The sequence below is a fragment of the Alnus glutinosa genome, chromosome 4, assembly GCF_958979055.1.
Source record: "Alnus glutinosa chromosome 4, dhAlnGlut1.1, whole genome shotgun sequence".
NCBI lineage: Eukaryota > Viridiplantae > Streptophyta > Magnoliopsida > Fagales > Betulaceae > Alnus > Alnus glutinosa.
The window spans coordinates 3,941,064-4,012,311 of NC_084889.1; the positions used below are offsets into that span (position 1 = coordinate 3,941,064).

Here is a 71,248-nt window from a genome sequence, read left to right on the forward strand (position 1 = left end):
CGGAAGCAACAACTCTGGTGCCGGCAGAGGAGGATGACAGAACCCCAAATAACCCGATGATACCATACCCATACCCTCAGAAGATTCTTTAAAGGCTGGAGTCTGGCTTAAAATCACCATATGGACGTTGCTCGACTCACCCCTGGTGAAAGGCATAAACGACGTCGTCCCTGTAACTCTACCGATGACGAGGGCTCCGACCTAATGGAACCCCCAACAGAATCCGAGATCGCCGGACCCGCGCCCTCTGTGGCTACCGACGCAGCAACCTCCAAACCCCTAGGAGGAGGTCGAACCAGAATCAGCCCAGATGACACCTTCGACGTCATCTCCGGCAGCGAACTCAATGAACGGAAGACTTTAGCTTTCGGCATGAGACGACCCACGCGGAAGCCAGAAGATTTACGACTTAGCCCCGACCGGGCAAAACGGTCCAGAAGATTCCTTACGACCCGACCCAAAGCCAAAAAAACCCGAAACCCAACTTACGCCACGTCCGCAGCCTCGAACGTTCGATTTTCAAATTTGAACAAGAGGGATGCTTCTTACCCTGCGGACGAAGAGGACGGTCTTTGTCCAACAGGTTGAGCTGATGTGACTCCACCGAGAAGCAATCCACTGCTGTTCTCTGTACAGACTTTGCATGCCACACCGTCGGAAGAAGATCAAGCTCACAAGGCTTCGGCAACAAAGCCCTTGACCTGGAACGACCGCCACCCACGATGGACAACTCCTTCGCAGCAATGGCCGAAACTGACCTCAACACCTCCGCAAAAGAGGGTCCCGTCCACTTCGGAGCCAAACCCAAACTCGGCTGAACAGCCTTCACTTCAAGGAGAGGAACCACTCCCACTACCCACCGGGCTAGAGAGAAAATCAACAACCTTTCTCAGCTTATCAGAGAATTTGATCCAACCCCACCCTCCACGACCCTCGGGGATAACAATGAACCATTTCCGACCACCCAACCCAAATGAAGAAACCTCTAAAAAGCGCCCATCTTTATTCCCACCTCTTCAAGCAATCAGAAGTTTCGATCCCTCTCTGAACGACTTTACAATTTCTTGCTCTTCCGGTAAACCCAACAACACTTCCAACATCGACACAAGCCATTCGGAGCTCTAAGAATTCAAAATGACTACTCCCAAAAAAAATTTCCTCTTCTCCTCCACCCTCAGCGCCGACGCCCCAGCCAAAACAGAGAAAGCAAAAGACTTCGACTCCACTAAAAATTTCTTATCCATCTCACAACACCCCCGGAGCAAGGGCGACCAAGGCAAGCCAAAAATTACATCGCCGAAAAAAGAACCACCCAAACCAAAGAGCACGCTGACAGACTCCCCTGTGAGAATCACACCCCAATAGACCAGCAAAACGGAAACTCAAAAACCGGAGAACCAAACGAAGAGACTAAGAAAGATCCCATGAATTAGATTTATAAAACAAATATGTTGATTTCCAAAGAAGGAATGCTAGAGAAGATTTTATACAAATTAATCAACTAGAATCTTTATATGAAGATTCAAAGTTCTAAGCAGGAGAAAATAAAACTACAATAAACATCAATACTAGATCTATAATATCCACGGGACAACAAGTCCTCCCATAGAATTCTGAAAAGATCAATTCCCATTTCAAAGCAATGAGCTTTCAACAAAGATATTATTAAAACAGATGCGAGATTGCTAGCGCAGAAAACCATAACTCTCCCTTACAATGGCTCTACACTCCTAGATAGCACTTGCGTTTTACGTACACTAATGTTTTCATAAGAATAAATTAGCACTTGCATAATGAAAGTGTCACATGTATATTGTATACAACTAAGCACTCTCCACCCAACCCCTCGAAAAAAGACAGGTCATTTGAAAAAGGGAAAGTCATAATAACAAAATAAAACCAATATAATCATCAATGTCAACGTGCTGTTTTGGGGACAAAAGCAGAATTACCCAAAGAGCAAGTAAACAAAAATATGCTACACCACCATACTCTTGTGACGGAGATGCATCTCATTCGTGGGCGTCTTTGTGTGTGTGTGTGTGTGTGTGTGTGTGTGTGTGTGTGAGAGAGAGAGAGAGAGAGAGAGAGAGAGCAATCAAACATTTAAGTCAAACTCTACATTCTGATAAAGGAACTAAGAAAAGTACGGACAAAGCATAATATGGACAATTTCCTTAATCACAAAAAAGTAAACCCAAAATGCACTAACAGTAAGTAATGCATGAGTTTGAACGAACCCTCGACATCTGTAAGCAGTTTAACTTCTGATAACAGATCTGAACTAGCCCCAAATAAGTGCAAGAAGAACACAAAACACAACGAACAAAAGCAGCCTCTTCAGATGATTATCCTGTTGCCTTTGACCAGGATGATGGCGGTGAGGGTATCCACGCACATGGGCACCATGAAATGAATTAGAATACCCATAAGGGAAACCAGTCGAACCATAAATCGAAGCATCAGGGAACCCATGTAACTGAAGGTTAAATAGAGATGGGATGAGACCACCAAAAGCCGCAGAGAACGTGAAATTCCCAAACCTTGCACTTGCCATCGGTGCAAACCCTCCCAAACCACCCAACCCTCCCATGAAGCCGAACCCGTGATGTGGAAAATGATTTGGGTCTGGCGGAGGAGCTGTCTCTGGTCTCTGACCTGCCGGACGATTTGGAATATTAATGCCTGGAATAGACTTTGATCTTGGGTCAGTCGATGTCTTTCCCCTGCCATATAAGGGGACCAACTTCTCCTCCTCAACAAGGGCCTTGCAAACCGGGCATTCCCGGGACTGCGAGTGCATGTTCAGCCATTTGTAAAGGCAAGGCCAGCAGAAAAGATGGCCACATAAGGTCACAATAGGATCTTGAGCTAAGTCAAAGCAAATATTGCATTCGAAATTCCCAGCATCATTGTTATTAGTATTACCACTATTATTGCTTGAGAAAGAAGGGCTTTGGGCTGGCCTGCTTGTTGATTCCCCAAACCCACTAGCCATGTCTATCTCCAATATCTATATGAACCACATTATACCCTAAATTAAAACCACCATGATAATCTTTTACCATCACAATATTTGATTTCGGACCCATAATTAAATCTACAACAATAACACGGGAAAATAATAATTCAAAGTAATGAAAATCCAAATAAAAAACAAAAATAAAACAAGAAATATGGTTTGAAATTGTCAAAATTAAGGAATGTTTCTATAAGGGTTCCTGAAAAGTGACCAAAACCGAAACATCTCGATGCAGATGCTTAAAAATGTGGAAATCGTTTCATTTCTACAGCAGATTTAGCAAAAAATTTCGTGACCCAAATTCTCAAAACATTCAAATTCCAACGCGACACAGATCTGGTAATACCACAATCGAATATATCAAGAAACACGTCGTTCAACAATCAGTGAAATTGAACCATTACAGATAAAGAGGTCGAGAGATTACTTACCTTGAGATTATGAGACCGATCAACGACCCGATCGATCCCAAGTCAAAGGGGGGGCCGAGACGAGAGGGAGAGAGAGAGCCTCTGGAAATTGCTAGGAAATGCGTTTAAGCTCTGTTTGGACTTTGGATCGCATTTACGTGACGTGCGTTGTCCTATGTTTAGCGCGTACTCTTTGCTTTGGAATCTCCACGGTTGAGTCTCTGAAGTTTTTTATCATTGCTTAGCTGGCGATCGCTCAATGGTCAGACTGTGCCTCCGCGAATTAGTGGCTTGCATTTAGGTTGGAAAATGATAGAATTATTCACTGTACATAACAGGTACATCTATCAAGACACGATGAAATGAAATCCATTTAAAGTTTGATTTAACAGTTTCAAAAAGTACGGTAACTTAAATTTTAAAAATATAATCAAGTATTTAATAAATTTACGATTTAACCTTTAAAATTAAATATTTAATTTTTAAAATTGTGATTTTTTTTTTTTTAAAAAAAATAACTGTTTTCCTATGATTTAAAAAATATAAAATTTTTCATGTAATTTAACTATCATTTTTTTTATTGCACTATTGAATTGAATACTTTTTACAATTTTATTTAAAAATAAAGTTTTATCATACAAAATTTGCGCGGCTAAACGGAAACTTAAGAATCGTTAAACTATTGTCTTTAAGGAATAGCTCAATCTGTTATAGATCATGTCTTATGAATCGGATGTCACTAATTCGAATTTTCTCTTCTCTTTACGGGCATGTTTAAAAAAAAAAAAAAAAATTAATATGTTAAAACGATTAAAGGACTTTGAAACGGTGCTTGGAGGGACGATTGGGGTCCATGTTCTAGATTAACGGTGGTTGATAGTAGTGTTTGTTTTACAAGCGTCGGCCTGGCATTGACACACAAGATTTGACCTTTACCTAACTCCCACTCATTTTGAACATATCTGATATCACCGCGCGCGGTTTCCCACATGCCTACTTACTCACGCGCTGCACCGGCCCAAACTAACTAGATTTTATATCATGCTTAGGACAATATATCAGGTGATTCCAGAGAATTACATGTTTCTAAAGATTATTTGAGCTGAAACCGCCAACACTCATGATTAAAAAAATTAAAGAGGAATAGATCAAAAAATTAATAATGATTCATTCACCTCAAATTTAATCTTAATTTTAAAAGGCATGTTAAGTAGGGTAATATAAGACTGAAAATTTGTGTAACATTTCTACTTTGATGTCCAGCGGAGCGAAAGACAACAAGGCATCTGGCACCGGCCGGTGGAAGGAGAAATGAGACGCAGCTGGTGGCGTCGGGAAGCTAAGACACTGGTGATGACAGTGAAGTGGCGCATAGGAGACAGAAACCCTCGAAATAACGTAGATATAGCTTTGAAAAAACAAGATCTAAGAACTTGTAAAACGGCCACCGACGTTGGGGAGCAAACAACGAACGTTGAGGAGAGAGCTACCGGCTCATGGAGAAGCCAAGACACCAGAGTAGCGGATTCGGGTAGGATAAGTCATATATGAAGACGAAGAAAACTCCAAGTGAGGTGAAAAGGGCTAGAAAAACCTCTAGTCAAAATAGCTGCATAAGCAAAAATAAACATAAAGAAAAGAGAAGGAGAGGAGGGGACTCCCTTGAGCCGGCTGTAAAACGAGAGGAAAAAAATATGGCTTGGGATGACTGAACCCTCACCCCATGGTCGCCTCTATGGCTTGGGATGACTGAATCCCCCCGGGCCGCCTCTTATTAGTTCCCCCTTGATTACGGACGCTAGTCGTTGCCTTGCAAAATACGACAAAGAAGAAAAAACTCAATACCTCCCCTATTGGCTGTACCAAAGGAGACCACATCTGAGTTTCCTACAACAAACCATTCACGGTACTCATGGTTGCCAATGGGAACAACCTGCAAAGTGGAGGATCTTGTAAAGCAGTATACTCAAGAGTACTTTTTGGTTTTTCCTTTTGGGTGCCTGGTTGATGACCTTGGGCCTCCTTCTCCGAGACTTCTAATTGCTCACAATGAAATTTAAACAACTCCTTGGGATGACTCTATCAGATAATACCTTAGTGACGTACAGGAGAGAAGTTCCAAAAGTTAAATCACTCTTGAGCTAGCTTATTTTTTAAAAAATAAAAAATAAAATAAAATCAGAGGTTTCCTCGTAACCTAAGGACCTTTTTCCACCTAGTCGATCACATAGAAGCCATGATCACAGATCATTTTGAAAGAGGAGAACAAATCCATATCTTTTAGACCCTTTCATATCCTCAATTACTCTCAACAAGAAGAAATAGAGAAACTAGTAAATTAAAATGCTTCATACTGGGATCATAAGAGCCAACCAAATTATTTGCAAGGGGCTGATGTATTCTCTAAACTAGATCTGAGGGTTGGATACCACCAGATCAGGGTGCACCCGAGTGACATCCATAAGACAGCCTTAAGATATACCAAGGACAATATGAGTTCTTAAATATGCCATTTGGGCTCACAAATGTACCTTCTACCTTAATTTCGAGGGTGCATGAATGACATCTTTAAGCCATTTCTCAAGAGATTCATTTTGATTTTCTTTGATGACATCTTAATCTAGAGTGCTAGTAGAGATTGGATTGAACTTACTCATTTTAGTCATTAAAGGACTACATTGGAAACCCTAAGACAACACCAATTCTATGCCAAGGCTTCCTAGTGTAAATTTGGGTGCTATGAGATAGACTACTTGGGACATATCATTTCCAAGGAAAGGGTTAGTGCTAACTGTGCAAAGCTGGAGTACTCCATGACTAATTGGTCTACACGTGAGACTTTTAGATCCCTTAAGGGGTTCATTAGACTTAAGGCAGTATCAAGCCAAGTATTGAACGATAAAGTTTGACTTATTTAATTTTATTTTGAATATGAGTCGAATTCAAATTATCATCAAGCTAGATAATCTGTTCAAGCTTAGTTCATTTAATTTTCTTTTGAATATGAATCGAGTTCGAAATTATCATTAGCTTTTCAATTAACTTATTCATTTCTTATATAAAAGTAAATACCATGATTATTTATATTTTTGTAAATCCATATTCATCATTAATTAATTAATTATTGTTAAAATTTTATCATTTGACTTAATTAAATAAATTAACTTGAATCTTAAATAATTTAATCTCGAATTTATTTGTATGTATATAAATTTATTATGTATATACATAAACATGCGCGTGCACATACACAGATATCTATACATACTCACAAATACACTTATGTACACACAAATCTCTAAAACTAAACTCACAACAAGAATAATTCAAGTTATATCTATCATATGATGAAGTGAATTTCCTTTTACTTAAGATGTTTTTTTTTGTAAAACTAAAGTTATAACTACAAAAAAAAAAAAAAAAAAAAAAAAAAAAAAAACACAAATTAAACCGTCCAGAAATTGAAAAAAATCGTCTGGAAACAATTCCAGACGATTTATTATGGACGGTTTAAAACCATCCAGGATAAAAAGTCACGAAATAAATTTTTGGACAGTTTTGCCCAAACCGTCCAGATTCAATTCTGGACGGTTTGCCCCTTTTTTTTCTTTTTTTCGAGATGTATTTCTTTTCTTTTTTAATATATATTAATATCATTAATTATTATTATTATTTTTAATTATTTACCGAAAATGTTAATTAAGATAATAGGTCTTTCCCTGATCTGAGGCGTGAGCAAACCCCCCATACCCCCCATGCCGCTGTAGTTGCAACAGATCAGGCTTGGCCAGGTCGACGACTGAGAGGACGGTGTCGAGGCTTCGCTGCTCCGTTCTATAAGCTTCGGTCGATTTCAATGGCAACGAGTTCCAGAGGCTTCACGGCTCAGTCCGATTTCAAGCTCGGCAAAGGAGGATGACGACAGGGAGTCATCATTGGAGATATTTGTCCGGTAGCGCGCAGTCTCGAATTGGAGGTGTGGAAGCGGTGGTGGTAGTGGACACACTCATCTTTGTCTCTCTTGGCGGATTGGACCTCCTCATCTTTGTCTCCCTTGGTGGATCGTAACTCCTCATCTTCATCTCTCTTGGCCGGTGGTTGTAGTGGACACCACCAGAGAGCTCGAAGACTTCGTTGTTGGCGGCGGCATTGATGGGCGAGATTCGTCGATCTAGCTACGTACCTCCATAATGGATAGTTGTGATTTTGGCTGGGAAAAAAATCGGATGGATGTAGTGAAATTTGGAGGCATCACGCAGATTGATGACATGGCGTGAGAAAAAAATATTTCTAGACGGTTTTTTTTTTAAACCATCTAGAACTTAAATTTTATGGACGGTTTGGTAAAAACCGTCCATAAAATTCTTTGGGAATAACATTTACTGACGGTTTTTTTCAAAACCGTCTATAAATTTATAGACAGTTTTATAAAAATTAAAATTTCCAGACGGTTTAGTAAAAACCGTTCATAATAAATTTTTTACAGACGGTTTAAAAAAAAATTGTCCATAAATGAGTTTTTTTTTCTGTAGTGTATATGAGTTTATACAATCTTATTCAAGCCGAACCGAGTTTATACTAGTATGTTTTGTTTAATATTGGAACATGTTATTGTGTTCGTGAACGGCTCATTTATTATTTGAATCAAAATCAAATCAAGTTTAACCAATTCAAGCCGAGTCAAGTTCATGAGCGTCTAGCCTCAGCTCTTCTTATGCCCCCAATTAGACTCATAGGGTGTTAATTACCAAAAGATTATAAGGGGATATTAGCCCTCCCGAACTTCTCTAAGCAATTGATCACTAAGTGCGATGCCTCAAACTCTCAGAGGTTAGGGTAAGGACCAAGATCCTCTCTAGCCGGTCCCCTATGTTAAGGGACAGTTTTGTAATTTCACATGATATGAAATTACAAAACTACCCCTCAACATAAAGGACTGGCTCTTGATGCAGGGTAAGAATTGTGCTCAAGCACGAAGGAAGACCCATTACATTCGGCCTTGTTTGGTAAAGTAAAAAGAATTTGTATAAAAAAGTAAAATAAAAATTTTGTTTTATAATGAATTTTTTTATTTAAATAATAAAAAAAATTATTGATGTAATATAAAATTAAAATATTTTAAAATTGATTATTTTTTAGATAAGTGAAGAAGGAGAGAAATAATTTTATTGCCTTTACCAAACTAGCCCTTCATGATTTAAGCCTCAGAACGATAACTTTACGCCTATCTATGTACCTACGAGAAGGAGCTGATGTCTCTGGTGTTTAGCTGTCAAGAAGTGGATTAATTAATATGACTGATAATAATTTCAATACAAGCAACCAAAAAAATTAAACGATTTTCAAATATTTAATAAAAAGTGACAAATTAAAAACATTTTAAATTATCGTTTAATAAAAATATCAAAACAAACGTAACCTTATTTTTAGCACGGATATCTTTTGCTAAGCCATTTTCATTTTCTCTTCTTTTTTTTTTCTTTTTCTTTTTTTTTTAAAAACAAAATAACGTGCGCTATCATTAAGACTGCAAACAACTCATAGGCTTACAACTTGAAAGTAAGGGACATGACCTCCCAACTCTCTAAGCCAGAAGGATCTGACTTAATAAAACAGCTGCTAAGCAGAAATACAAACTTTACAAGAAGAATACTTAAGCCTCTCTGACAATAATGTTCATTCTCTAAAGAAAGATGACAGATCTAGCACTTTACCAACAAATAATCCCATAAAATTTGAACCAAAACCACAAGCAGGCTGAGACTGAAGAAACAAAAGAGAAACACCCAAAACACAGAGGCAAAAAACACTCAAAACAAACTACCGCCAATGGGGGAGGAGCCAACATGCCAGACGGCGGCGCGTGAAGGACAAAAGGGTTGGTAGTCACCTTGTCTTTTAATCATTTTCTCTTAACTCAATTGATCGATTATATGGTGTCCAAGCCCAAGAGGGTATGTAGTCGCTTGTCTTTTTACCTTAATTAACCGAATTGAATTTTTTCTATTTCAAGTAAAATGTAGAAGATTATTTTACGATTAAAAGTTTTGTTTGTAACTTTGGTTGTATTTAATAGTATTTATAATGTCACAGTATTTAAATTTTAAATGGTATAATATATTCACAATTAAATTTATAAATTTAATTTAAAACATGAAATAAATCCTTCAAGAAGAGAACGTGGTCCACCTCCGTTTCTAGAACCTCTCCGGCCATGCTATTTATTCCTTGCGTTGATCCACAAATCGTTTTCGAAGAATTGTTTTCCCTTTCATAACCCGCTGACTTCCAACGTGCCCTTCGTACAAGTCGAGCTCCCGGCTCTCATTTTCGTCGCCACCCCCACTCCCAGCCCCTCGTGACCTCCATTAATTCTAGACTCCATTCAACCTGTCAAAGCTTCCAATCTTTTTCTCCATTTATAAACCCCATTAATTCGTTTAAAATATCAGAGACGATCATATTTCTCGCCACCGAAAATGGGACAACGCGTGCTAAAGAGCCTGACATTCTGGCTATCAGAGCAACCAGCAATCGTGAACTTCCGCTGGAGCCCCACCCAGTCGTGGGGCTCCACGTGGTCCTTCCTCTTCACAGCCATCGCAGCCTACATCGCTGCCGCCACCGCGCTCCACCTCCTCCTGACGCTCTTCCGGCGCCGCCGTCCCGTCCCGCTCGGACCCATACCGGCCTTCCATAGCCTCTCCGTGGCGTTGATCTCCGCCGTAATATTCGTCGGCACCGTCCTCTCCGCCACCGCAGAGATCCGCGACACCCGCTGGCTCTGGGGCCGCACCAAGACCACCACGCCCCTCCAGTGGCTCCTCTGCTTCCCCCTCGGCACGCGCCCCTCCGGGCGAGTCTTCTTCTGGTCCTACGCCTTCTACCTCTCGCGATTCCTCCACCTTCCCCGGACGTTCTTCACAGTCCTCCGCCGCCGAAAGCTCACGATCTTCACGCTCTTCAACCAGTCCATTCTCATCTTCATGTCATTTCTCTGGCTCGAGTTCTCCCAGTCTTTCCAGGTCCTGGCAATACTTCTCACCACTCTGCTCTACTCCGTGGTTTACGGGTACCGTTTCTGGACGGAGATAGGGTTGCCCAGAGCGTGCTTTCCTTTGGTGGTGAACTGCCAGGTGGTGTTGCTTGTCTGCAACTTGGTTTGCCATTTTATGGTGCTTTTGTTGCACTTGTTCAAAGGTGGGTGCAACGGCATTGGGGCCTGGGGATTCAATTCCGTGCTCAATGGAGCGATTTTGTTCTTCTTCTTAAATTTCTACGTCAAGAAAATGCATTCGAGAAAGAGCAGGGCTGCTGACCATGACGAGGCTTCTTCCACGCATCCAGGATCTGTGAACAATAAAGTAAAGGACAGCTGAATGCTGAATGCTGAATGCTGATACGATTATTTTCTTGCTTGGTTTTATTGTTTTATTTTTTAACAATCCCCCCTCTTTTCAAATTTTTTTTAATTGTAAAGGATCATATATTATATTGATCGATGAGCGTATAATTTTGAAATGGTCAGTGCCCTATATATTTTCATGAAGCTTCCAATTGACAGGAAAAGTCCATCAATGGAATTCAATGACCCGCCCACAAAAATTATGATTGGGATCGTTAACCATAGCTAGTGCAATACTTTTTATTAGACCATTCATTTTAAATAGATAGTCCTAACAATGTAATACCAAAAAAAAAAAAAGTATTTTGAGTGGTTGTCGAGGGACAAACACTTCTCTAAATGGATCATTTAACTATTTCTAAATCAGTGATCGCACCGATTGGGGTGGCCGAACTATTATTTTTTATCACAAAAGTAATTAGTCACTCTCAAATCGAGCGGTGGTCGACGAATTAACATGATCAGCTTGATCGAGGGTGGTTCACTCACTTCTAAACCACCATTAGGTAGCTAGTAGCAAAACCACCCTAATAAATATCTTCTTTTTTCTTTTTTTCTTTTTTTCTTTTTTCCTATTTGTTATCGTGATTTGAAATCAAATTGACAGCTTCAATAAAAGTTATTGCACCCGGTGCACGCAACAACCGATCTGAATCCCAACTGTTTAATTGACTTTAATTAGTTTTTAGGGTCTCTTTTCTACGATGAAGCTTTTCAATTTATGCATGGGAACGGAGAACCTTCAAGGCCGGTAACAATATTGGACCGACACCCATTCGTCCATATGAATTACGGCGGCTGTGATTTTCAGCCCCATTACGTGTAGTGATTAACTCTCCCTCTGTTTCTTTTCATTTCTCCCATAAAATATTCTAATTTTTTTTACATTTTTTATCTTATATCAATTATTTTTTATCACTATTCAAATAAAAAAAACCCACTACAAAATAAATTTTTTTTACTTTTTTATAAAACATTTTTCAATTTTATATCACATCAATCATTTCTTGCTACACAACACACAAATATTTCACAACACAACTACTTACCAAACAATCCCATGTGGGCTTGTTTGACAAACCACTCACAATTCTCCCTCTTTTCCTTTTCACTTCTTTAAAAAAAAATCAAATAAAAAACATTCCAACTTTTTTACACTTTTTATATCACATCAATCATATTTTATTACTATTCAAAGAAAAAAAATTCACCACAAAATAAAACATTTTCACTTTTCTATAAAATATTCTCAAATATTTCACAACACAATTACCTACCAAACAGGTTAATTAAACAATTAATGTGGTTGTTCTAGAAGATCATAGGTTAATTAAATCTAGAATAGAGCAGCTTATGTTGAAGTGTCAAACTTTACGTACAGTCTCTATTTTCAAACAATTAAACGACGGATTAGTGGCCACCAAAGAGAAAATAGCAGGCTTAATTTAATATTTGGTCGTTATTATTATAATCCATATTATCTGCACTTACAAATATTGATCATGAAAAAAATTAGCACCCTATAAATCACATTTTTATTTTATAAATATTTCAAAATACTGATGTTACTGTCATGCCAACATTGTTAAATAAAAATATAATTTATAACATTTCTTGTTCATCGATCAAATGATGCCAAAGGAATTTGTTGGGTTTACTATTAGGTTTATCCAAGGATAACTGATCCTAAAAAAGTCGACCGAATTAAGAAAAAGAAAAGAATGATCTTATTACTGTGATGATAAAACTTTGCAAAATACTTGAACGGGGATAGCTAGTGAAATATGGAAGAATAATTTACAGTAATTAAGAGATGATTCTACAGCAATTAAGATTTAGAATGTTTTAAGAATGTTGTCATAATATTTTGTATATATATAAGTAATATGAAATTGATATTAAAGAGACATTAACAACAATATATTATAATAAGAGTAATGCTAAAAACCACATTTTTATCTCACAATTATTCAACAATATTAATGTGATAGTTCCAACCAGTATTATAGGATAAAAATGTGGTATATAACATTAGTCTTCTAATAATAGTTAGAAGAGTAATGCTTCTTCTTTTTTTTTAAATAAAAAATCTAAGTATTTCGTTGATCAAATATTACGAGTATAAAGCTTTTACATCACAAAGTATAAAGCTCTGCAAAATCATAGCCACATGCTATGAGGTTACAAAGTCATAGATACAAACAAAAATCTTACAATAAAGTACAATATATGACTTTCATCTTCCGCTAACCTATGTATAAAAATAGTTAAATTAAAGAGCAGATCTGCTCTGAGCAGACTAAATTTAAGACAAGGGTAGCCAAATATCTTAGGAAAATTTATTTAAACCGACAGTGAGAGATAACCCCTCACACCGAATTATCCAGACCGTGAGAGATAACCCCTTACACTGAACTATCATTCATCACACAGATCGTCCATGAGGGCAGATCTATAGAGAATAAAACTCTTATTCAAAATTCTTATATAAACTGCAAATAGTAGTAGCGGCCATGGAAGAGATGAACGGCACAACATAAAGGTAGATGGACAGATGTATAGTGGAGGACAAAATTGCTGATCTGGTCGGAAAACACTTGCAAAAAAAAAAAAAAAGGAGTGGGAGGGTAGGAGCGGGGAGTAGGAAAAAAAAAGTTTGATTTTCATTGCTATGTCATTCCAGTATATCAATCGTATAACAGTCTACTAAATAATATTACTTTAGTGATAAACCTAAAAGTAATGTTATACACCACACTTTTATCTCACTTTACTGATGTAACACTGCCAATAAGCTTTTATATATATATATATATATATATGAAATAAGGGCTTAATAGTTGATTGACACTACAAAAAAATTCTCATTTATTGACGGTTTTTAAAATCATTTAGAAAAAAAAAATTACTGACGTTTTTTTTAAAACCGTCCGTAAAATAATAAATTACGATGCTTTCAATTAAACTATTTGTAAATTTACAGACGGTTTTTTTAAACCATCTGAAATTTTTTTTCCTTGTTTTTTTTTTCCCAGACGGTTTAAGGGTAAACCGTCTGGAAATTTAATGAAATTGCTTAACCTCTTTTTCTTCCTTCATTTTTTTTCCCGTTTTCTTCTTTTTAACAGAAAGACTAGCGCCTGATACATAGACAAACTTAATACCTCTTTTTAACCCAATAATCTCCCTTAAAAAAAAATCTCTCTCTCGAGTCTCAACCTCATCTCTCCCTCTCCCTCTCATTCTTCTTCTTCTCTCTCCGGCCGGCGACTGAGACAGACGACGGGATTTGGACACAGAGTCGGTGATGTCGCTAAGGTCGGATCTCTGGCCGGATACAGAGACAGATACGGCCGGAATACGTGCATTTCTGGTCGTTTCTCTCTTCCTCTCTCTTTTTCTCCCCCCACCGGCCTCCTCGACACCACTCTCTTCCAAACAAACCACCAGACGGATCTTTGATCTTTTTTTTTGAGTAAGTGAAATTCTTAAGTTTGATTTACATTTTGTGTTTGTTTTGGGTTTGGATTATGATGATTATTGGGTTTGATTTGTGAAAATTATTAGCTTTGAAAGACAGGGTTTTGAAAATTATTGGGTTTGGTTTGTGAAGGTGTTATGCGCAGGATGCCTGAATGTCTAGAGAAATCAAAAGAGAGTCAACATAGTTTATCACTAGACACATGGGTGAAGCTGGAGTGAAGGGTTGGTGAAGTGTTAGACAGTTGGAGGCCACTTGCCACTTGTTATGTTTATGTTTTAGTGTTTTAATTATTGTAATTCTATTCCCTAAAAACAGCAACATCTAGGAACGTGTAATCCCCAATGTGCGTTAGTTCACAACATGTGTGAATGGATTAGCTGTGTGCAACAGTAGGCTTGTAGTGGGCTGGGTGGTTATGCACATCAACAGTTATCTAGGATAGTGGGGTGATTTCAATTATGTTTCAACCTGTATTTAAGCTAAGCCATTACCGTGAATAGAGTATCAGAAATTCCAAAAGAAAATAACAAGAGGCTTGACCTCTCGAAGTGTTAGTTTATTGTTTATTTTATCTAGTACGTTTTTTATACAAAGCAGACTCATAACAAGTGGTATCAGAGCCGCATTTCTGCGACCATGGCAGAAGGAACTTGATTTGCTCAACTTTCAAACGCAGTAGCAGTCAACAAAGATGAAACAACAGCTAACAAGACCACCCTTCAACAACACACAAAGATGCTGAAGATCTTGACGGACAAAGTAAGTTCCCTAGCTAGTCGTTTTGCTTCTCTTAGTCAAAACCAGAACCAGGCCAGCAAGGATTAAGGAGATCCTAGGGGGGAGAACAGTGGAGAGAAGAGTGGGGAGAATAGTAGGATGAATGGAGGTAAACCAGGTAGCTATACTGAAACAGAAGGAGGAATTCATACCCGACCTATTAAGCTAGATTTCCCTAGGTTTGATGGTTCTGAACCTATTAACTGGGTCCTTAAAGCCCAGCAGTTCCACTCCTACAACCAAATACCAGAAAAGCAGAAAGTATCCCTTGCAGCCTTCCACATGGAAATGCGAGCTCTCACTTGGTACCATTGGTTGATGGATTCAGGTTATATAGGAGGATGTGAGGATTTTGTAAGTGCCTTAAAAACTAGGTTTGCCCCCTCAGTTTTTGGTGATCCTGTAGGAGCTTTTACTAAGCTTAAACAGTCATCAGCAGTAGAGGTTATCAAACCCAATTTGAAATTCTTTCCAACAAAATTTCAAGTTTGACTTAAGGGTTTAAGGTCAGCACCTTTTTGAGTGGATTGAAGGAGGAGATAAGGATCACTGTCACTATGCTCAAACCCAAAGATTTAACCACTGCTTTTGGGTTAGCTAGGTTGCAGGAAGAGGAGGTTAGATTAAGGAGTAGAGGCCACAAATATCCAACTTGGGGAACTAGTTCACAGGGGTATACCAAGCTAGCATCAAACCATAACCCACCTCGAATTACAGTCACACCACAACCTGAAAACCGTAACACCAACCCTCCATATGTACCCAATTTCAACCGAAGGTCCAGCATCCCCATCAAGTGGTTGACCCCAGCCCAAATGCAGAAAAGGAGGGAGAAGGGCTTGAGTTATAACTGGGATGAGAAGTTTCAGCCGGGCCATAGATGCGACCGGCCAAAGCTTTTCTTGCTGGAAGGTGTAGAGCTGGAGGGACCCGAAGAAATAAGGGTAGAAGAAGTAGTGCAGAAGGAAGAAATCGAAGCTGAAAACCAAGAAGCCGAGCTGCTAAGCACTTAGATGCCTTGGCAGGAGCTGTAGCACCCAGAACCATGCTGGTTAGGGAGAAGATAGGAGAACAACAAATGGTGATCCTCATAGACACCGGCAACACCCATAGCTTTGTGGATCAGAATTTGGCCAAAAATATGAAGCTTCCAGCAAAGGAAAGGAACAAGCTGACAGTTATGGTGGCAAATGGGGAAACTATCCCATGTCCAGACTACTGTGTGGCAGTAGCATTCAACTTAAAGGGGTATGTCTTTCAAGCTAATTTACATCTCCTAACTTTAGGGGGCTGTGATATGGTGCTAGGGGTGGATTGGTTAAGTACATTAGGTCCTATCTTATGGGATTTCATCAAACTTACCATGAAGTTCACACACCAAACACAAGAGGTTATATTACAAGGGTTAATCCGAGTTGCAACTAGCTTGGAAGCTAAGGAGGAGTTTCCAAAGAAAATGGGGGCTAAGTACAAAGGAATCTGGCTACAACTCATAGGTACAGAAGCAACCGGACCATAGAGGCTGCAACATCCAGCCATAACCGAGTTGTTGGATGGATTTAATGTCATTTTTCAGGAACCTTCCGGGCTGCCAATCCCAATAAGCTTTGACCACAAGATCCCATTGACCGAAGGGGCGCAACCTACTTGTGTAAGGCCCTACCGATATCCATACTACCAAAAAGAAGAGATCGAGAAGTTGGTGAAAGACATGTTGCCCACAGGGATCATAACTCTAGTTTTGCTAGTGAGGAAGGCCGATTGTAATTGGAGGTTATGTGTAGATTACCGGGCTCTAAAAAAAAATACCATTAAAGATAACCTATCCCCAATATTGATGAACTTTTGGATGAGTTACACGGGTCAGTAATATTTTCCAAGCTAGACCTTAGGTCGGGCTATCATCAAATTAGGATGCATGCAGACGATGTCCCAAAAACCGCATTTAGGACTCGTGAAGGGCATTACAAATTCCTGGTAATGCCCTTTGGATTAACTAACGCCTGATCAACATTCCAAGGTCTCATGAATAACATGTTCAAGCCTTATTTGAGAAAGTGTGTCCTAGTATTTTTTGATGACATCCTGATTTATAGTAAGAACCTCCAAGATCATTTAAAACATTTAAAGGATGTCCTAAGTTTACTCCAACTAGGGGTGTGCAAAACCCGCAATCCCCGCCCCGCCCCGCAGCACCCGCCCCACCCCGCCCCGCAGAGGACCGGGTTTTCAAGTTTTTTTGCGGGTTAGGGTCTTAATTTGAGAAATTTATGCGGGGCGAGGCGGGTTGCGGGTTTAGCCTTTTAAAAAATGCGGGTCCCCGCCCCGCCCGGCACCGTACAAAGGAGAAAAAAATAATAATAAATAAATAAAAAATGGGTCCACTAGCTCATTTCATTGTATAAGAAATATAATTTTTATGGTTCAATTTCATGGGATGTTAAAGTGTACACATTTTTATTGAATTGTTATTTGAAATAATCTTTTCATTACTTCTGAAAAAGACAAGAAAATTGATTAAATGGAATAGTGAAATATTATAACTTTTTATTCTTTACATTTATTCAATTATGCTTTGTTGATGGGAGAAAATAGAAATCATGTTTCTTAGAATTTTATCTTATAATTAATAGGTCTTTTAGTTTAAAAGACTAATACCATGGAAAATGTTCTTGAATGGAAATATGAATTTAATTTTTTATTTACAAAACCAGTATTTTTTTGAATTTTTATTTTTTTACAAAATAAAATTAAAATTACGTAAATGCCACTCAAAATACCCGCCCCACCCCGCAATCCCCGCCCCGCAGTGATCCGCCCCACACGGTTAGTCTTTATCAAGTGCGGTTTGCGGGTTGTAAATTTCCAACCCGCAAAGGTGCGGGGCGGGGCCAAAAAAGGCGGAAACCCGCCCCACCCCGCCCCATGCACACCCCCTAACTCCAACAACACCAGCTGTATGCTAAGCCATCCAAATGCCACTTTGCATGTCAAGAAATAGAATACCTAGGCCATGTGATTTCAGAAGAAGGGGTGAAGGCTGATCCGACAAAAATTGAGGCTATGCTCAATTGATTGATTCCTCAAAACATAAAAGCCTTAAGGGGATTTCTAGGGCTAACAGGGTACTACAAAAAAATTGTTCAGGGTTATGGAGGCATAGCAGCATCGCTGACCAGCCTCTTAAGGAAAGACTCCTTCAAGTGGAATGATCGAGCAGAACAAGCCTTCACCTTACTCAAAGAGGCTATGGCAACTCCCCCAGTTTTAAGTTTACCTGACTTCTCCAAACCTTTTGTCATAGAATGCGATGCATCAAGGGAAGGGATTGGGGCAGTACTAATGCAAACAGGTCAACCATTGGCTTATCTCAACCAATGCTTAAAGGCTAAGAGTCTGAATCTATCCACCTACGAGAATGAATTATTGGCCCTAGTGATGGCTGTCAGAAAATGGAGGCACTCCTTGTTGGGCCACAATTTCAAGGTGTGGACTGATCAACAATCTCTCAAGTACTTGCTGGAGCAAAGGATCGACACCCCAGATCAGCAAAAGTGGGTTTCCAAGCTCCTGAGCTTTGATTTTACGGTGGAATACAAGAGGGGAAGGGAAAAAAGGGTTGCCGATGCACTGTCCAGAAGGGACTAGCCAGAAACTAATTCAAATGATTCTCAAACAGCAAGTACTAAACATGACTCAGCAGGCATGGAAGCAGATGAATCAACAAGCATGGAAGCAGATGAAATTAGCAATCAAGCCATCAGTACTCTACAACCTACCTGGACCCGAGAGCTTATCAACAGCTATGCCCAAGATCAGCAGCTCCAACAGCTGATCCAGCAGTTCCAGCAGGGGGGCCTTGATCCAGTGCAGTACTAGTTCCACAATGGACTTATCTTCTACAAGGGGAGACTTCACTTGGGCGAATTGAAGGAATTTCAACAACAGGTACTACAACAATTCCATAGTAGCCCATTAGCATGACATTTTGGGGCTCAGAAAACTTATTCAAGGCTCAAAAAATAGTTCTACTGGCCTGGAATGAGACAAGGGGTCCGGCGGTTCATCCGAGAATGCGAGGTTTGCCAAAGCAATAAAACCGAGAACACCCATCCTGCAAGGTTGCTACAGCCATTACCAATCCCAAAACAAAATTGGATAGAGGTTAGTATTGATTTCATTGAAGGCTTACCTATTTCACAGGGGAAGGATGTAGTCTTGGTAGTGGTTGACATGCTGAGCAAACATGCTCATTTCATACCCTTGAGCCACCCCTATACCGCCAGCTCTGTAGCCAAGCTCTTTGTTGATCATATCTTCAAATTACACAGGTTACCCAACTCCAAAGTCAGTGACCGCGATCCGGTGTTTACAAGCCACTTTTGGAAGGAGATATTCCGAGCCACCAGTACAGACTTGCTGATGAGTTCAGCATACCACCCCCAAACTAACGGCCAGACGGAAATCATGAACAAGGGGCTGGAAAGGAACTTAAGGAGCTTTTCAGGCGACATGCCCCGTGATTGGATGCTATGGATTTCCTTGGTTGAATGGGCATACAACACATCTGCGCACACGTCAACCAAATTTAGTCCATTCGAAGCAGTGTATGGCTACCCACCACCTCGTTTGATGCCATTTGAGCCCGGAACAACCAAGGTGCAGGTGGTGGAGAATGAATTGAAGAGCAAGGAGTTTATTTTGAAGCTTTTCCGAGAGAATCTCCAAGGTGCCCAGAGCCGAATGAAAACACTTTGCTGATCAAAAGAGAACCTTTTGAGAGTTTGCCGTAGGAGACTGGGTATTTCTCCGCTTGCGACCCTATCACCAGATGTCAGCCACCCTTTGCCGGAATCTCAAATTGTCGCCAAGGTACTACGTGCCTTTTCAAGTAATTCAGAAAATCGGGAGTGTTGCCTACAAGCTGGACCTGCCATCCAGTTCCCAAATCTATCTCGTTTTTCACGTGTCTCTCCTAAAGAAGAAGTTGGGCAATCGCCTCACACCGCTACCAGACCTCCCGATTCTCACGTCCGAAGGCACACTTGCTCCTGAGCTTGAAGTCATATTAGCTTGCCGATTGAAGGAAAAAGGGAATAGGGCTGGAGCTGAGGCTCTTGTTCAATTGAAGGGGACGATTGAGCAAGACGCTACATAGGAGGACTTGGAGGAGCTTCGCAGTTTTTTCCCTGACCTTGTGGGCAAGGTCTTCTAACAAATAAGCCGTGTTATGTGTAGGATGTCTGAATGTCTAGAGAATTTAGAAGGGAGTCAGCATAGTTTATCACTAGACACGTGGATGAAGCTGGAGTGATGGGTTGGTGAAGTGTTAGACAGTTGGAGGCCACTTGCCACCTGTTATGTTTATGTTTTAGTGTTTTAATTATTGTAATTCTATTCCCTAAAAACAACGTCTAGGAACGTGTAATCCCCGACGTAAGTTAGTTCACAACGTGTGTGAATGGATTAGTTGTTCGCAACAGTAGGCATGTAGTGGGATAGGTGGTTATGCACATCAGCAGTTATGTTTCAACCTGTATTTAAGCTTAGCCATTATCGTGAATAGAGTATCAAAAATTCCAAAAGAAAAGAATAGGAGGCTTGACCCTTTGAAGTGTCAGTTTATTGTTTATTTTATCTAGTACGTTTTTTATACAAAGCAGGCTCATAACAGAAGGATTTTTTGAATCTTGGTGACCGGATATACCGTTGATTTCCGGTGGAACCCAAAAGAGATCGGCAGTATAGATTGTCGATGGAATCTGTAGGAGACCGGCATGCGCAGTATGGATCGTTGCTAGACAATTCTAACCATTGGACAAAAAAAATAAGAATAATAATTATATTAAAAAAAAAATTCTGGACAATTTGGGCCAAACCGTCTGGAATTGTTGACGGTTTGACCCAAACAGTCCATAACTCGGATTAGCGACCCATTGTCCTGGACGGTTTCAGGAAAAACTGTCTGGACCGTTTTCTAGACCGTTTTTTTCCAATTTCTGGACGGTTTGAAACCGTCCAGAATTTTTGATTTTTTTGTAGTGTGACAATGTCACATCATCAAGTGAGATAAAAATGTGATATATAACATTTTTCTAAAGCCAAACAATAACCTAGTAATAGAAGAGAGAATATCACCCACACAATTTTTTTTTTTTTTTTGATGAATTAAAACTATCATTGAACAAACTCAACAAAGGTTCATCTCTTCAGTGAAAACTGGATACAACTTCCCTAAAAAGGGATACAAATCACTTCTGCACATCAAACTATAGCAGAACAAAACAAACATTACACCAAAGAAAACAAGTTTCACAACTGTACAAGTTTAGCACTAAGGGCAGACTTCTTAAATCCTCCTTTAGCCATAATTTTGGACCTAACTTCCCATTTGATTTGGTTCACCACAGCCTCTTCCGACTTAGGAGAATTACCATGACAGAGATCATTCATGAGCTTCCATAAATGATAGACTGAAGCTGCTAAACATAACCTACATAAGCTCACAAGCAAGCTTTTACTCATGAGTCATGATATGCTCCAACGAACCACTTCCTCCCACTTAATAATTGGATTGAAAATCAGACAATCAACCATTAAGGACCTCCATACTCTTCTGCTAAAACTACAATGGATAAACAAATGCTCAACATTTTCTTGCTTTCCATAACAGAAGCGGCGGAGAGTGTCACTACCATACCCCCAACCACACATCTTAAGTTTAGTAACAAGGGCATCTTTAAACACCAACCAAAGAATGAAAGAATGGCGATGAATCGCCATAGGAAACCATACTATTTTATACCAAGAAATAACTTCTTCTTCTTTTTTTTTCCCCTAAACAACTCCAATGTTTCAGCACATGAGTAAATCTCATTCTTAGAATTCCAAATAAATTGATCAGCTTCACTAATCTGGACCTCATGAAGCCTACTCTGAATCTCGACAATATTATCCGATCTAGCAGCCGGCCAAAACCAATCTCCATCTTGAATTATAGAAGATACACGAGCCTCCATATTCCTTCTTGTATCACACATTGCTTTGTACCCATATTTATCCACCCCCACAAATTTGAATATGGGAACCTATTTACTATGGAGCCATATGAGAATGGGAACAGACTTATCTCAATTTTGGATTAGGTCCATTTGGTTAGCTTTTGGGCCAATTAGAATACTCCCAATTGCTTATGTATTTTTCAGTCTAGAATAGCTAATCAAAATTCATTTTATTTAGTTTAGCTAATGAGTTTCAAAATACACTATGCATCCTATTATCTATTCTTAACTCTATATTATTTTTTATTATAATATTTTTTTCAACGTGGGTTCAGTTTGATAACTCCACTACTTTACACACTTTCCCTTAGATCTCCGCTATAAAGGAAGAAATAAAAAGGAGGAATGTGGAGTGGTGGAAGGAAAAAAGAAACAAACAAAGCGAAAAATGTGGATATAAAGAATAAAAAAAAAATAGATAAGGAATAATATAACTTTACACACTATTTATGGAATTAAGAAAAATTAAGTATAGAGTTGAAATACATAAGTTGATAGAGTCTTTTTAACACTTTTGTTATCTATTCTAACTTAAAGTTGCAAATAAATAATTTATCGATAGACTATAGTGCTATGGTTCATTGATGGGTTCTTTAGATAGAAGCATGGCTCTTCCTTTCACTTCCAGACACGGCAAAAAAAAAGTCTTGCTTCCGACAGACTCGAAAGGGCTTTGTCGTTTTTTTGACTTCACTTCACTTGATAAACATCCACTTTTTCTTCTAACGAGTTCCAAGCAAACCAAAGTAAAACCGAAAAGGTCGTTTTCAGTCTGACTTTGCTATCCGGTCTCAGCCAATCACGTCGCTCACCTCGGTGCGGGTGACCCTGTGCGACACCCACGTCCCCCAGAATCCTAATCTTAGGAGATTCGCATTTCCCTGTTCTATTGGCATATAGCCATCATATACATGGAAGTTTGGTGTTCTAGAAACCCAATCTAGAAGCAAAAGATAAAAGAAAGAAAGAAAAGCTCTCTCTGTGTCTCACTCGGATCAGAGTCCAGGTACGAGAGCTCAATTTGAAGTTATCAAAATCTTTTTGAAAACATGTATAAATATTCAGATCGTTTGTGAATGAAATTGTTCTATGACTTCCTATCATAACTGACTCTCCATCGGAGTTTCGTTTACGGTCGTTAATTTGGGAATTAGGGTTCATGTCGATTTTATGGTTTGGCATGATCTTTTAAGCTCTATTAGATTCCAATACCTTTTGTTTTTGTTTTTTTATTTTTTTTGTCTTATTTTGGGAAGTTTTCTGATGTTTGTGGGCTTGATATTGATAACGTTTGAACCATAGTCAATGAGGCTGTGAAAAAGTGTAGTATGAAGTGCTCAATGAACTGATGTTATCTTATGAACACTTTTGTGCTCAATTTTTCTTTTTTTTGACTTGCGAATTGGTAATATAAGTGAATTATAATGGATGAGCTGTGAGTAGAACACATTTTCTTTAGCTCGTCGGGGGGGTGTTGAGTTGTTGAAAAGACAGATATTGCAGCTTCTCAAGATGGGAATTCAAATTTTCTTTGTAATTTCCTCCCCACTTCTGGCTGTTGCCTTTTGTTGAACTTAAAAATTCGATATTGTCATGGCAACGATTGAAAATATCTGATATGGTTTTATTCAATTGAACAGATGGGTGCATTGCCCAGATTGTTAGGTTACCACATAATGGATCTGTTCGCTGCCAAGGGAACTGATACTTGTTGTCTGCATTTCTGTCAAAGCATTAACGTAAGAAGAGTAATTTTGTCTTTAAGCTTTGATAATTTAATTAGTATTTGACCGGATCTGCTTAGTTTAGTTGAGCATCTAGACCAGCTGAATATTGCTTTAGCAGTTGTAGCCTTACAGACACTTATTACGAACATCGAACTATCGCTCTATTCAAAGTTTAGTGGCCTGATGTTTCATAGGGATGAGCTACATGGTGGTTTCTTGTGAGGATTATCCCACCAGCTGGCCCGTAACAATAAGTTTGTTTATTAGTTCTGCTGATAACTTGAGATGTTCTCTCAGAATTGGTTTACACATTCATTTTTTTGCCATTTAGTCATGAATGCTATAACATGCTTTGTCCTCCCCACCCTTCCTTTTTCAAGCATGGATATGAACTGTTTTTGTTTTGAGATAGACATGTTTCTTCTTTTTATTTATTTCCCCTGATATGCTTTTTATTCCTCATATTTTAGGAGCATCTCAAGTAACCTTGGGGCCATTATTGCTGCTGTCTTTGGGAGGGAGGTTTTTGAACAGTTACTGATAATATGGAAGTTTTCAGGCCGCTAGGATCTCTTAAGAATAAATTAAAGCATCGCCCTTTGACTCCACTTAGGGTTTTAAGGGGTGTCATATGTCTAGTGGTGTTTCTTTCCACTGCCTTCATGTTTTTAGTGTATTTTGCACCCACGGCTGCTGGCATGTTACGGCTTGTCAACATACATTACAGTAGGAAAGTGTCATGCTTCCTCTTTGGCCTGTGGCTTGCTCTGTGGCCATTTCTATTTGAAAAAATAAACGGGACCAAAGTGGTTTTTGCTGGAGATATGGTTCCAGCAAAGGAGCGTGTTTTGCTTATTTCCAACCACAGAACTGAGGTTGACTGGATGTACTTGTGGAATCTTGCATTGCGGAAGGGTTGTCTGGGCTACATCAAATATATCCTTAAGAGCAGCTTGATGAAATTGCCTCTCTTAGGTTGGGGATTTCACATATTGGAGTTCATTGCCGTGGAAAGGAAGTGGGAAATTGATGAACCTATTTTGCACCATACGCTTTCAACATTTACGAACCGTCAGGATCCATTGTGGCTTGCTGTTTTTCCCGAAGGAACTGATTTTACGTACTACCTCTTTATCACCTTTTATATTCTATTAAATTCCATGTGCACGCATCTTCTCTTATAGAAAAAGAATGATATAATTTTGAGTTCAGTATGGATAATCTTAAGTTACCTTATCTTGGCTGGCAATTACAGATCTTAAATGTATGTTAAGCAATGCATGGGGTCCTTTTGTACGTCCTATCTGTCTTTCTTTAATTACTGTCTACATCTTGTTTTGTGAAATTATACTTGCAACACTTATGTTTGCTCCATTTAGACATTAACCTTTTGTTTGCTTTCTTATATAGTGAAGAGAAATGCAAGAAAAGTCAGAAATTTGCAGCTGAAGCTGGACTTCCTATTCTGGCTAATGTCCTACTCCCCAAAACTAAGGGCTTTTCTTTTTGCTTGGAAGCTCTACGGGAATCCTTGGATGCAGGTTCTTTCACAAAATTATACTCCTGTCTTCCATTCTGTGAAATTTCTCTGCTTTCAAGGCATTTGCATTGGCACTTTTTGTAGATTAATTGCATTTATCTGGTAGATATGAAAATTGTGTGTAGTTACACTGTAAGATGCACCTTTGGTGACGCCAACTCTCTGCCTAGTGGTGGTGCTATCCAGTCCTTGTCTGTTTTATGTAATAATTGTGGTTCCTGATTCCTTTCGCATTACCATTGGAAACAGTATTTTGTAACTCACAAAAGAATGACTCTGCTTGCAGTAGAATCTGTGGAAAACATCTTGATAATTGAAACTGGGGGTGGTTAACTCATTTGAAATGTTTTCCTGACTGGTCAAAACATGTCTTCCAATAGCTCTTTGTTTATGACATCATTGTCATGAATGGATCAGTTGTTTAGAATTGTCTTCTCATATACCGTTTTCGGAACTTAATAAACCTTCATATTCTTTATAAACTGCAGTTTATGATGTGAGCATCGCATACAAGCATCAATGCCCTTCCTTTATGGATAATGTGTTTGGTGTGGATCCTTCAGAAGTTCATATTCATGTTCGGCGTATCTCTGTTGATGAGATTCCAGCATCTGATAGTGAGGCTGCTGATTGGTTAATGAATGCCTTCCAGCTTAAGGACCAGTTGCTCTCATATTTTATGGCTCAGGGCCATTTCCCTAACCAAGGAACAGAAGAAGAACTTTCTACATTGAAATGCTCGGTAAATTTTATGGTTGTAATGTGTTTGACTGCCATATTTGCTTATCTTACCTTCTTTTCATCCATTTGGTTCAAAATATATGTAGGTTTAGCATGTGTATATCTTGCTTCCGCTACTTATTTCAAATTTCAACCGTGGCCAGTTTTAGGCTTTGTTAAAGCAATTTTTTATTGCAAGAGTCACAAAAGTGAATAGTACTTTCTGAATGATAAATCTAAAGCTTAAGCGCTTATTTGTACTGATTGCTGAGTGTTCAATATAAATTGTCCTGCTGACATTTGTTTTGGAATCTACATTGGTTTGGGTAAAAAGCACGCTGAAAGAAAGCATTTGCTGCCTGGACTTTTCGAAAATGCAATTTGCTACTAAAATTATTATTATTCAGTGTAAATGCCAATTCCTTTTATCAAGAATGCCATCATGTTATGCCAAGTAGCTGAGGCATGACACAGTGCTTAGGGCTTTATCTAGAAATTCAGGTAAATTTTCTGTTACTCTAGGGTTCTGCCCTGTATTTACTAGTACATATGGTCAAAGGTTGTGGCATAAATATATATATATATATTCAAGCAGTCACAGCTGCCTTTTGGATAGAGTTTAAACTTGGGTTCATTTATGCCAGACAACTTCAAAAAGAGTGCACTATGTCAACTAGTGTAGGCCTCAATCCCACCACCACATGTTGTTGAAGTCGTAAATGTTTTTTGAAATGATATACGGCCAACTAGAATTTGCATCATATGTCCTTCTAAAATTTGGCAAATTGTTGATGAACTTGCAACCTGGCAAGCAGGTGCTGAGTTAGAGTTGAAGAATGTGGATTCTAAGATTTGCCACCTGTAACACCCCCCTCTTCCCCTCAGCCAACCCCTTTCTCAATCAAGAAAAATGAAAAACAACCTCTAGAGAACTCTGATAAGGATGTTGTGTTAGTGAGCATGCACACATATTTGTTGAAATTCTCTCGATCTTCATGCCTCTGTCCCTATGACTGAATTACACTGGATATTTCTGTAAAACATCGTGCCTTACCTCCTTTTACTTCTGATGTCTCAAATCTCCTGTTAAAATCAAGGTTTTCAGTATATATATATATATATATATATATATATATATATATATATAAAGATCTCGTTACCTGGCCAATAAAGAAACTCTGTATACTGGGTAGAAGGGTATCTCGGATTCTCGGGACATAATTGTAAAAAGCTAAAAAGTATCTGAAGTTTATATTGCAGGAGGTTACAATGCAGTGAAAAAGATATGGCATAGTAGCAGGTATTAGAGAAAGCTGCAAAGTTGTGAAGAGATATGTTAGCAATTTGGGTTGCTTTCAGTATATATTTCAAAATTTATTAGGGCAAGTGGGTCTATATGGCTTCTTTCACAATGTGCGTGATTTGGACAGAAATTTACTGGAGATCTCATAGGCACCCACCTGGTATGCCATTTCTTAAATGCTTGACGACCATAATACGATGGCCGCGTCCCATCAAACGATGCTAGTGTGTTTGATCTTGACAGAAAGATGTGGACCTAACTGTCCATTTCTTTTTCCAATTAAGTAGTTAAGGCCCAATGTGGTGGGCCAAAACAAGTTGTTGGGGGAGGGGGGTGGTCGTAAGTGGCTCAAAATGAGCCACGTCATCCTAATGCATGAAGGAGAGGAGAAAAAAGCAGAAGTTAAGGCTTAAAGTACTTAAGGTGGCCGAACCTACGCAAAACAAGCATTTAGGGGTGAGGACAACCCTAACATATTTTGGTGGTGGTAACTTGCTAGGAACCTCAAAATAAGTTGAAGGTGATCGGACCACCCTTCACCTTGAGTAGGTGGTCAGTTACCTACAAGATAGCTCTCAGCTAAGATTGAGGGACACCTTTCGTTTTTCTTTCTTATGTGGCTGACGTGGTTGATTTCCGGTCATTCATTATAAATGAATGACTGAGATTGAGTGAATTGTAGGCTCGGCCCATACAATTCCTAAGAATTACATAGAATCTCAATTGCATCACTTTCATCCAGGGCTGAGCATGGGCCGGGGGGAGGAGGGGGGGCACGGGGATGCCCCTTTTTTGGCCCCGCACCCCGCTAAAATCCCCTTGCATCCGTGCGGGGCGGATGGGCACGGGGTGGGGATGCACGGGGCGAACACCTAAATAAAGAAAAAAATCTAAGAACCTATCTCCATAAACAAAGAAACACAATCAAACGTACAAAAGATAAACATACAAACTCATATACCAAAACAATTCTCAAAAACAAAATCCTAATAGCAAATGAATGAGGAAAAAAGAGGAAGAAGCAAACCGGGATATTGGCATCGAGTCCATCGACGAAGCAGGGTCTCCAAGAAAAAGAGGCAAGTGGGGTCATCGTCAACTATGATCACACGCATTCCAATGGGAAACTGATCTCTGGGTTAGTCCATTACAGGCTCAACGATCATTCTATGAAGATCGGCGCAAGGGGAGGGGTCGGTTGTGATTCTGTGAAGGAGGAAGAAGAGAAGAAGAAGAAGAATCTAGAAGAAAAATATATATATATATATATATATATATATATATATATATATATATATATGAGAGAGAGGGGGGGGGGGGGGGGGCTGTGATTTCGTGAATAAGAAGAATGGCTACAGTGCAGGAAGAAGAAGAATTTGGAAGAAAAAGAAAATATATGAGGGAAGGGGGGGGGGGGGGGGGGGGGCGGCGCTCTAACACTAAAAATTATGGTTTTTTTTTTTTTAATTTACACGGGGAGGGGCGGGGATCCGGGGAAAAAAAAAAAGATAAAACCCGCGCCCTGCCCTGTCTTGCACGAGTTGGTTAAAATCCAATCCGTAGTCCCGTACCCGTAAAAAATCGCTAAAAACTGCGTTTTTAGGGACCGAGGGGTGCGGGTTGGGGCGGATTCACGGGTTTTTGCTCACCCCTACTCTCATCAACATTTTTTATTTTTATTTTTGTTAAAAAAACCAAAAAGAAAAGGAAAGAGAAAGAGGATGTGGTTGGTTGTCATGAAAATGACGTGGGTCAATTAGTTTTGATGGGGCTAGCTTGGCCAAGTTTCTTTGCGTGTGTTAGCTACGTTTCTTTTTGTTATGACTTCATTATTGATTTTCAACTGGATAGGTAATAAGCTGCGATTTCATGACTGTTTTTAGTCTAATTTTTACTTTCATGACAATGAAACAAGATTTCTTTCTTTTCTCTAAAGGAACATCGATCAATCTGTGTCCATGCTTAATTACTTAATGTTGGGTTGGTTGCACAGAGCTTCAGCCTTCAGCCCATCCATCTTCTTCCGACTACCTCTCTACTGTCATATATATATATACAAATTTGATTGTTTCTCTTCATCCCTTCCCTTGAGCGTAAAATAAAAATAAAATAAAATAGTAAACTAAACTAGCATGCCCAAATTTTTAGAGAGTAGGGGGAAGCACGTGGGCTTTAACTGCCCGACTACGTGTGACTGTGAGTGGGAGGTTAAGCTGACGTTTGCCACGTTGGAGTTTTGAAGACTGGCTCCAAGTCCTCTTCTTCTGTTATCCATGGAAATAGCCATTGGTTTACAAGTACCTTTATATAAAAAATAAAAAAATTATGCTCACAAAAAGAAAAGGCTAACTTGGTAAAATGGAAGAAAATGCAAGGGTGAAGCAAGTCACTGAACTATAAATACGAAGCTCTTCCCATAATAACGTGCACGACCGCATTCTCAACTCCTTCTCTTCTTCCTCATAAACACCAATGGCGATAAGCCCGAAGCTTTTTCCCCTTCTTCTCCTGTTCTCATTAGGTAAAATCCCTTCCAATCTATGCAAAAGTTTTAACTTTTAGCTAATCACTTGGGTTTTTTGTTTCTTCGTTTTTATGTGAAAAAAAATTTACTTATATATAGTTCATATTGTAGGCTCTGTAGCTTCAGCAACTGTGTTTTCCATCAACAATCAATGCACCTACACAGTTTGGCCTGGTATTCTCTCCGGAAACGGGCCGACCCTCGGGGGTGGTGGGTTCTCCTTGAATTCGGGGCAATCGGTCAAGCTCACGGCCCAACCTGGATGGTCGGGGCGTTTATGGGCCAGAACCGGGTGCAACTTCGACCCATCAGGCTATGGCACGTGCGTTACTGGCGACTGTGGCGGCTCGCTCAACTGCACTCTCGGCGGCGCAATGCCAGCCACGCTAGCCGAGTTCACAATCGCCTCCGGTCCCACCAACATGGACTTCTATGATGTGAGCCTGGTGGACGGGTACAACGTCGGAATGGGCGTTAAGGCTACTAGCGGAACCGGTGACTGCCAATACGCGGGCTGCGTGGCGGACCTAAATCGTGACTGCCCGAAAGAGATGCAGGTCACAGACTCACGCTCGGTTGTCGCGTGCAAGAGTGCATGTGCGGCGTTCAACACAGACGAGTTTTGTTGCACCGGAGATCACTCGACACCGCAGACATGCTCCCCCACACAATACTCGGCGTTGTTCAAAAATGCGTGTCCGACCGCGTATAGTTATGCCTACGATGATGCTTCGAGCACATGTACTTGTTCCGGGTCGGACTACTTGATCACGTTTTGCCCGACGGGTCGTGATGATTAAAAAATATTAATTAGGGGGGATGACTTAATAAGTGTTTCTTCGTTTATGATTTTATGATGCACACAAGTATACGTGGGTTTGGGGTTATTATTGATTATGTAGTAATATAAGAAAAGCATGCTATTCTTTGCGTTAGTGTGGTTATTGCTTATGCTTTGATTGGTAGTTTTAGAATGCATTTTGGCGTGTGCTTTAACTTAATGTGGTGGTTGGGTTAAACCACATTTACTTAACAACAAAAAGGCTAAACAAAAGATTTGGATGGGTTGCATGTTCATTTTTGCCACTTACGTTGGGTTTCTAATTAGCTAACCCCAAATTTTGATGGCAATTGGTAGGTTAAGATATAAATTTTTTTAAAAAAAAATTAAAAATTAAAAATTTTAAAAAAATAGTGAAGATTTTTCTTTACTTTTCAAGGCCTCCTTCGGCCGAAGCTCTGTTCTTTCAACAAAGCCATCTTTTTCTTTTTGCAATTTTTTTCCCAATTTCTCTACAAGACTACAAGTGGCTTTCAGCTTCGAAAGCCCAAACTCAATAACCTACCCACCCAATTTTCTTAATATTTTTGGGTCATGCAGAAGGAAACAATAAACCCTATAAAATTACAAGCCCCTATTGGAAAAACATAAACAACGAAAAAAGATTAAGAGATAATGATATTTAGTAGACTGTTATATAACTTGATAATGTAGCAGTGAAAATAAGTTCTTAGAATATCACTTGTAATAAAAAATAAAATTTAAAGACTGATTTTCATTGTCACATAATCTTATGAGTTATGACAGGGTATGATCCGCATATTGTGGTTATCTCTTTTAGGTATCCGCATCCGCACAGTTATTGCGGTTATTAAATGCAGTTATTATCCATAATTTGCATATGAGGTAATGAACGTTTTGGATTACTATCTAAATTTATATGCAAGATTAAATAATGCAGTTATTACTATCAAGCTTCGATAAATTAATATTTTACTTGTTACACAATTCATGATTATCAACTATAGAGGGTCATTGTCCCATAGAGTAATCGAAATTTGGATTACTCAAAGAAAAAAAAAAGAAAAAAAAAAGTAGTGAGGTATAACTTTGAGATAATAGTAAAAAAAAACTTAAAAACATTACCTAAACGTCTTAAACTTAACTTCTCGCCACACTGCAAATAGCCTCCACAAGAAGCCGCTTGGATTTGTGACGCTGCACGAAGCTTGGCGGCTCATAGTGTAGGTTGTGCTTTTGTGCTGTGCTTCCACGGTATGGTGTGTGTGGTTCACAACACCGCCACACGGGGTTCGGCCGTCATTACGCTGCTGCACAGCACTATGACAGCATTGTTGTGCACCGCTGCAGTGCTACTACGTTTGCGGTGCAACGTTGTTTCTTATTCTTATAAAATAAAAAATTAAATTAAATTAAATTTATATTGATAGCGAAATTGATTCTTCCTGAATTCTTTTGTTTCCCACATTTGCGTATTAACGATGCTATAAGACTTAATTAATTTTTGAATAATCTTAAATCCAGCTTTTCCACCCCTTTTTCTGAGAAATCTATTCAGATTGAAGATTAAGACAAGTTGGTTAAGATCTTAAATGGGCCAGGATTTTGGTATATTACACGTTTTTAGTTATGCCAAAAAAATCCTTTCAAAATATGAACATTGATTTTATTTATTTATTTATTACATTTTTTTTTTCTTCTGGCTCCAGTTTCTGAGCCTTGGTTCTATTCCCATTTTCTGTTTACAAATGCGCACCATTCAATTGTTGTCAATGGAGAAATGCTGAAAAAGGTTGAGGTAAGAGCAAAGTATAAGAATCAGAAAAAAGATAAATGAAGCTTTTTCTTTACTTTCAAGGCCTTCGGCCAAAGCAATGTTCATTCAAAAAAGCCATCTTTTTCTTTTTTGCATTTTTTTTTTCTCCCAATTTCTCTACAAGTGGCTTTCAGCTTCGAAAGCCCAAACTCAGTAACCTACCCACCCAATTTTTCTTAATATTTTTGGGCCAAGCACAAGGAAACCCTACATCTAAGGCCAGCGCATTACATGCCATTTTTCCTACAATAAACCCTAGAAAATTACAAGCCCATATTGGAAAAACAAAAACAATGAAAAAAGATTGAACACCCCCCCACCTCGAAAAAAAAAAAATGATGAAAAAAACCTAAAGCTGCCTACTTTTTACAGAAATTCCTTTCCAGGAACTATTGCTTAAATAGAAAATACTCAGCATGCGATCAAGCAAAGACAGTTTCATTTCACCAGAGCCCGTACATGGCCCCTCACCTTCCTCCTCTCCACTGAAAAGGGTTTGATCTGAGCAGTCAAGTGAAGCTCCACATGCTAAATTATACGACTGACACGCTGAATGGCATACCCGAAGCCTGTTGTCACCGTCCTTATCGCACTTCTGGATCGAGATCTGGTTATTGGGCCAATACATTTTAGTCAAGCAGATGCAAAACTAATATATCAGAAACCATATCAAGTTTCAATAGCCAAGTAAACACCGTCATATGGGAAATAGAAATATGTCATACGAACCATCAAATCATTTTATCACAAGCTACAAACTAATGATATATCCAAAACAAGCCAATAGTTGTTCAAGGTGTAATTCTAAATATATGCTATGCATCGCACATTACAGTAGCATCTACAGAGCATATGGATTGTGATATCAGTGGTCTGAGGAAGCATACATAGGCAGGGCAGAACAATAATTTTAGGTGCGGGGGCAAAACTAAAAAGAACATTTTTTGGGTGTAAAAATTAATTTTAGTCTATTTCATAAAAATAAAATAAAAAATCATGTAATTTATGGGCTTTTTTAACAAAATTTATGTGGACCGCGTTGAAGCTTGGGGGGCTACGTGGTTCCGCCCCTGTACATAGGTGACAGGATCCTTTGTATTGAAATTTGCAATATTCAACCACTTTCTGTTTTATCAAGAAAAATACCGCCAATTATGTGAAGCTCAGGATCAAAGATGAGTGGAGGATCTGCAATACACAAACTAGAGAGGATCTTGAACCTACTCCTGACAACTACATTCATATGTAAGAAAGGATAGGCTCTTCTCTGGTTTATTTTATGGGTTGTTTTGTTGAGTGAAAGCTCTTGTTATATTGCTATAAAGATCTTCCATACCAAGCAAAACCTCCACTATAACAACAAAAATCCAATAATAAATAGTAAAGTTCTTGTTGAGAGGGGGAAATGGGAGAAGGCCACGATAGAACATGCTTCATGGAAACAATTGTATGAAGGGACAGGCAACTTACCCAGCATGCCAGGCGCTTAGCTGCTGCATCACAGTAGCTGCTGCCGAAGAAATTAAATAACTTCCTTGCACCACCTGGGAACAAACGGTGGTAGTTGGGCATGACAACTACTTCTTCTAGTTGCTGCAGTATGCTTGGTTCACTGGGTGCACAGTGTTGCCCAGATATATCACTTTCCAGCACATTTTTGCAAACTAAAAGACTAGAGGAGAGCATGGAGCTGTTCTGGCATGTGTAGCCTGCATAGTCTGAACAACGGAATTCACACACTCCATTATCACAGACCCCTCCATGAAGACTGCACTGTTCGTCGCAAATGGCTGCATATTATTCAAAAGAACAATTTTAACATATTACAAAATGATCTGCAATAAACTCATCACGTGCATGCAAGGATCAAACAAGGACTCCCCCGTGTATTGTGAAAAATGTTCCTAGAAGACTGATCTAAACCTCTTCACCTAGCATGTGTTTATCCAAATGAAAATTGCGCCAAATGCACTAGAGTTGACTATGCGTCTAAGCCTATACCTATATTATACCTATCAAGATAAAGTTTAGACACAAATCTACAAGCTTTAGATTAAAATGAACTTCGAGAAGGGACCAGTAATACCCCAGTCCCATATTGGGAATATGAAGAGCTGCCTACATAAAGTGGGTGGTTTATAGAAAGAAACTCATGGGTGTTAAGTATGACATTGTTTACTTACTAGGTGAAACTAGGTTTTATAAATGATTATAGGAAAGCTTCAAATTAACTAGTCTTTTTGGAGTGATAGTATATATTAAAATGAACTTCGAGAAGGGACCTATAATACTTCAGTCCCACATTGGGAAGATGAAAAGTTGCCTATATAGAGTGGATGGTTTATAGAAAGAATCCCATGGTTGTTAAGTATCACATTTGTTAGTTACTATGTGAAACTAAGCTTTATAAGCGAATCTAGAAAAGCTTCAAATTGACTAGTCATTTTGAAGTAATAGCGCAGATGTGGCTAGCGTTTTTTCCTGGGTCATTACAAAACCCATCACTAATATAAGCTAATCATTCTTTAAAAGGAAGCCATCCTCTCAAAAGATCTGTGCATTACTGGCTAATGTGGCAAGAGCAATTTCAAAATCAGTGCGATATATTGGATCTAATTTTTATCTGTAAAATTACCAAAATATGGATACAACTCTTTTTTCTAGACAAGTCCTTAATATGTACAGCATTGCCCTCTGTATTTCCTTTCCCCAATTAACGCAGAACAACTGTTTGAGAAAGGGTAACTTAAACATGAAGAACATGAAAGCCACCAAAAAGTAGGTAGTATGTAGTTTCACCATAATTAAACAAATAATCAGTCAACAAAACATATAACAAATGAAAAGATAAAGTAAATAAAGGATATTCCTTTACCAGTAGAACAGTCAACACCAGCGAACCCATTTTCACATTCACAAATGCCAATAGAGAGGCATGTTCCATGTCCATTGCAATTGGTGGGGCAGGAGCCTGGAAAAAATATTAATTTAGAACTGATGCCACATCAAAGATAAAAGTGTGAAATTTCAGAAGCAAACTTATATTCTGTACACTGACTACAAAGTAGGGAAAGAGGGGGAACAAAGCTCACGTTTACTACAGTCATGACCATGAAACCCTAGAAAGCAATTGCACCTTCCATCAACACAGTCTCCATTGAAATTACAAGAATTGGGACAGTGCCCAGATCCAAGTGGGCCTGTGCTACAGAGCTCATAGTATGCTGGGCACATCAATTCACCTACAGAAAAACATCATAATTTATTCAAAGGAAATGTGGAGAAAAAATAAATTTTATAACATTAACAATCAGTAGATAGAACAGCATAATTACCATTAAAACCAGGGAACTGAATTGGTCCACCACTTTCAGGACATGCTTTCCACATACCATCAATAGCAACCTGAAAAGCATATTAATAAGAGTTACTTTGGGACTAGTATCGCAGCAAAAGGAGGGGGTAAACTTTTTTTAAAAAAAAAAACTTCTAAGAAAAAGGATCCTTTGCCCTAGTTATTGTTGTAAATAACAAGCATAGTTGTGGGGAGGGGACACGTGCTCTCAAACCATAGGTAGGTGATTTGAGAGCAATCTGCCACCATTCAGCATATTGCTGCAAGTGGGAGAGTAGATCAAATAACAAATCCACCTGCTTAGACTTGGATACACACTGCACCAGCATGGACCTGATCAAGGTTACCTGGGTTGATAACTAGATGAAACATATTGTAGGAAAGGGCAACATGCACCAAACCTTTACATAAGGATGCTACACAACATGCAATCACCATCGAGCTTTTTTAGTAAGGCAACCACCATCAGGCTACCAGTTCTTGTTTGTTATTTTTTTAAAAAAAAAATTATGTTAAAACATTGTAAGATCTAGTTAGTGTCAAACGAAAGTTCTTTTTATATTTCATTTGACGTACAGAACGAACCATAGGTCTTACTGTTTCTTTCATAGTAAAACAAAACAGTGCATGATAGAAACTCTCTCTTAAGGTTTTGCAGAATTAGATGCTCTTTGTGCTCTTTCTCCAGCTCCACTTTCTAGTCATTTAGACCTAATCAACTAGAGCATTTCATGTGGAAATACAGATATTGAAGCTCCAAATCATACCTCTAGAGAGTTATTAATACACCTGTGCTGATAACAACCATTTCCCTGGGTCATAGAACCACGTACAAAACCTGTACGTACTAGTGATGAGGCCATACACCTACATTGAGGAAGGAGAAATGTCATGAGATATTGAAACTTAAGGCTTTTAACTACATCCTATAGTACATCAGGCATTCTATACAACTAGTTGAGAAAGTTCCAATCACAAATCTGACCTAGAGCTACTCCCCCGCACTTCACCCAACATTCTGTCTGGTGCCCGTGCACTGTTGGTGTCTGTACACGATCCATCAGAATAAGCTACAAAGTACGTACAATAATCAGCCAATGAGGACTGTCCACCTGCAATCAGTAAGAAAAATAAATTAATGGAACTTCATATGAACCAACCAAACAATTAGACAATCAACCCCAAACTCCATATAAAATGGTGACATCCTCATTAATCAGCACATATTTCCAAAAGAAATGCATGCATTTAATTTATTTGAGTACCGCATAAAAGATTGGGATACTATTTTCAATGATACCAACCAAAGGATTTCAATGCGAGCACAAGGCAATCAGAAATGATGTCCATCCAACCAAGTCAATATTTTGGTGGCTACTAGCCTGCTGCAACATTACTGGTTAGTACAGGGAAAGGGTAGATTGACATGGAACAAGTCAACAGAGAGTATTATAATGGTTTTATTTAGAAACAGCTTCCCCTAAAACAACTATACGTTTTGTTGCAAGTATACTAGGTTGAGAAGGATTTTTTTTCCACTTCCAGAGCTACCTTGTTACTTTTATTTGACATTCAATTTTAGTGCTTTAGTCATCTTCTTCAGTCTTCAAAGGTTATATCATCAAATTATCATGCAAAATGCCTTTTCCTTTCTCTTTTTCCCTCTCAGGCTGGTCTAGTTGCTTAGTGCATGTTTAAATCAAAGCCCAGTGAGTGGTTAATGAGCATCAACTATCATTAGAGATGAACATAAATGACAAATATGAACAAACCTTTGTTAGCCTGGGGAAAATAGCGAGCCCACAGAGGGAGGTCTCCACTATAGTTTACAATTGGGCAGTAACCCTCTGCTTCCCTGTTATACGTACAGCCTGACAACTGGGTTGTGTTGCAATGGTATGCCCCCTTCCAGAGATTGCAAGGGGAGGTCACAAATTCAGTTCCTTGGTTGCGACCCCAATCAAGACGGTCTGCCATACTATAATTAGCCTGGTACCATCCACTATCTTCTAGTAAAGCAAGTGTCATTTTTGAAACTACTGATCTTGTATCCACTGACCCCGTCATGATTTCATTCATCAGAAGCCTTTTTTCCCAATGCGATCCTGCAAGCAAGTTGTTAGATGTACATTGAGCATTTCTCTCGTGAATGCTAAAACAAATTTAACAGCATTGAATGCAATATGTCTCAGAAAGGAAGAGATGCTAGCATCCTAATTATTTCACTAAATTTTTATAGTTTCAAACATTAACCTTAAATCATCCGACGAAATGTAAGCCTCCATAAATATCATTATTTTTTATGGCATAGAGGCTTCAGAAAACTTCTATACCGACATGTAAAGAGAGATTTCACGTTTGCAAGATTCTAACACAAAACTCATAAGAAGAGAATTAAAACTAGAAACCTGATGTGCCACGTCCTCCTCCATCTTCTAGCTCTAATCCAGTAAAATTCTCAGAGAATGCCTGCCGGAGAAACATTTATAAATTATACAGATTTATAAGCAACAGATCAACTTATTCCATCAAGAAAAATATTGACAATCACCCCATAATGATATCGCGAGTGCATGATAACGCGTGGAAGCACCACCCGTGTCACTATCCGCCCAAGCTTATCATCCATAACTTGGTCCGTAACCTGTAAATAGAGATTACACGTAACCATAACCTTCCAAAAGGAGTGCCTATGAACCTCCCATACATATAGAGAAATAAAATATTAACTATTTCTCTTATATATTGAGAGCAAGAAGATATAAACAAGGAACATTTTATAAGCAAAAGGAAGTACAAACTAAAAGAGGTTTCATTGCACTCAATTTCAGGCAAGCATATAAGCAAAGCTTGAGGCTTTCAAATTCTAAGTACCTTATTGTTTCTAAATGTACATTTAGGTAGATTTAAAGAAACTTATATTTGATTAGAAAGCAGGCCACTAGCGTTTTCACCATCAACATAGTCTAACTTTTCTTGTGTAACCATTTATACAAGAAAAATGGAGAGAGTTTTTGAAGGATTGAGGGTTGTGATTTAGCACGCGCACAAAAAAGGTTTAGCTAAGGCATGGGATTTGGCCATTCTTGTCTTATAAAACGTATGAAACGTGGGCATTATTGTCTTTTAAAAGAAAGAAAACATTCCCAAGGTCAAGGGAATGTGGATTCCCACCTCTATAGAAGGGAATCCACATCCTCAGCAAAAGAGGGTTAAGAGATAATCCACATTCCCTTAGGAATATGGATTCCCTCCACAAGATAATCTTTTAAGATTTCCAGGAATCTTAGAAGATTACCCCAATCCAAACACTCCATAATATAGGTAGAATCTAGAAAACTATGGAGCACTGTTTACCTGACTACGCCGTCTTTTCCTCTCATCCCTAAAATGAGCAAAGGCATGGGGATCAAAACCGAGAACATGCATAACCTGGAAAAGATAAAAACTTGCTGATTAGAACAAAAAACTACTTCCAGCACTTCTCTGATTTCAACATATATATATAACAACCAACTGACCTCATGTATCAGAGTAGCTGAAAGTAAAGTCTCTGCTTCAGCTGTCAAATGGCGAGGAGCAACATTCACATGTCCTACGAAATAAAAGTACCATTCATTTTGATTTCAGATTTCTATCGCCTGAAAGGGTAAGATAATTCTAGATACCAAAAGATGCTCCATGAATAATTTACCAGCAATTGCACGGCCCCATTGATCACGTTCACATGCCACTGCCCATGCAAGAGTGTTGCCAGTGGTAGGTCTTGTTGTCACCAAAAGAACCAAGTCAGCATCAGCAACACCATCTGGGGGAAATAGTTGAATGGTCAGTGTTGATTATTTCCACCAAACAAGAGGTACCAAAAGAACCAGATTGCTATAAGCTCCAAAAAAAAAAAAGGCACTCAATTACAGTGAAGATACCTTCAACATATTCACGTGGAAGCTGTACCCCTCCATCTTGTCCACATGCAGAATATCCACTTAACCTCAAGTTCCCTTTCACAGGCTCAACAGACAGGGTTCTCCTGAACCAGTCTGCTGTCTGACCCAAAGCCTACATAAATTGGTTTCAAAGGATAAGTTTCCCGGCTTAATGAGAAAATTTCTAAAAGGGAAATGTAAATAACAATGCTCACAGTGATACAGTAGTAGATAAGGGACATGAAGCATTAAAAAAAAAGAAGCAAAACAGAAGAATGATCCAATCTTCATAAGAATTTATAAAATACAATATAAGATGAGAATATACAAAGAACAAACTCAACCTTGTGAAGGCGAGACCTCTTGTCCTCCCCGGAGATATCATCAACCGTGCAGTTGTACCAGCAGTCGCCCAAAATTGGAGGGTTGCCATGAGGATTGCAAGACAGAGAGCCAGGAAGAGAGTTCAAAGGAGGCTCGCCAAGCTGTTTAAAGACACAGATAATGAAGCATAAACAGAGAAAGGAAACCAACATAAGGTTTACCGGCATGAACCACGTATACAGCATACAAATCTAAGGTCAACACTCTCACCTTCACAATGTCTCCAACCCGTCGACAATCTCTGTCAGGCGAATGACCAACAGCATCATAATTTAGATATATCCTAATAGGTTGCTTCGCATCCTTTTGCAGCTCTGAGAAACTGGAAACACCAAGCAATGCCCTACCTTTTCGATGAAGGGGTTTAGAGATATCAGACTCCTTATAAAATTGTGGAGTAACAGAGTACACCTTGCGACCAGGTCGCCTCCTTTGTTCAATTATCTGGTCATGGATGCAAGAGTGGGAAACAATGTTGTTCTCATTATCCCGTTCCGCGCCTTGCCATTGCAGTTGATGCTCTAGGGATTTTCCACTAGTAGCTTCCAACCATACCAGTATCAATATAATCTGAAGCAGAAAGCAAGTAACCAAAGAAAATCATAAAATTGAGCAAAATTTTCATCTGGGTATCTGACACAATTCATACACATGAGCACAATCAAAAGACCCGAATTTGTAGATTATATATGAAGAATAAAAAAAAATTGCAAATACAAATTGACTTTCTTTTTAATAAGAAAGAGAAGCAGATCTAAGAAAACCAAACTCACAGTAGCAACTACGAAACAAGATGAAAGAAATTCCTGAACCCAATAAGCCAGTTTTTTCTTTTCTAGTGAGATAATACAGAAAAACACCTTCAACCCTCGCAAATCTGAGAACTACTATTGGCGAAGACAAACACTAAGTCAGCTAAATCTTCCAATATGAAGTTAAACTAAACCGCAAAAGAAGTCAAATAGAGCGAATTCTCTCACAAATTTGCCTCCTCAAGCACGAATCGAAGTTTCCATTCAAATAAAAAAAAAAAAAAAAAACAAATATATATATATCAAGAAAAGGAAAGTACTAAACCATCTAGACTTGAGAAGTAATTAAACTATAAAATTGCGAATACAGTTCCTTTCCAAAATAAAAGCACTTGCCTATAAACCCAAAGCCCCCGTTTGGTTCCCGAGACAACAAAAAACAAAGCTCAAACAACTCACAGCCGGCTGAAGGGAACAGTGTCACTTCGAAACCCCCAACTTTTTCTCCTCTTTTCCCATACTTTCTCAGCTACCAAACACATCCTAGAACAATTTGCCAAAAAAAAAACAATACCCTACATCCCCCATTCTCACGGCACTACTAAGTAGGGAAGAAAAAAGTTTTTTTTAGAAAAAAAAAATAGCAGAGCTTTACCTCGAACAAAACGACGGCGTGGCGAAGCTTACCACGAAATCTGAGCACTGTACATGGAGTACACCGAACGATTACCTCCATGAACTAACACCACCGAAAACTCCAACTCCAACAGTTCCGATTTTTCCATCAAATCGCCGGCGATTTTCCGATCGGCCTTAAAACCCCGAAAAATCGCTGGCGCGCCTGCATTTCAAATGCTCTTTACGAATAGACCAAACAAATACACCCAGATACCCCCCTTTGTGCTGTGTCTGTATCGGCGAGATACCGATTTGCAAGCACCGACCGAAATGACACCCACAGTAAGTGAGTAAGTGAGTTAGAGAGCGAGTCGTTAAGTGCCGATATCGGAGAAGTTGCTCCAAATCGGGAGCTCGCTGCGTCTCGGGGAGCAGTGACTCGTAAACACCTTCAAGTGAATTCTGAGAGAGGGAGTGTGAAGGAGACAAGCGCACAAGGAAAAGAGAGGAGGTGATAGAAAATCAACTAGATTGGGTGGGGGTGGGTAGCGACCGTGTTTTTTATTTTTTTTAATCTTTTATTGGGTTTTCAAATAAAATTCACCTAAAAAAGTATTGGTGAACATCAAATATCAGTCTGCCAGGACGCCATGTAAATGGCCTCCATGTTGCTTGGAATTACGGAAAAAAACCCCGAACGTTGTTTATTGATAATCTTGTCTCAATTTATTTGGTTTCTGCTTTTTTTTTTAGCGATTTCACGTGTTTTTTTTTAAAACAAAATAAATAAATGTAGTTAATAAAAATACAATTTTTAAAAACTCAATGTAAGTATTTGATAAATAAATATTATTTACTAGACTGCTATATAAATGTTATATGATTATAATAATGTGGCAGTAAAAAAATTACTAGTCCTTGCTAATTTAAATGATGTTTTTCACTGCTATATCATTTTATTTGTATAACAGTTTACTAAATAGCATTATTCAATAAAAAAAATTCAATGGCCGATGGACAGTGTCACATCAACAAAATAAAATAAAAGTGTGGCGTATATTATTACTCTTAAAACCGTGTATTTTAAAAGACACATCGTTCATAAACAAAGTTTTCTATAACTATTAAAATAGGTTTTCACCAATTAAATTTATTAAGTTTTATTTTGTGTTCAGAGCATGTGATTCACGTGCTTTATAAAAATACACGTAAAAATTATATGTTCTAATAATTAATTATCAATTTAATAAACTAAATTAGACAAAATTATCCCAATCACAATTTAAGGAAAACTTTTCCCACATTTAACTGAGACGGCACGCATTAATCATGATAACATAACAACAGTTAGATTCTGTGTATGCTTGTCTATCAATTCCAGATTTTCGAAATTATAGGTCTAAATATCAAGCTAAAGTGTATTTTATCAACATTTTATTATAAGTTCTTTATAAGCTTATATGATAATTTGCGTACCAATTTTACTATACTAATTGTTAAAATGTGAATTGTTATGTGATAGTGCACATGACATTTACCATGTTTATAAATTGGTATGCCAATTAACGTTACGTTTATCACGTCAACCACTAAAATATGAATTGTCATGCAACAGAATTATCACGTGACAATTCATGTGGCACTAGGGGTGGAACCATCCTTAGGCTTAGAGCCTGGGGATAGTAACCCCTCCAAAAAATTTAAAAACTTCTCTAAACTTCATTATTTTTTTATTTTTTTTGAGAGTAATATCATATTTAACCACTATGCTTTTATTTAATTTGAATTTAGTTATTAGATTTCTAATTTCAATAATATAATATTTAGGTTCTGCCAATATTTTAAATGGGCATCTCTATTACATTTTCATCAAAATGAATGATTTATTAATCGGGTATGTTTCAATTGACACGCTAGCGTTCATATCTACACCCAATATCAATGTCATATCATTAAGCACCAAATCATCCATAAAAACAAAATATCCCAACTCCAAACTCTTAAAACAACAACCACTTTCTTTGTCATCTTAATATTCTTGATTTGTAACGTTAGAGAAACAACCATTAACTTTGACATTGAGATAGGCATTGTCGTGTCAAATGAGACACATGTGACAAATATAAAATCGTTAACTTTGACCGTAAGTGATAAGGGGACCAATTTAAAACTTGAATAAAACTTAAACACCTTATTCTTAAAATTGAAAACCTAATGAATAAAGTTAAATTAAATGAAAACTTATGGATTAAATATGATTTCCTCCTTCCCCTTTTTGTAAAAAAGAGAAAGACCCTCCAAAATTATTATTTTTACCCTCTCAAGAAGTCTTTGTTTTTCTTTTCTTTTTTTGTTACAAAAAAATAATAATAATAATTTCCCCTTATTTAAAATTATAGTTCCGCACTCCATGTCATTTATTTCTATCAAATATGAACTATACTTTTGTTTCAAATTTATTTCACTGAATTGAAGTGACAGTATTTATCGATTTATAAAATAATAATAAATAAAATCACAAAAAACTTCGAGGGTTGATGGGGTAACGTTGGATAAACCCAACAAAATTATAACGAGATAAGAATATAGTATATCATTTATGTAAAGAAAAAAACAAATATAATTCTTTTTTCCTGGTCAAATTAGTACAGTTCTGCCATGTGTTCCACCTCATAATTGTACGAGTGCAGAAGGTTTATTGCAACATTTAAAGATGTGAGGCAAGTTTTAATTTTGGATGAAAAGTCAAGATTTGGAGTTTGTATATTTAATAGCACATAAGAAATTAATATTAGTAATTTAGTACGGCATTTCAAATTTAAAATAATATAAAATTATTCATATCATTAAATATATTAACTTTAAATCATAACCATAAATGAATAACATCTATTTCAAATTAAATGAAAATATCTTATTTTGTAATTAAAACCATTTGAGAATGTAACATTTCACTAGCCTCTCACATGTCACGTTGCGTTAATTAGTCAATATAAATTGAGACTTCTAACTGAAAATATTAAACATAATAAAACTTTTTTTGATTGAAAAATATTGATGGTACGATTGTTTTTGTTAGGGCTCCTTATAAATTAATGTGTTAGTATATGTGACATATCACATCATATACAACCAAATATAATTATTAACGACAAACGCGATAAATGTTACATGAACTATCACTTTAGTTTGTAAAAAACTTATAATGAAAATTACACCACCCTAACAACATTCTTAATAACTAATTAGATTGTTCTAACTTCCAAAATTATCCCTTGAAATTATTTTTGCTCGTATTGAAGTGAATGATCAATACAATAATTATCAATTAGAGCAATCGCATTCGGCTTAATAAATTTTATCTAAGTTTTGGTTAAAGAATCACCCCTTTTTTTTTTTTTTTTTTTTTTTTACTAAAAGATTAGTTTAAATAATTTTGTACTAGCCAAATGAAAATGTTGCCTTTGCTTCCATTGGCACTAACTCTTAAGGGTTCATTATTTTGGTTGTAAGTGGCCTTTGTTCATTAATGCCTGAAATTTGCAGAGATATTCGGTCTGGACAGTCTACAGAGATGAATTCCGACATTATCAACTTCGAAATTCTGAATTTCTGATCAACTCTTAAAGCTGCTGGCCCACCACCCTTCTGAACGGCGTTTGGTGTTCTTGAATCTCTGACATTATTGGTTCACTGAACTAAAATATTTTGACCCCAAAAAAATTACTATAAAATATCATTTTGTAATGTAATTAATAGTAAAGGAAAACCCAAGTTGATTCCTTATCCTCAAATTTTTTTTTTTAAAAAAAATTACCAAAATAAATAATTAAATCCCATTGCCCCATAATGTCCCGTACAATAAACTTTAAAAGTCGGATCAACTTGTAGCACACCCACGAGCTTTGTTATTAAATTGTCCAAAATTTACATAAAGTCAATGGGTTTAAAAAGAGCAACATACCTGTCACACTTATTTATTACATCTATTTATATCGGTTAATTTAACATATTTTAAGTGACTAACAACTTGTGACAGACAAAATTCTATTATTAAATCGTATGAATTTTACATAAAATCGAGTAGTCTAAAAATAGTAATTCTGCTAATCACACTTATTTTATATCAGTTAGCGTGGCATGTTTTAAATAATTTTTCATATCAGTCACTAAAATAAAACAAAATAAAAGTCACTTAAAATAAGTTACATCGGCCACTATAAAATGAATATAAATAATAGCATTTCATAGTAATGCTCATTTTTTAAACAACTCATTTTAAAAAACAACTCATTAAAAAATGAGTCGCATAATTCACTTGCTTTAGGCAAATTAGGACACGAGGTTCATCTGCCTGGAATAGGTGGGCTCTGCAACACAATTTCTTAGGCTACCAAAATTTTATAAAGTTTAAACAACCTAATAACAAAGAATCCAAATTTGCAACATATTAATTTAATTATTATTATTATTATTTTTTGTCGAAGTTTAATGTGAAATAGATGCTCATTTCTTCTTGACCTTTGTCTTTTGGGTTAGGGAATAGGTTTTTTTTTTTTTTTTTTTTTGGGGGGGGGGGGGGGGGGGTAATTAAGGCAAATACTCAAACTTGCAAAAAGAATGTTTATTTTTGATTGGTTTTTATTTTATTTTATAGTTTTTAATAGTAAAAAAATGAACTTGTTTTCAAAGAACTATTATTTATTATTTTCAAATAACATTATTTAAAAACAAAAAAAAAAAAACAAAAATCAGTGAAATATCTATTTTACAATTTTTATCCAAAGGCAGTCAGATGAGCCCAGGAACGCTAATCTGGCGTGACCTTTAAATTGAGATGGGTGGTTAGGTTGGGTATCCTACACTAACCTACATCCTAATATTCAATACATTCTTAATTGGTGCTTCGACTGTTCTTGACTTCTTTCCCATTTGTTTAGTTTGCTTACCGTCGTTACCGATCGATACCAATAAGAATACACCTCATCTACTTTATTAAATAAAAGCCTCCTGCATTATTTTATTGGATTTGGCAAAAAATAAAATTAAACATAAATTAACCATTGAAAAAAAAAACTAATTACATCTAACATAAAAGGAGGATTTAAGGGATCGAAATGAGAGCTCTACTCAATTACTCCCATTATGCAGTAGTTCTAATTAATAAGATCCAGCAGATCTTTAGAGGACCAGAAAAAACAAAAGATATCTATCACTTGATTGGATTTCATGTGAAGTCCGATGAGGAAAGAACATATATGGAGTTAATTTGAAGCAAATACATAGCTAGCAAATATTGCTAATTAAGGGTCACTGAATAATTAAGACATGTTAGTTAAGTAATCACGTACAGTGGGGTTAGCATATTATGAGGTAATATTTAAAATTACTATTCGATCATTCACACATTTAATTAGTAATTTTAAAAATTATCTCATTTTTTAATAGACGACTCGCCGTAGCTTAGCTTGGACAATTCAACGTACACATGCATCTTCTGCCACGGTGGCTCCACGTTGTTTATTGTGCAGTGGGAAAAGGTTTGGCCACGGAATCGAAAGTTCGGTAGTGTAATAAGATACTTCAATGCATTCTTTAATTGTAATTGAAAGGTGGTGGGGTGGGAGGGAAAGTTGCATGGCATGCGAAAAAAGTGTCAGAAGTTGGGCCCTTCAACACCATAATTACAACGTACTCATAGCAGATATTGCTTTCGATCTCACTTCTACTTCTGGTTGGAGCTACCATATGGAATACGATTCTCTCTTAGATTAGATGACCAAATTTTTATTTTTATTTCCTTAAAAAAGAAAAAAGAAAAAACCTAATCTTAGAGCAGCAAGACTAGTTCTCACCCTGGGTACGTACGTAAGTCAAGCAAACACGTGTACATAATTGATCGAGTACACGGCGTTTAACGACAACGAACAGGTATGGGGGACCACTGGACCACATGTCCCCATCGTGGTTTGTCCAATTCTTAATGTCGTATATTTTTTTTTTTAGTCGTTTGCGGTTTTAAATTGCCATCTAAAAGTAAAAGGATCGGAGTTGAATTAGAAATTGTTTTAATCAAAGATCGATGTTTGTTCAGATTGAATAAACAGACACAGCTCCTTGTAAACGTATAACAGGGATTTATTATTCTTTAATTTCCACTCTCTTCAAATAGGTTGTCTGACTTGTGTCCGATGGGATCAACATCCTTGCTGGAGAAATTAATCACCATTAATATATAGGGAGGGACCATCAATTAATTGTTTGTACCTCAAAACAATTAGATAATTAAATTTATTATTTTTTATCGATTTAAATTTTTAGAATACGATGACCGGGATCGAATGAATTGAAGGGGTTAATTCAAATGGGAATAATATATATGTTGACTGTTTTTGGTATGAATACATATATACGCATGCCGTGAAGTGATGAATTACATGCATGAAGATGAAGTCATGTGCGCGCTGCACCAGCACGCCAAGCTAATATATACTTGAAAGCAAAAGATATAGATATAATTGGACTGAAGTATATATTGGCTAGCTAGCTCTTGGTTTTGGCCTATTCAATGTATTCATTCATATATGGAGCTCATTTTGGTTGGTCATGTCTGGCCACATGAGAAAGGAATTAATGAACATTAATATGCTTTAGGGTCATTATCAAGAAGTTTCTTAGCACTTTGGTTTTGTTTTGTTATGCTTCATAACTTTGGAGAATATAAAGAACCAAATCAAGTTTGTTTTCAGCCTAATTTAATATGATAAAGCAATTAATCTTTTTTTTTTTTTTTTTTTTTTCATAAGTGAGATTGCATTAATAAAATAAAAAAGAAAGGGGTGATTGAGCTCGCACCCTTACAAAGACCTCCCTCAGTACAAATAAGTCAAACAAATAAGCCGATTCAATAGTTTCGTGGCACAAAATCAAAGAGAGAGGCCTCCAGAAACAACGGTTTTTGAGGTATATCGATTAATGGATGGATTGGTTGGGAAAATGTCTACTATGACAGCAAGAAAGAGAATTTTGTAGCAACAGTTAGGATGATGATGCTAATAAAGGTCAGACCAAAAATGTTGGAGAAAAGAGCATTAATTATTGCGACATCCCATAAAAATATCTGACCGTAGCCAAAATAGAAGAGAATTTAGGACATAAATTGGCGAGCTAAAATTAGAAGCTGAGAAGCACGCCATTTTTGTTACTTGCCAAAACTAGCCATAAGCCGATCGAGCTACAACAAAATCTTGATTTGGTCGGCGGCTGTGCATGGTAGTGGAACAAAGGGGATGCTCCATTTAGGTTATGTTTGGAAAGGAGGAATCGTGATTATCTAAGAATAGCAATAAGTATTACTAAGAATACAAAGAATACAAAGAAGATGAATTAAAATTAAAAAAAAAAAAAACACATTTTCTAGGCAAAAAAAAAAAACACCATTATTCATATTTGTTGTCTAACTCATGGGTTGCTCACCACCCCTTTGGGGTTGCCGGTAACAATGGAGGCCATAGAAGATAGTGGCCGACGGTGACTGATGATAACGGAGGACCTTCAAAGACAACAGTGGACAATGGCCGATTACGACGAACGGTCATCGAAGACAACATCAGACAATGGCTGAAAAAGGCTGAAGACTTCCAAAAACGACGGCATACAATGGTCAGGTGGTGATAATGAAGGGCTGCCAAAAACGACGATAGTGATAACGGTGGAGGATAGCCAATTATGATTACTGGCGGTAGGTTGGCCAGCAGTTGGTGATGTCGGGCGGTGGCCAACAATTTGGTTGGGCCAGTGGGAGAAGACTAATACAAATAGTTTTTTTTTTTTCTTTTTTTTTCTTTTTTAAAAAAAAAAAAAAGAATAGTATTTTGAAAATAAAATAGATCTATTCTATTATCGAATGAATAACTATTCATTACCCTTTAAAATGAATAACTATTTCTAATCTTAAGGAAATAGCTATTCCGACTAACAATGGCGCAACGAAACTATAAACTAGTTATTTCATTTTTAGGTCAATTTCTACGTACCAAACGTGATTTTAGTATAGAAGGTGGTTGCTCCCGTTCCCTCGAAGTTCCGGTTGCCGGTGGTGTTGATTCGGATCCCAATGAGTCAATCCTAGGTGAACAAGTGTGTGGTGATGATCATGCTACTCTGGTGGGTCTAAGGGCCATTGGGGGTGAGAGTACTTCGGGTAAAGGGGTGGTGCTCGAGGGGTCGACTGAAATGACAGATGCTGCTTTGACTATTCAACTAATTGAAGATGCTGGGGGTTTATTGGTGAAAAGGGACGCGTGTCCAAAGATGGTTAAAGGCATAGATGCTTCGGTGGATATGCGATCTGAAACACATGAAAAGGGGCGTCCGACTTCCAGCCGGCTTGACTGTGAAATGAACGTGATGCCAGTAAGGCTAGCCAGCTTTGGTAATAGCAGTGATGATTCCAAATTTGCCCCCAAAGATAATCCTAGGCAGGAGGAGAAAGTGGGGATTGCGCATTCTAAGTTCCTTGGGCAATGGAATTCAGAGAAGGGGTATATGGAATGGACGGAACTTGTTGATAATGTTAGTGGTTTATTGAGGGATTCCTGCTTTTCAAAAATATCCGGATCTACTGTGTTGAAAGATGGGGAGTCACAAAGGAGAGCTAGGGTTGATCAGGGTTCACACTCTACTGTTCAGCACGAGGAGGTTAACCGGGGTAAGTCTTCTTCTCAGAGAAAGGTTGAAAAGAAAAAGTGGAAGAAGAGAGCTAGAGATCAGCTGATTCTGGAGGATGAGCGTGAGCTTGATGATGGTGATCCTTTTTCTTCAAATTATCTTCTGGGGGAGTCTCAAAATGCAAGTCCTACTAAAAGGGCCAAACTGGATTCGGCGGTGGCTGCTGGGCAGCCCCGCCATTCACAATGATTGTATTATGTTGGAACTGCCGGGGGCTTGGGAACCCCCGGACAGTTCGGCATCTTCGCCGGATGGTGAAGCTTAAGAAACCCGTTATTGTCTTTTTGATGGAAACTTTGGTTGCTCAGAGAAAGGTTGATGTGTTGAGAGCTAAGCTTGGTTTTCAGAATGCATTTTGTGTTGACTGTGTGGGGCGCAGTGGTGGCCTTATTTTGTTTTGGAATTCTGATATCAATTTGGTAATTCAGAATTATAGTCAAAGGCATGTGAATGCAGTTATTCATGACTCGCATATGGGGTTTTCCTGGAAGTTTACTGGATTTTATGGGCATCCAGACCCTACGAAGAGACAGGAATCCTGGTCTCTCTTGAGATATTTGGCTGGTCTAACCCCGGCTCCATGGATGGTTTGTGGGGATTTTAATGAAATAATATCTTTGTCGGAGAAGTCTAGTGGTTCCAGGAGGTCTGCGTTGCAAATGTCTTCTTTCCAGTCTACTTTGAGGGACTGTAACTTGTGCGATCTAGGATCCAAAGGCCAGAAGTTTACTTGGTCTAATGGAAGGGAGGGTAGGGACCTTACTCTGGAACGTTTGGATAGAGTTGTTGCTAATGGGGAGTGGTGTAGGGTGTACAATGTAGTTGAAGTGGATGTCTTGCCTAGATTTTGTTCTGACCATAGCCCACTTATTATTTCTTTTGATCCTGCTGGTTATAAGCCATGGATGAAAAGTAAGAGATTCCATTTTGAAGCTGGTTGGTTGAAGCATGCTGAGCATAGAAATCTGGTAAGGACAGCGTGGAGGATTAAAAATTCTTCCTCTGATAAATGGCGAGTTCTCAAGGAGAAGTTGGATAGCTGCCGTAGTATGTTAAAATGCTGGGCCAGAAGTTCGGCAGAACATGAGATGAATAATGTTGCAAAGGTGGAGGAGGAGCTTCAAAATGTGCAGATGAAGGGGGATCCAAATGATGTTGCTAAAGAGAGGGTGTTGAAAACAAATCTTGACCATTTATTGGAGCTAGAAGACTTAAAATGGAGACAGAGGGCTAGAGAAAATTGGTTAAAGTTTGGTGATAGGAATACCAAGTTCTTCCATGCTTGTGCTTCTCAGAGGAAGAGCAGGAATTTCATTAATGACATTACTGATCTGGATGGGAATAGATGGGGTGATCAGAAGGGGGTTGAGAGTGCTTTTATTAGATTTTTTCAGTGGCTGTATAAGGCGGATGGTAATGTTGAGGTTGAGTCCTGTATTAAATATATTTATCCTAAAGTTACTGCGGAGATGAATCGTCATCTGGTGGCCCCTGTGTCTATGGAGGAAATTCACCTGGCTCTTAACCAAATGGATCCTCTCAAAGCCCCTGGTCCGGATGGCTTCCCTGCATGTTTTTTTCAACACAACTGGGAGAATTTGCATAAAGAGGTATGTGATGCTATTAAGTATTTTTTTGATACTTGTAGATTGGATGCTGCCATTAACACCACTATCATTGCTCTTGTTCCTAAAATTCAAAACCCTAAGTCAGTTGTTGATTTTAGGCCTATTAGTCTTTGCAATGTGGTGTACAAGATTCTGTCTAAAGTTCTTGCTAATAGGCTTAAGGTTGTTCTGCCCAGTATTATTTCAGAGTCTCAGAGTGCTTTTATTTCTAGAAGGCTTATAACTGATAATATTATTGCTGCTTTTGAAACTATGCATTCCATGCAAACTAGAATGTGGGGCAGAACTGGGTATATGGGCATTAAGCTTGATATGAGTAAAGCTTATGACAGGGTTGAGTGGCATTTTTTGGAGGCTGTTATGGCTAGGATGGGTTTTGACCCTTTGTGGATTAAAATGATTATGGTTTGTGTTTGTTCTGTGTCCTATTCGATAGCGGTTAATGGCAATGTGGTGGGTAAAATTTGCCCTTCAAGGGGTCTTAGACAGGGTGACCCCATCTCCCCCTATTTGTTTATTATTTGTGCTGAGGCTTTTAGCTCCCTGTTATCTAATGCTCAATTGAAAGGTTTAATTTCTGGTGTTCCTACCTCTAAGAAGGGTCCTTCTATCTCTCACTTATTTTTTGCGGATGATAGTGTTGTGTTTTGTAAGGCGAATAAGGTAGAGTGGAGAAGGATCATGAACATTATTGATATTTATGAGAGAGGGTCAGGGCAGAAAATCAATGTGAAGAAAACTGCTGTATTTTTCAGTCGTAACACCTGTGTTTATAGACGAAAGGAGATTATTGAGCTGTCGGGTCTTGTGGAAGCCAATAGATATGATACGTATTTAGGACTTCCAACCTTGGTGGGCAAAAATAGGAATGTTGCTTTTAATAATATTAAAGAGAAAGTTTTGAGGAAGTTGAATAATTGGAAGTCTAGGCTGTTATCCTTGGCTGGGAAAGAGATCCTTCTCAAAGCTGTGGTGCAAGCTATACCAACATATTCCATGAGTGTTTTTCTTCTTCCTGCCAGTCTATGCAGGGAGTTAAATCATTTAATGCAAGTTTTTTGGTGGGGTCATTTGTGTAAAGCTTCAAAAATTCACTGGATGAGCTGGTCCAGAATGGGTAGAGCTAAATCGGCTGGTGGGTTGGGATTTAGGGATCTTACTTTATTCAATAAAGCTCTTTTGGCGAAACAATGTTGGAGGTTGATTCAGTTCCCTAATTCCTTGAGTTCCAGGATCCTCAAGGCTAAATAGTTTCCTAATTCTCCTTTTTTGGAAGCTAAGTTGGGGAAAAGGCCTTCTTTCATGTGGCGTAGTTTTATGGCAGCTAAGGACCTTATATCCAGTGGTATTTTATGGAGAGTGGGTGATGGGAGGTCTATCAATATATGGGGGGAAAACTGGGTTCCTAGAATCGGTTCTCTGAATTTTCAGCCTGGGCTTAATTTGACAAAGGATGCTAAAGTGTCTGATCTCATTGATGCCTCTGTTAAGGGCTGGAACTTTGGTTTAATTGATGAATGTTTTCCTGCTTTTATTGCTAATGCTATTAAAAATATTCCTTTATGTCCTCTGTTTCCCCCGGATAAAATTATTTGGAATGGCACCTCAACCGGATCCTTTTCGGTTAAAAGTGCTTACCATTTGGCCTTTGAGTTGTTGAGACAAAAGTCTGGGGAGTGTTCTTCTTTATCTGACAATCATGCTTTTTGGAAGAAAATTTGGGCCATTAATGTTCCTAATGCTTCAAAATTTTTTCTGTGGAGAGCTTGTCAAAATATTTTACCCACTAAACAGAATTTATTAAAAAAAGGAGTGGGCAATGATGATTTATGCCCTTGTTGTATGGTAGAGGTGGAATCTGTGATTCATGTGTTGTGGTGTTGCCCGGGTGCCCAAGACGTGTGGGTTTGTGGACCTATTTTCTTTCAAAAATGTCCCTCTTTTTTTCCAGACTTAAAAGAGCTCATTTCTTATTTATTGTCTAAGTTAAATGATGATTTAATGTGCCTCTCTGTGCTTATTCTCCATAGAATCTGGCTGAGGAGAAACAAGTTGATTTTTGAAGGGATTTTTTCTCATCCTGTGAAGGTGTTTTCTGATGCCTCCAGCCACTTTGACGATTTTAAAAGGCATAATTCGAAGGAGCAGTTGGTGATGGCAGCCACTTCGGTTGGGTCAAATTGTAGTAAAATATGGAAGCCTCCAAATGCTACTTCTTTTAAAGTCAATTGGGATGCCTCATTAAATATAAATTCTGAGTTGGTTGGTATTGGTTGTGTGATCAGAGATAGGGATGGGGTTGTGATTGCTGCCAAATGCTGTGTTTGTAAGGCAGTGGTGGACCCAGTTTGTGCTGAAGCTATGGCTGCCTTGGTTGCTTTGGACTTTTGTAGCAATTTGGGTGTCAACTGTATTGAATGTGAAGGAGACTCTTTGCAGATCATCAAAGGAGTGTCTTCTACGGACTACTCTCTGGACAGAATTGGCCATTTTCTGGATGCTATAAAACAAAAGGCAGCTTCCTTCTTTGTTTGCAATTGGAGCCATTGTTTTAGGGAGGCTAATGAGGTGGCTCATATTCTTGCTAGAAGGGCTTCTTTTAGAAGTTGTTCAAATGTATGGGTTGAGGATATGCCTTTGTTTATCTCCTCTGCTTCTTTTAGAGACCAAATGGTCTCTAGACTGTAATGGTCGTTTTTTTAATGAGAAGATTTCCCCTGTTCAAAAAAAAAAAAAAAAAAGTATAGATGCCCCCAAAGACACATGATTTTAGTATAGATGTTTATAAGTTATAACTATTACATTGTATCCCTCTTATATTATAAAATATACTACAATTGTAAAACATGTGATGGTCCCAATGCATGATTATTAGACAAATGTTAATTATTTCGTTTTGGAAAAGAATATATCCCTCTTTTTCATGTGGATCCCATCACGTGAGAGAGAAGGGATATAGAAGCAACAATTTTGACTGTTGACATATAATTCAGTTGTTAATTATTGCTTCTGCATACAACTTTTCATATGAATCGACTCGATCACATGAGAGAAGGAACTCAATCATTTTGATAGCTGAAATAATGTTCATTACTTGCTTTTCTATCTCTTATTGCTTTGAGATGCAGGAGATATGTTTGTTAACGTATTTTGAGGGTTTGTTTGCTTTTCTTTTTTTCTTTTTTTTGGTTTAAAAAAGTGCTAGACATAAATGTAAAAATTATTTTAGCTTATTTTGTTAATGTGTTTTTCAAAGTATTTTTTATTTTTGATTTGAAAAAGTGTTAATTATATGACATAGAGGTGAAATTAATTTTAAGTGTTTTGTGATTTAAAGTGTTTGTTATTGTTTTTGTTATAGTTTTTAAAAAAAGCTTTGTTAATATTTTTGTTGCGAGTATTTTGTGATTTTAGTTATTTGTTAATATTTTTATCTTGAGAAAAAAGACAAAATTATAACATTAACAAACATTACGTTATTATATTTAAATTAAGTTAATTTCGAAAATAAAAAATAAAAAATTGATAGTGATTGAAATCCTAGCTTGTCCTGTTGGCGCCGAGTTAGGGAGATTCTCCAACTGATATGTTTAAAATATTAATTGCAGAAGTCAAGGATTAGGACTGTCATTAACTACTCATGATGGATCCCACCTAATAAAGCAATTTCAAAACTTTGACGTTTCATTTATTTATTTGGTGATCAAATTCACGAAGAAAAAGATAATCAAATGGTCGAACTCACACGTTGGAGAAGAAAATGATTTTGGATATGGATGCATGGAGCCCATTTAATCAACGTCCCACATAATGAAGCAGATACCAAATTATTTGGTGTTTAGTTTGATCAACTCCCACCAAAAGTTGCTAATAAATCACTACATTGTCTTAAACAAATGGCAAATATATAGTCAGACAACCTGTTTGAGTTTGACCATCTCTGTGTTCGTTGTTGAGAAGTGGTTGGTTCATGGGTGGCATCCATATTTTCAAAAAAAAATTATTGTATGGATCGTAGCAATTTGAGCAACAAATGTGAAAGAGTTTCTATAAAACTTATTGGTCCCAACAAATGGGCGGACTATCTTAAACGATCCGAAAATCAAATTTGGTAAAGATCTCTATCGGGTTGGGTGCCGAATCCAAGATTGTGATAAAAAAAGATGAAGAAGAATAGGGAGCCTTTAACGTACTATCCTCAAATTCGGTCTATAAAATTGTCATATATTTTTGAAATATGTGTGTTTTGTTTTAATAGCATTAATAAATTTGATAGATCGTATTGAGGAAAATTCATTCAGTCCAATTGGGAGAAAAAACTTTGTGATTCTTTTTGGACAAAGACTTGCATCTTTTTGAACAATTTTTTTTTTTTTTTCCAATCTATTAAATTAAAATTTGTTTTCGAAACATATGATTTTCACATCTATTAATCTTATTAAAAAGTATACGTAAAAATTACATATTTTTTTTAAAATAAATATAAACTTAATAGATTAAATTGAAATAATTTCAATTTTAGTCACTTGAAAGGAAACCTTATCCTGGAAGTATGCGAATGGGCCACTGTTGCTGCTTCTTTTTTGGAAAGAATATTATGAGCTCTGATGTTGCTCAACACTCAACAACAGCAACAAGCATCACAGTTGGGTGGGTCACAATTTGTTGCAGATATTCATATAAGGTGAAGTGGGTGCCAAACCTTAATGATTTTCTTTCACTCAATTGATATGGCCTACTATCAGAGAAAAATAATAAATAAATCATTTGGCCAGTCCCCAGTAGAGATGAAACATCTTTTTCTCTGGGGGAGAGAGAGAGAGAGAGTAGTATTATATTTTTCCTTCCAAAATAAGCAAAGTGGAAAAGTAATTAATTCAGAGCTGCACCATTTGTGCAAGTGAAAATTTTGATTTAGAAAAATTATTTCAATTCAAAATTCAAAACTTGAACCTTTATAATTTCAAATAGAATAAGCGGTAAAAAAAAAAAAATTACTATAACTTTGTAAGACTGTTGTTGTTGAGAAATTACCATTATGGAGAAATTACAAATAGATTTCCTACTTCAAGTTGAAGCAATTTATGCATATTTTGAAATTAAAAATGATATTTCTCCTCTTTTTGGGGATTAAAAGCGTTAGGAATAATCCAGCTCAGACCGGCCAATTCAAAAAGGTTATGAGTCTCCAGTCCAGCATAAGCCCATAGATGGAACTCTAATTAAATATTAGGTCAAGCCATCAAGTTGAGAGACAGAATCTTAATATAAGTTTGTCCCCACCTCTCAACTTATAAATAAGCACTTACATCAGGTATAAATTCAAGATTGATTTTCTTATGCTTAAATAGACTTTACACCAAATACTGACTTAGGCATCTGTGGGAGGAACACCAGTCGATCCTTGGCGTATTTTTTTAACCTTGTTTGTTTTGTAGCGATAATGGGATTTGAAGAACATCATAAAACGTGATATTCACAACATACCGAAAACTGTATTGACAAAAAATTTAGGATTCTGCTCATAATGGTATGGATTTATAATGTTAAATATTGTTTTTTTTTTTTTTTTTTGGTTTGGAAGTGGTTAAATATTGTTTATGGTGAATGAGACAAAACCAAAAAGAAATCACTCAAATCAAGCTCGGATTAGAGTCTTCAATTAGACTGTTGGTCTATTTAATTCTAGGCCCGTTAACAAAGAGGCATAAGCCATTGGGCTTTACTTCTGGACATGAAAAACTTGACTGGTGACATTCACTAAATTGAGTCGGACTAATTTTCTCTAATTTAGTCTACTAAAATGACATTTATTTTTAGGGCACACAATTTTCAAATGCTTCATAAATCGTACTAAAAATAAATGTGAGAATCATATATTATAAGAATATATGTTAGTTTAATAGATTTGATTGGAATAAACTTTGTCCTATCACTATTCCTCTTAGGTTAACCAATATCACAAGCTGTCACAGCCGGCTACTAGATCTTAAATTAGCCAGCTTTGGGCTTCAATTTGTTAACTCATCAGTTTGGATTTGAATAAGAACAAAGTTTTTCTTCAAATTAAATTGAAAAAAATTCATTCAATCTAGATGAAATGACCAATTGGTTGCTTACTTTGACCTAATTTACGATTGGCTTACCACTATGGGCCTATGGATTAGCAGGACAGGCCATGTAGATCAAATGACCCATTGGTTGCTTACTTGGACCTAATTTATGTCTAAAACATATTTGGACCAATCTATAGGCAACTGTTGTTGCCTGATTACCAACCGGTTCGATTGGCCTCCGGGCTCTAGGTTTAGTGGTCAAGGACCCGCTCCCAAGGCCCTAGACCAAATCTTCTCAATTTGGTTAGCACTCAAAATAGAGAGCCCCTTCTGTCCGGTCTTGGCAGAAAATATGGGTTTTTTGCCCACCAATAATCAGTCGACACGTCAGCTAAAAACAATAAAAACAAAAAAATTGAAATGTTGCTGATGTACTAAATAGTATTCCCATTTTTCCCTTCTCTTCGTTCTTTCTTCTTCTGTTCTTTTTCTTTCCTTTCACAGGGACATGGTGAGGCAGAGGGAGAGAGTGGGTTCGAGAGGGGGAGATCGGGAGAGTGAGATCGGGGAAGAGAGTGAAACAGAGAGAGAGATGTTGTCGAAGAGAGAAAGAGAGATGCCGAGAGAGAGAGAGAGAGAGAGAGAGAGAGAGAGAGACGAACATAGAGAGGATCCAATCAACGGTGGGCCAGCACCGGAGGAGCAGGAGGTGACGTTCTTTTCTGGGTCGTCAACCGGTGGCCGGAGGTGTGATTTTCGGTGGCCATAACCAACTTCTAGCGAGGCAGTGAAGGTCTGGCAGTTCCTGTGGAGCGGTGATCACATCTGGTCTGGTGATTTGGTGCTCTCGACATTCTGGTTCAACCGGAGATGGTGAATGGCAATGTGGTTGGGGTCGAACTCGAATCGGCCACGTGGTGGCACGACTTCCATGGGCTACGCCGGTTTGATTGTTCGGGTAGGGGGTCGGTGGTCGGGGTTAGGTTTCCAGCGTGACATGCCTATCTTTGTCCCTCGATCTCTTCATTTCACTGCAAAGATAGAAAAAAAAAAATTGGGTGTTTTGCTTGTATGTGATTTTCTTGCTTTAAGCTTACGTGTCAATTTCTCATTGGTGGGCAAACAAAGCCTACTTTCTGCCACAGCCGAATTGAAGTTATTCCCCTCAAAATAATGAGTTAGTTTGGGTTTAATTTCAGTCCGAATAAAACTTGTTAGAATTAGAACACGTGTCTTATAATAGGAAATAAAAGTTATAATCCCAATGACATATGTCTAAAATACATGTAATTTTTTTAATGAGAAATGCCAAAGCATCTTTTGATGTTTTCTTTATGTTTTTCTGAAATGGTATATATGCAATTTTTTTGATTAAAAAATTACATCTATATCATCTAAAAAGATATAGATGTAATTTTTTAATTACATCTATGTCATTTCAAGAGAACACGATGCTCTACCATTTTTCTTTTCTTAATAGAGCAATGTATTTAGAGTTTGGGGTTGGCCATTCTCGTAATTAACCAACTTGATGGGGGCATATAAATTCGAAATGGGCCAATTTATGGCCATCTTAATGAAAATAGCATGAAAAAACAATGGAAAATCATGGGTCATCTAACTTTCACATGGCCTCTGTGCACTTTGTGCCTTTCTCGGGTCTCACCAGCCAGCACGATGGCGGTGCCTGCAAAAGGGCCACAATTATTATTATTATTTTTTTAAAAAAAAAACTTAAATGTATGTGATGCACCAAAAAAGGAAAAAATAAAAATAAAAAAATGAAGCAAGTGAGCTTAAAATGAATTGTCTAAACTTTCACATCCAATGGTTAATTTGGTGCCCTGTCATGTGATTCAATTGTATTCATGGCCTAAGAAAACGACCACAATTAAGTTGACAAAAGCTTAAGCCAAAAATTGCTCATTTTGATATCTGTCCCAGGCTGTCGGCTGATCTATGATTCCATGACCATTTTGGTGTTTTTCTCCAACATGCAAATACAATTTACCCAAGATTCTCCTTTTTTAACCTTTTGATATCAAATTGATGCTATTTCCTGAGGATCGGGTCTTTTGTAATAAATTCGAACAAGTAATTAAGAGAGGGTCGTGAATTGTTTGAGCACTCTCTCGTGCGGGGATCTGACCAAATTGCAACAATTCCGATCCATTTCTTGGGGCCAAACACTTGTTGCTGGAAATTTTTGTGTTCCCAAGGCTGCCTTATAATTCGTTCTCCACATTTTGGATCTGTTTATGCCCAACATGCAATGCACTTTATCTAACACCAATGACATCGTTGCAATTTACCAGAAATTTAAATGCATCCAAGGCTGCTTTAACATTTTATTTTTTATTTTTTCTGTTCAAATAGTACAACGAAACAAAGACAACCAAAACAGGAAAAAGAAACAAATAAAAGGGGGGTAAAGAAATTAAAGCTAGTTATTAGGAGGGTTTAAATCACTAATAAACACTATAATAATGAGAGGCATGCAAAGAAATTTCCAAACAAGGATATGCTTTAGAAGGTGGCCGACTTCGAATATGAGCGGTTCTAATTGTCATTCGATTAGAAGATTCTGGTTAAGGAAGGCTGAGACCACGACAAGAGAATCACCCTCCACTATAATATTGTTGAGCCCTTCGACGGCTAGCGTATGATAGTGAGAAGCGCGGCCCTAACCTCACTCGTAGAGGGGTCACCATGTAGGGCAGTTTACCTAACATTATATTCATTGTTTTTATCTTTCTCCAATAAAATTGATGCTGTTCTTGAGGCCAGAGCCATTGACATTACTGGTAGAAGTTTTTATATATCATCGGAAAACCAGAATTTTCTAATATGTTTGAATTTGTTTTATTGTTTTTTTAGTGGTGATGTCTCTTTTTTCTTTTTATTATTTTGACTCTTTTCGATGCTATTAAGAGACATTTGCTCCCCTAAGAAAAAGTCTTATGCAAACGGCAATTTTGTGTTACTTTCCTCTTATGGTATATAATATGCTGAAGAGTGCACAAAGGAGATTGACGAATTTTGTGACACCCTAAAAAGTTTGTTTCACAATATTGATAAGATTAATTATTTACATTAAGTGGGTGCTGAATCTCCCATTAATTCCTTAAAATATGAGATTGGATTTTATAAATATTTTTTAGGGAGTTCTAATAGTAATTTGACTAATCATTTTAGAATAATAATCCAGATATAGCTATCACTTTCTTTTAAGTCGTTGCAAATTCAAATCACCTCTCACTCCCAAAGATACATGGCAGTTTAAAATCTCCTTTGCTTTGAGTCTTTCCTTTTATTTGGAAAACTTTACTTGCCTGTTGACATGGATTGCATGGAAGCCGGCCATAAGAGAATGCAAATGCAGGCCAAATCAAAGACTTGATTATGGATTGAGCTAATCCATTTGTGTAATGAGAAGCTTTGCCCTTTTCTTTTTCATTTTTCTTTTTCAAACAAATGAATCTCTTTGTTGAATTGTGAGTGAGTTTTACTGTACGGAGATTTTTTGTAATTTTGCTTTCTGGATTGCTAGCGATTCGGACAATAAATGTGAAGAGTCATTATAGGGCCCACTTACTCCAACTAGTTTCGGACAGCCTACCCACTTGTTGGGGCAGGTGAACCTCATAGGGGCTCTCTCACATAGAGATCCCCATCATTTTTGCTACCTAGATTGCTAACAATTCAGGTATAAAATTGTTGGAGATTTAGATCCGTGTTCCTTTTAAAAAAACTCTACCGATTATATTAAATCTATATAGCACAAATGTGTCCCTTGCCCATGGGAGTTTGAGTTATGTTTGTTAACAACTTTAATCATAGCCACATGCTATGAGGTTACATAGTCATAGATACAAACAAAATTCTTACAATAAAGTGTTATCTATGACTTTCATCTTCCGCTAACCCATATACAAAAATAGTTAAAGAGCAGGTTTACTCCGAGTAAACTAGATTTAAGATAAGGGTACGGAGATTTTTTGTAATTTTGCTTTCTGGATTGCTAGCGATTCGGACAATAAATGTGAAGAGTCATTATAGGGCCCACTTACTCCAACTAGTTTCGGACAGCCTACCCACTTGTTGGGGCAGGTGAACCTCATAGGGGCTCTCTCACATAGAGATCCCCATCATTTTTGCTACCTGGATTGCTAACAATTCAGGTATAAAATTGTTGGAGATTCAGATCCGTGTTCCTTTTAAAAAAACTCTACCGATTATATTAAATCTATATAGCACAAATGTGTCCCTTGCCCATGGGAGTTTGAGTTATGTTTGTTAACAACTTTAATCATAGCCACATACTATGAGGTTACATAGTCATAGATACAAACAAAATTCTTACAATAAAGTGTTATCTATGACTTTCATCTTCCGCTAACCCATATACAAAAATAGTTAAAGAGCAGGTTTACTCCGAGTAAACTAGATTTAAGATAAGGGTAGCAAAATATCCTAAAAATTTATTTAAAACGGCTGTGAAAGATAAACCCTCACATCGAACTATTCAGGCCGTGAGAAATAACCTTTCACGTACACCTGACTAACCTTCATCTCATAGATCGTATATGATGGTAGAATCTAAAGAGAAGAAAACTCTTATTCAAAGCAAAAACACAACCAGCAAATAGTAGCAACGGCCAAGGAGGAGATGAACGGCACACCACATAGGTAGATGGACGGATGCATAGCAAAGAGGCCAAAATTGTTGATATAGTCGTAAAATACCTACAAACAAAATAAAAAAACCAAAATGAAAAAGGGATGATAGAAGTGGAGAGTAAAAAGGTAAAATGAGAGGCTTCCTCATCCTCTCAGATCTGTTTTCTGAGGGGTTGACAGTGAATTTGAAACTTTATTATATAAAGATGTGGAGAAAATGTGTAAAAAATGTATGTGTAACGTATATATCAACCTTTTTTAGGATTAAATCTTAGGAAAAAGTTGCCTTTTCTCCTGCTTTTGAGGAATATATTTTCAAGATGTTAAAAACTTTCTTTAAAACAAGCGGACAAATTTGTAATAAAAGCTATATAATACCCTCACTCAATCCTAGTAGAGGATGTGCATTTAAAATGTCGTAGTTGCAAAAAGAACAAGACAAAGAAAAGAAAGAAAGAAATGGTAAATAGTTGGATGAAATTTCTGAGGGATACATTGCTATTACAGTCAAAAGTCCAGCTATAATGTGTCTGCCACAATCTTTTCTCCCATAAATTATCTTCATTTTGTTTAATGACCATTCACCACATTATCACCCTTTTCACCTCAATTTCGTCTCATTTACAATAATAAGGCTTTTGAGCCCAACAAGTTATTCCTTTTGGGTGGAAACTAGAAGCTGAATAAAGAAAGAGCATAAAATTGACGAGTGTAATGCAATAAGAGAATACCTCTTATGAGAATGGGTTGTAAATTCTTCATTTTACAACAACCAATTATAAGCGTACAAGTCATAAAAACTAAAAAAATAAAATAAACATCAAAACATCTAACCTTCAAAACAAATTAAACACCTCAATTCCGCTTCTAGCTCCGCTCCCCTTCAATCATCTTCTGGTAATAAGCATAGGTGTTATCACTCCCAAGATTATTACCTTCAAAAGACCCAGACCCACCATTATTACCTCCATCTCCACCATCTGATCCTCTGCCACTGCAACCGCCACCAATACTCCCAGTTCCACCACCCACCACCAGAATCTGCAACACAGAATCATTCTTCCCCACAGCATATCCTTCGTCATCCAACCTAGAGCTTGAAAAAAGCTTCCGAAATGAAGATGATGATCATAACGCCGAATTGGGTTTTAGCTCTTCTTCTTCTTCTTCGATCGTGATTTTTGGTTTTTTTTTTTTTATGAAGAGCGAGATATGGGGTTCCTTTTTTTGGGCTTTGGTGGGGTTTGAAAGTCTGCTTCTGGCAAGGCTTCGGTTGCCTTCTTGGTTGATTCATCAAGAGGATGAGGATGAAAAGATGTCTTCAAAGAAACTGATATGGTTCTTTGAAGCTGGAGAACTGGTTCAGCCTCTGGGGACGAATCCTTGCAATACTGGGGTAGCCATGAGTTCAAGATTGGTACCACTTCGTCCTAGAAAGTACCTTTTTTTTTTTTTTTTTTTTTTTTTTTTTTTTTAAAGTTTCGGTGCTTTCATCTCTCTTGTATTTAGTCTTTTTTTTTTAAATGATGTGTCAACTCTTTGTTAAAAGCAGTAAATCACCATTTTTATGATCTATCTTTAAAGAAGGGGTTTTCTGCTATAAATTATATTTTTATTTTACTTTGTTAATGTAACAACGAGATAAAATTATAATTTTTAACACTACTCAAAATTGATATATAAAGCATAATCAATAGGCAATGAGTTTGAACGCTAAATCTAGGGATCGAGGATTGTTGCAATTCGGATAGTTACTTATAAGAAAGAGTTATGGTGGGATCCACGTGCCGGAACGAATAAGCCATGCACTTCAAGCTGCCTGAAACACCTGTTCATACAAGTAAACTTAATTCATTGAAGCCCCCTCTTAATACCTGCCCAAATTTGTTGCAATTCCGTGCTCAAATTGCAACCAATCCCCGTCCCTAAATCTATAGCAGCAACTTGACATCTTTGCCTGACAGACTGACGTCGGATGTCGAGAACTGAAGCCATGAGAGCCAAACCTTTAATTAAAAATGAAAGATGCAGAGAACCAGATAGTTTTATTCAGTGAAAATAACATAAGCTCAGAAAAAAAAAAAAAAAAAAAAAAAACAAAAAAAAACAAAGAAAGAAAGAGATGGTGAAAATAACAAAATAAAGGCTGTTGTACGTTTTCCTTGACGTTGTATATTTCTTTACAAAGACAGAGAAGGGGCAGACCACTTTACAAGATCCTGCAGGCCGAAAAGCCTAATTCGAGGACAAGTTTTTGGGTCTGAGGCCACCACACGGCACAAGATTGACAAGAAACTTCCCGGCCACTCGTGAAGCCTATATATAAGTCCTAATATTTACATATAACATGTTGCTCATTTGCTCAAAAACCTTAACTCAGGCAAACTCTAATACTACTTAATTAAACCGACCCTTGAAGGAAAATCTATTCCTATTTGGGTATTTTTATTTTCTCTTGAAAATGTCCTGGTTTGTTTTCAACGATACACGGCTCCAACAAACGCCCCTGCTTCGTGATTGAAGGACGAGAAATGCTGTGGGTTTGGAGAGGGAGAGCAGCTTGGATAACAGGCTTTGCGGAGCTCATTGTACTTCTCGATGTCGAAGCTGTGGATTTTCATGAGCTTTTTTTGTTTGGATTTGAATCGGCGCTGGAAGTAGCCTTCAAAAGAGGGCTCCGTGGAGGTCCTGAGGAAGAAGCCGTAGCCGAGAGCGAAGTGGAGCGAGGTGACGAAGAAGCAAATGGGCTCCATCACGTCCCAGCTCAGCTCCCAGAAGGTGAGCCTCATGAAGCCCAGTGTTTGGACCATCATAAATCCCAGTCCACAGTACAGCTCGCCGCGGACCAAGGCCTGGGCTTTTTGGTCGATTAGGGCCTTTTGGATCTCCATTTGCTCCAGCTCTTTTATTCTCGGGTCGTTCGGATTGGCTATTGATTGACAAATTAGTTTCTCCATTGACTTCGCCACCTGTAATCATCAAACAATATTTCCCAAATCAGTCCCCAATTGCTTAATGGGCTTAATCAGATGTCACTAACAATGGATAACGCATATAGCCACAACCATTCTTTCAATTCAATCTTATAAATTAATAGACCAAATTAAAAATTAAAAAAAATAAAAAATAAAAATTGTTCCAACCCAATTTATTGAAATACTTTGTCCAAATCAAGCGGACCTGGGTATTGAATAGGCCCTAATCAAAATCCTCGTGGACAAATCAAATGGTGAGTATGAAAAGGCTCATCTTTTAGAGAGACAGAAAATAATCAAACGCAGCTTTGGACTAATTCTGAAATTTCGGAGTATTATACAAAACAAATACAAGTGACCTTTATACGTTGCATGCACGCGTGTTAGGCCTCCAAACGGTGGGTTGGACCGCAGGACTGACCCTCACGCGCCCTGTGGTGCGTGGAAGTGGAACACCGCTCGCATGCAAGAATGAAGGTGGCCCCCTCAAGCGAGTCAAGCCGTTCAACCACGTCCAAGCATGGAGCGCGTATTACAACAGACTCAGAAGGCGCGTGACGTAATCATTCTCGTACCGTAATACAGAACGGAGGAATAGAGAGATACTGGAATTGAATTCGAGGGATACGCATCTCTCCACTATTCCATGTTTTTCCCAAAAAAAATATTGTCATTTCAGGAAAAGCTCAAGGGTAGTTTAGACCTTTAAAATATAATATATTAATAAACTTTGGACCGCAATGGCCGGAAAACGGGAAGAGTTCTGTACCTGCTCAGGCCGAAGAAACACTACGTTCCCCAAAACGATGACGTTTCCAGACTCGTCTAACATTTTGGCGAACTCAACACCCTGATCCTCATTTTCAAAACCCTCGGCACAGATCCGTACGAAGTCGGAGTACGAAATCGAGCTCTTCGGGATCTCCCTCAGCTTCGCTCTCAGCCTCTCCATCTGAGCGAGCCTCAGGATCTTCCTCGCGTCGTTGACCGTCACACCGTACATCGAATCGGCGGAGAGGTCCTGTTCTTTCTTCGGAGGGCTCAGCCCGTCGAGCCTGAGATGATCGCCTGTAATGTTGATGGCCCTGAGCCTCTCCCGAAGCTTGTCCCCTACAGGCAGGGACAGGAACTCCGGGAGCCTCGTAGCCGACTGGTTCAGGTCCCTCCGATGAAGGAACCGCCGGAAAAATCCCTTCTTGGCCGAGTCCGGCGACGTGATGTACTCGCGGTGGAAGTTCGTTTTTGAAGCGTTTGGAGGGACCAGGGATTGGAGCGAAGGGGAGGAGATCGGCCAGTGCTCCAGAGCCACCGACGGTGAACTAACTCTGCAACCGTCAAATAGACGCTTCGCAAGCGTTTTCCGAAGCGCCATTGAAGGAAGAGAGTTTCCTGGAGAGAGAAAGAGAATGGGGTTTCCAATATTTGAGGGCTTTCAAAGTTGGTATGAGTGCGCTTTGGGGGTTGCGTAATTGGTATATATAGGCGTCCAACGGAAGAGGAAGACAGAGAAGAATCTCTTTTCTTATTATTAATTTTTTTTTAAAAGCAAAATAAACGGCCAGTAGGAATCTAAGGGTGAGAGACTTTTGAAACGGAGAGAGTGAACATTATTTTTGAGGAGTGAAATGGTAATTTGAACGGTTATGATATGCGTGATCGGGTGATAGTTGTCACACGCAGGTAATTTTAAGAAATGGTGACGCCGTTAAAGTATCAAAGGAGATCCTCTTAGGACAACAGGGTGGAAGGTGGAAGTAAATAATGGTTTTACCGTTTTTGGGTAATTCTAAAATTACAACAAGTGCATAATTTTAAGGTACATCGGATGAAACTCACGTATATAAATCTCTTCAATGTGCTTTCAAATTATAACCTTACCGTTTTACCGTTGTTGGACTTACGACACTACGAGAGATTCTCTTACGGAAAAGGAAATTTCAGAGGAGATTCTCTTACCAAAAGTAAAAGAATCCAAAGTGAAAAAAATAAAAAACACGAAAATTCAAGCAGATTCTTGGAACCATACAAAACTTTATTAATCATAGAATAATGCTAATATGACATTATTAATTTACTATTAGATTTTTGATTTTTTTTTTTCTAACAATGATGGTAAATTGACAATAATGTTATGTTAGCGTAATTATATGCAGTACTCTTAATTATTTTTTGGTATCTCAAATTTGATTACTTATGTCCTTTTTGACATCATTTTTTTTTTTTTGAATTCGCAATTTTTCTTTTTTACAAATTAATGTGACATATATAATATAATTGATTAAATAATTAAACAAAATTTTTGACTCGTCAATTTAATTAATTAATGTTTGGCTTGTTAACTATACACTCTTAATTATTTTATCGACTATGAATTGTCTCATCAATTTGTATAAAAATTATAATAAAAATTGTACTCCTCCAAATATATATCTTTTGTTTATAGTTGGTTAATAATAAGATAATAGAGAGAATAAGTACAAGAAATCGTATAAACTTAAGTAGGAGACCAGATAGTTTTGACATTATAGGGATCAAAGTATAGGTTGCACTAACCTCATGGAGGTGTTTGTAATTTTTTATTTTTTATTTAAAAAAAAAAAATTCTTTATAAATATGGTTAACTAGCTATGTAATTGGTACTCTGGTGTGATCATTAAGGTGCCCAAAAATCTTCAAGTACTTACGTATGAGCATGGTACCATCAAATCACACAGAGCCTTAAAATCCTTTTTGAAAATCTCTAACTTTTTTTATACGGGGAAACAATTAAACAATCACTCAAAATTGATTTTTTTCTATATGATATTTTCAAACTGTTTTTTATTTGATATTTTATTATAATAATTTTCAAAATTATTTTTCTGTTTTCAAAAAATAAAATTCACTTTTCTCAAAATATTCAACAAATTAACTATTCATTTTCCCAAAAACACAAATCACAAGATACTTTTCAAAAAATAGAATACAACACTTTTAAGAGAACTTCCATCACCTCTTTATAAGAATATTTTGAGAAAACATCTACTTATAATTTTTTTTTTCCTAGATGTAGAGGCTAATTTAGCACTTCAAAATAAAATTAAAAAAAAAATAGAGAAAGGTGGCTGTGTGGCCACTTCCAACAAAGGAGGGGGTGGCACGACCACTCTCACTTTTATTGGTTTTTATTTTTATCGGTAAAAAAGTCGGCTTCCATGCCTAAAAAAATAAATTGGTGTTGCATGTTTTATATTTGTTTCTTTGAAAATACAAAATTTGCCTAGCCGAGTGTGAAACATTGTTAGGATTTTGTGAAGGGAATTGTTAATTAATGATTAAGTATTTTTTTTTAAAAAAAAAAGAGAGCTAGGGAAAGCTTAAAAGTAACTTAGAGAAAAGTATAGTATGCTGTCCAATATTTCATGTTCTGAAAAATATTAATAATTTATACTATTTTATAATCTTTTTTGGATCCAGTATCATCCTATTATTTATAATGCATACTAGCTACTACCAGTTACTTCATAAATTTTTGAAAAAAAATTGTAATATATATATATCGAAAGAAGAATGCTTCATATATCGACAAAATATAAACACACACGTACGTGTGTCCAGCCCAACTAGCAAAAAGTTATAAATTCTACAATCTCCTTTTAAATTATTATCTAATTAATAATGTCAGTCTAAATTTTCAATTATTATTATTTTTTTTTTAAGTTCCAAATTTTCAATTAGAAGAATGGTCAGCCCAACTACCAAAAAATTATAAATTCCCTATGTTAACAAAAAAACAAAAATGACCATAAATTTTTTTTAATAGGACAAAAATACCCTTATACATTCGAAAAAAAAGAAGAAAAACTAAAAATCAAAATATAAATAAAAACAAAAACGCAAAATCAAAGCTACCCCCAAATGGCCAGGCGTGGTTGGTCACCCCCACAATTTGTTTTTTGTTTTTTTTTTTTTTTGCCCATTTGGGTTGGGGTGGCTAACCACACCATGGTTTTTGCGTTTTTATTTTTTAAAATTTGTAGTTTTAGTTTCTTTTAGAATTTGTATTTTTATTTTATTAAGGTTATTATCGTCACCGAAAGGCCATTGACAATTTTTTGGTAGTTTGAAAGACATTGTCTTAATTGAAAGTTTGGGAGAAGACATTATCAATTGTGTGGGTAGTTTGAGTGATGTATATGGATTTTTTTCCTATAGATATTCATATATTATGATATTATCACTTTTGTGGATAATATACTGTAAAAATTAATAAGGATAATACTAACCTCAATTTAGTAAACATATTTGAATATGGTAATATATATGAGGAAAGAGACAACAAAAACAATCAAACTTTTGTTTTCAAGTATTTCATTGCAATAGAACAACAGATGATCCAAGGAAGTTATCAACAAAATTGTCAAGTTTATTATAAAATAAAAAATAAAAAAAAATTATTGTCTGTTTTTTTAAGCCTAAATTAATCTAACATCTAAAGCTATTTAGATTTTTTTTGTTTTTTATTGGCTTATTTTTGTTTTCAGAAGGGACAAACTTAATAGGTACTAAGTTACTAGCTAGCTAACACATAGCTAGACTACAATAATATAAAATTTATTTTAGATATTAAGTTGGTATCTAATGCAATAACTTTGATATATGTGTAAAAAAAAAATAAAAAATTATAGCGGTGTGCCTAGGAAAATGAAATCCACCGTCAGATGTGAATGACATGGAGGATCGACTGTATTAGTTGGGTGTGGTTGATGATGATTTTGAAGTTTTTTATTTTTTTATTTTTTAGTTTAAAAATATGTTTTGATGTGATAGAGAAGTGAAAAATATTTTTTTAATAGAATTTATATAAATTATATCTGAAAAGTAATTTGAGTTTTCTTGAGAAAAAAAAGGACTTATTTTATTTTATTTTTGGTTTATTTTTGGTTTATTTTTTTTAAAAAAAAAAAAACCTTTTTTGTGTTTGATATTTTGAGTTTATTAATATTTTTATTTGAATAAAATAAAATAAAGATTTTAACAAACACTGTGTCTCTCTCGTGCAATATTTAATAAGGACGATATTGTGCCGTATGCAATATTTAATAACGCAGTAATTTTTGGGGGGCTAAGAACGCAGTAATTACGAAATGTTAGAATTGACAATATATATATATATATATATAACATTTTTAATGGTCACCGCTAATAACGTTATTAGGCCAAAGTCTTTGCCAATTAGTCAATTTACTGTAGTTAGAAAAAAATAAAAAATAAAAAAAGTCAATTTTTTCTGGTGTAACAGTTGATCAACTTAGGTTCTATTTGTTTGGACGGAATTATTATTATTATTATTTTCTTTTTGACATTTGGTACGATTGAAAGTATTTTCTGTTTACCAGAAAAATTTCTTTTAAGTCTTATAAAATAGTTTTTCCTTTTTATTTTTGTAAATTATTATTATTATTATTATTTTTCGGGTTTGAGTTTTTCTTTCTTGATGCATAGCACTCGACTTCCTTCTCGCACGCACTCTTCGTTGCAGTTTATTCTTTGCCAGTCGCAATTGTTATTGTT

At 37.3% G+C, this 71,248-nt stretch overlaps 6 protein-coding genes across 11 annotated transcripts; 3 read left to right on the plus strand and 3 right to left on the minus strand.

Annotated features, from left to right (window-relative positions):
• Positions 1-2,105: 2,105 nt before the first annotated feature.
• On the minus strand, positions 2,106-3,613 carry LOC133867154 (uncharacterized). Of its 2 annotated transcripts, none has more exons than XM_062303850.1 (2): positions 3,454-3,613; positions 2,106-3,013 (listed from the first exon to the last, which is right to left on the minus strand). In XM_062303850.1, the coding sequence occupies exon 2, from the start codon at positions 2,996-2,998 to the stop codon at positions 2,285-2,287; it is 714 nt and encodes a 237-aa protein (XP_062159834.1). In that variant the 5' UTR covers positions 2,999-3,013; positions 3,454-3,613; the 3' UTR covers positions 2,106-2,284. The 2 variants fall into 2 exon arrangements, with proteins under 2 accessions (XP_062159834.1, XP_062159835.1); XM_062303851.1 differs by having other exon boundaries at positions 2,106-3,034; positions 3,454-3,603.
• A 6,099-nt stretch (positions 3,614-9,712) lies between these two features.
• LOC133867412 (elongation of fatty acids protein 3-like) lies at positions 9,713-10,953 on the plus strand. The gene has a single exon (XM_062304169.1). The coding sequence runs from the start codon at positions 9,912-9,914 to the stop codon at positions 10,809-10,811; it is 900 nt and encodes a 299-aa protein (XP_062160153.1). The 5' UTR covers positions 9,713-9,911; the 3' UTR covers positions 10,812-10,953.
• Positions 10,954-22,903: 11,950 nt separating this feature from the next.
• LOC133867468 (probable 1-acyl-sn-glycerol-3-phosphate acyltransferase 4) lies at positions 22,904-26,443 on the plus strand. Of its 3 annotated transcripts, none has more exons than XM_062304242.1 (5): positions 22,904-23,165; positions 23,800-23,898; positions 24,357-25,006; positions 25,297-25,427; positions 25,915-26,443. In XM_062304242.1, exons 3-5 carry the CDS (start codon positions 24,432-24,434, stop codon positions 26,361-26,363), a joined length of 1,155 nt encoding a protein of 384 aa, XP_062160226.1. In that variant the 5' UTR covers positions 22,904-23,165; positions 23,800-23,898; positions 24,357-24,431; the 3' UTR covers positions 26,364-26,443. The 3 variants fall into 3 exon arrangements, with proteins under 3 accessions (XP_062160226.1, XP_062160228.1, XP_062160227.1); XM_062304243.1 differs by lacking the exon at positions 22,904-23,165 and adding an exon at positions 23,393-23,692; XM_062304244.1 differs by lacking the exon at positions 23,800-23,898.
• Positions 26,038-30,852, plus strand: LOC133867470 (pathogenesis-related thaumatin-like protein 3.5). 3 transcript variants are annotated; one of them, XM_062304246.1, is made up of 2 exons: positions 26,038-26,168; positions 30,073-30,852. In XM_062304246.1, the coding sequence occupies exons 1-2, from the start codon at positions 26,162-26,164 to the stop codon at positions 30,771-30,773; spliced, it is 708 nt and encodes a 235-aa protein (XP_062160230.1). In that variant the 5' UTR covers positions 26,038-26,161; the 3' UTR covers positions 30,774-30,852. The 3 variants fall into 3 exon arrangements, with proteins under 3 accessions (XP_062160230.1, XP_062160232.1, XP_062160229.1); XM_062304248.1 differs by having other exon boundaries at positions 26,050-26,168; positions 30,085-30,852; XM_062304245.1 differs by lacking the exon at positions 26,038-26,168 and adding an exon at positions 29,889-29,970 and having other exon boundaries at positions 30,085-30,852.
• A 1,753-nt stretch (positions 30,853-32,605) lies between these two features.
• Positions 32,606-42,165, minus strand: LOC133867467 (uncharacterized). Its single transcript, XM_062304241.1, has 17 exons — positions 41,664-42,165; positions 40,467-40,826; positions 40,217-40,357; positions 39,873-40,005; positions 39,641-39,754; positions 39,468-39,541; positions 39,304-39,378; positions 38,498-38,590; positions 38,355-38,415; positions 37,719-38,051; positions 36,932-37,058; positions 36,714-36,813; positions 35,927-35,996; positions 35,684-35,833; positions 35,467-35,562; positions 34,062-34,381; positions 32,606-33,198 (listed from the first exon to the last, which is right to left on the minus strand). Exons 1-17 carry the CDS (start codon positions 41,742-41,744, stop codon positions 32,941-32,943), a joined length of 2,586 nt encoding a protein of 861 aa, XP_062160225.1. The 5' UTR covers positions 41,745-42,165; the 3' UTR covers positions 32,606-32,940.
• Positions 42,166-64,852: 22,687 nt separating this feature from the next.
• Positions 64,853-67,143, minus strand: LOC133867436 (calcium uniporter protein 4, mitochondrial). The gene is made up of 2 exons (XM_062304200.1): positions 66,465-67,143; positions 64,853-65,689 (listed from the first exon to the last, which is right to left on the minus strand). Exons 1-2 carry the CDS (start codon positions 67,065-67,067, stop codon positions 65,198-65,200), a joined length of 1,095 nt encoding a protein of 364 aa, XP_062160184.1. The 5' UTR covers positions 67,068-67,143; the 3' UTR covers positions 64,853-65,197.
• Positions 67,144-71,248: the final 4,105 nt, after the last annotated feature.

Bases quoted from the DNA above. Each gene is read 5' to 3' on its own strand.
- LOC133867154 (XM_062303850.1), bottom strand. From the start codon at position 2,998: ATGGCTAGTGGGTTTGGGGAATCAACAAGCAGGCCAGCCCAAAGCCCT.
- LOC133867412 (XM_062304169.1), top strand. From the start codon at position 9,912: ATGGGACAACGCGTGCTAAAGAGCCTGACATTCTGGCTATCAGAGCAA.
- LOC133867468 (XM_062304242.1), top strand. From the start codon at position 24,432: ATGGAAGTTTTCAGGCCGCTAGGATCTCTTAAGAATAAATTAAAGCAT. The intron at 25,007-25,296 runs GTACTACCTCTT...TTTCTTATATAG, and splicing joins CCCGAAGGAACTGATTTTAC to TGAAGAGAAATGCAAGAAAA. The intron at 25,428-25,914 runs GTTCTTTCACAA...TATAAACTGCAG, and splicing joins ACGGGAATCCTTGGATGCAG to TTTATGATGTGAGCATCGCA.
- LOC133867470 (XM_062304245.1), top strand. From the start codon at position 29,922: ATGGCGATAAGCCCGAAGCTTTTTCCCCTTCTTCTCCTGTTCTCATTA. The intron at 29,971-30,084 runs GTAAAATCCCTT...TTCATATTGTAG, and splicing joins TCTTCTCCTGTTCTCATTAG to GCTCTGTAGCTTCAGCAACT.
- LOC133867467 (XM_062304241.1), bottom strand. From the start codon at position 41,744: ATGGAGGTAATCGTTCGGTGTACTCCATGTACAGTGCTCAGATTTCGT. The intron at 40,006-40,216 runs GTTGAGTTTGTT...CAATTTATGTAG, and splicing joins AGAGGTCTCGCCTTCACAAG to GCTTTGGGTCAGACAGCAGA. The intron at 38,052-38,354 runs GTTTCTAGTTTT...ACTTGCTTGCAG, and splicing joins AGGAGGACGTGGCACATCAG to GATCGCATTGGGAAAAAAGG.
- LOC133867436 (XM_062304200.1), bottom strand. From the start codon at position 67,067: ATGGCGCTTCGGAAAACGCTTGCGAAGCGTCTATTTGACGGTTGCAGA. The intron at 65,690-66,464 runs GTACAGAACTCT...TGATGATTACAG, and splicing joins TGTTTCTTCGGCCTGAGCAG to GTGGCGAAGTCAATGGAGAA.